We start from the raw sequence: 72,089 nt of genomic DNA on the forward strand, positions 1-72,089 counted from the left end.
CTTCATAGAGAACGAAGACAAAAGATGAAGAAGAGTGCTGAGTAACTCCAAAGTAGAGAATCTAGTTTTTAAACCAATTTCAACAACAATTCAACATGATTTCATTGAATTTTAGGTATTTACATTTGTGCCAAGTTACACAATTTTGCATTTTCTTTGTATTCAAACCCTAGATCACAAAAATGACCTCTAGCTCTAGGAAAACATAGGGGAAAGAGCCATTTTAGGTACAACTAGTATTAAACAAATTAAAACAACCTAATTTTCAGCCAATTCCAGAGGTAGCATATAAAAATGACCCAGCTGGAGCCGTATTCTTCATACCCCATAAGGTAATTATGGTTCAAGATGTTAGATGATGTTACAATTGCAAAATTGGAGCCATAGGTGACATGGAAATGAAGGAAGACTATGAGAGATTGTGTGAAAATGGAGTGTTGAAAGAAGAGTATCAAATTTTTGAGAAAAAGAGTTTGACACATGCCCTAGAATTCCTTACAATTTTTAAGATTAAATGGATCAGGCTAGTGCTTAGCAAAATACATGATGGAAGTTTATGGTTGGAAGATGGTCTAGTGAAAATCACAAAGAGAATTGTATCATAGAGTGATAGGGTACCCAACCCTAGATTGGCCAAAGACCCTTAGGAGTGATGCCAAGGACACAATTGAAAAGAATACTAGTGCCAAGTGGAACAAGAGAGGAATGACAATTGATACTATTCAAGACCCTCTTGTTGACTTTGTGATTTGAGTCATTGCACATAAGTTCTACCAATCCAAAATACTTAATAGTGTGCCTTGCATTGTAGTGGATGTGGTTTAAAAATTGGTGAAAAAGGATGATACTTATGATCTTGTAGAATTGCAGCTGCAACAAATCAATGAGAATTTAGCAGCAATAAGAAGGACAAAGGGAGCACAATGTAAGTTTGGTGCTATTTTGATTTGCATTTTCTTCTATGTACAGAATGAGTTTCCTTCTTTTGGGCAAGTGGTCTAGAAGGAAAATAGGTCTATCATAGCTCAAGTTAATGAATACATTGAACAAATGGGAGCTAATTTTGAGACCTTAATGACTAGCCATTTTGAAGACTTCAAGAAAACCATGAAGCAAAGGCTAAGATTACTAGTTTCCTTAGTAGAAAATGATGTAAATGATGTATGTTTTCTAGTAGATATTGACTACACCTATATACAAGCTACCATACCAAGAGTTAGATGGCTAAGACCTCTTAGCTATGAAATAAATATAAATAAGACATCAACAACTATAACTACACTACTAGCTGAGGAAGTGGACAAAAGTGCACCACATTTTGGAACCTATGATGTGGTCAGGTCAAAGGTGGATATGGAGTTAAAGACTACCTCCACACTGAAGAAGAAAGATAAACTTGTGAAGAAACTTAAAGACAAATTTGGTGAAGGCATGACAGAAGAAGAAGAAGAAGAAGAAGAAGCAAAAGATAATGAAGAGGAACAAGGATAGGAAACACTTGCACTAACCGAAAGCATGGGGTAGGATGTTGAAGAAGAGGAAGGTGTCAAGAAAGAAGCACCAAAGGCTGAACCAAAGAAAAGAAAAGCACAAAAATAACTAGTCGTATAAACAAAGGGAAAGAAGAAAGCAACAAAGTTGAGCCTAGCCAAGCCAACTACAAGGGAAAATACTAGGGCTACAACCCACATGGAAAAAGAATTGGGGAAGAAAAAAGAAATAGAGCAAGGAGGGCCTACAAAGAAAAAGAGGAGAAGAAAATATGTTGCACCCCCAGAATTAGACGAAGAAAAGATAGAGTCTGATAATGATCAATTTAGATTGGTAATGCATTCTACCAAGTCTAAATTGGAAAATGTCTGTAATAACATTAGAGATAATGCAAATCTAACTGGTTTAAAGACCATTGATTTCAATAAGTTGTCAAGAGAACAACAAAACATAGTGGAAGAATCCATCTACACTATGATGGCTAAGTTCAAGACTACCCCACTTGAACTAGACAATTCAATGCCTAAAGAGCTAAGCTTATTAGTTGAAAATAAATGGCATTACTGCCTTAAAATGGAAAAGGAAATAAGGGAGTCTACATTGGCTCATGTAATGCCAGAACTAACTAAAGGTCAAATTAGCAAGGCTAATAAGAAGCATGGGAGAAAATTTGCACCCAAATACAGAGCCTTTAGAATTCTACAAAATCAAATTAAAGATGTTGTGCAAAAGACCACACAAATGTGGAATTTGATTTCTGGATTAACTACTATTAGGGAAGGGCATGAAGATCCTTTTGAGGGAAGGAATGATGAGGAAGAAGAAGAGAATGAAAAGGATGAAGAGGGAGAGAAAGAGAAAGAAGAGGAAATAGTGGAGAAGACACAAGGTGAAGAGGCAACAAATGAAGAGCAACAATAAGAACAGAGTCCAAGACACCCAATTGCCACCACCAAGTCTTCCACATACAGTACCTATAGAAACTGTAACTATAAAGGATGTTCCTAACACCTCATGTCAGAACATCAATCCACTAACTATAGAGGATCTCAGAAAGATCCTTCACCAAACCACATTGCAATCACAACTGTGCACAAATCCTATTTTGGTGAGTGTGGAAGAGTTGCAAAAGACTGTAGTAGAGATCACTAGGGAGAAGGTGAACACACAAGAACCACCTTCACAACCTCTGCAACTACAATAGATCAACCAAAAGATCAAGAAGCATAGGATGCAATTGCTAAGGTTGATCACACAATCATAGCAACATCAACTGCCGAGGAGCCAGTAAAGGAGCAAAAAGGATAAGATGTTTCTATAGCACAAAGTCAAGGTGCACCTCCTCAAATCATTATCATTGATCAAGGAAGTAGAGAAGAAGATAAGGAAGAGGAGAAACCCCCCAAAGAAAAAGAGCAAGAGGCAATACAAACACTAGTGAACTTGCCTACTATGGGGACTCCTACTAAATAGCCGAGCACTGATGTAGTACCACTACAAGTTTCAACACCAAGCTCAAGCTCCACCAAGATAGCAAGGGTACTTTACTATAGAGATCTTGCACTTGATGAGGAATTAGTCATACCCAGTTATGAATCCGAGACCATGAACCTAGCTTAGATAAATGAAGTGTAAGAGGCACTGGAGAGAAGGAAGAAATAAGAGATACTCTAAAATGAGTATAGACAAAAGCATGCATTGGTGGAAATCAAAGACATATTCCTTGATGCATTCAACTTGCCTATACCTAATGAAACACAACCCATCATGGAGCAATTGTCCAACATAATGGACTAGGTACAAAGCAAAGACCTATATACAAATGTCAAATTATTAGAGTGGTCTAAAAAGAAGTTCCAAATGAAAGTTAATGAAAAGATATCTAGTGAGATAGCACTTTCACAAGTAGAATTGGCTAAGAAAGTCAAAAAAGTGAAAAAAAAATACTTGAGAATGTATTCTCATTGTACTCCAAGTTGTGTGATTCATCATATTTCACACAAGAAACTAGCCAAAGGATACTGAGCCTGGAACCTAATCTTAAGATTTCTAGCACATAGCTACCCAGAGATCTAGCTCAAAGTAAGAAGCATTTTGCAAAAATGCTTCACACTTAGAAGGAGTTAGTTGTACTAACGGTAGAAGAGGCCAATATTAAGGCCAAATTAATATAGATTTAATCTTCTATTACTCAACATCTAGAAGTCCTACATAAGGAACATACTTATGCAGAAATTGTTTTGAAGAAAGACCCTAATTTTTCTAACTTAGAAGGCCTAGTACATCTTGTAGCAGAGACAACCATCCAACATAAATCACTGGAAATTACCTTAGACAATTGGGATGCTTCTCTAAAGATGATAATGGAGGTAAATAAATCATTTTTGGCTAAATACTCTATTCATTCTTAGGACCGTTTGACATAAGTGTCAAAATGGGGGAGATATTTATTATTGCATAGAATGAATGGGGGAGATTATAATAAGAATGGGGAGATAATACATTCTTTGATGGAAGTAATAAAGGATATCCAAAGGGGGAGATACTAAACTTTTGAGAAAGCCAAAAAAGGACAATAGAAATTGCAAGAAGATATGAAAGAGGGAGCAAAAAAAAAAGGAGAGTACAACCAGACCAAGAACATGGTACAAAGAAATAGAGGCAAAAAGTATCAGACACATCAGCATGAGACAAATTTAGCACAAGAGTCTTTGGTTGTAGGAATGAAATTTTGGTTACAGAATTGGCACATCAGCTCAGGGGGACTTACAAAACTTTTGAGTTATACAAAATTTTGAACAAATTTTTGAAGTCTTGCACATGTGCTAAATAGAATATGTACTATACTCATAGAGATGAGATCCATAATGTTTAGTTAAGCATTTTTTCCACTCATGTCAAAGGGGGAGATTGTTGGTCTCAGATTGGTTTTGACAATTGAGTGTCAACACACTTAACCAATTCTAAAGTTGATGCTGAGTATAATATGGATGCCAAGCTATAGTGTATGTTGAGCTAGAGATTCAATAGGTGTTGAGTGAACTTCAGGTGCGGAATGAAGTTCAAGTGCCAAGTGATAAGTAATGCTGAGTCACTGTAGGTGCCGAAAAAAGTATAGATGCCAAGTGAACCAGAGTCACTATAGGAGCCAAGTCAAACAAAATTCCTATATGTGCCAAGCATCAGAGAGAAAGTAGTAAGTGTTGAGTAACACAGAATCAACATACGAGTTTATATCTTCACAAACTTAGGTGTAAACTATTTTTGAGCCAACATAGGATGAATCTTGAAGGATCTTGAAGATAAGATCAAATCTTTTGCATTACCTATGCAATCAACATGCAACCAATAAGAAAAATGGAGAAAGGCATGCAACCAATAGGAAAAGTGAATGAATTAAGTGGGAAATGAAGAGTGAATATGGATCGTAGATTCATACCTTACCCTAAGTCTTCAAAGCATTTAAAAGGAGGATGAAACCCCATTGTGTGTGTATGAGTGAGAAGTGTATGGGTGAATTATAGTGAGATTTAGAGGGGTGTTTAAAGACTTAGAAAGAAGAGGAGCATTGCAGCATTCATTTGATCAAAATAGAGTATTAGAATTTTGAGAAGAGATATATCAGATCAAGCAAGGATCAGAGTAGAACAAGGATATGGAATCAGCAATTGAAGATTGCAAGTCATCAAGTCAAGACATTCTACTATACTTTTTAACCATTGTATTGTAAGAATGAAAATCCTATGATGATAGGTTGGCTTAACAACTATATAGGTTTAATAGCCATATTGTAGATCCTTAACAGGATTGTAAATCCTTTAATAGGGTAACATTCCAAGTGAATGTTTTGTAAATCCTTTAACTAGGTCACTTTTAACAAGGTGTAAAGTTTTTAATAGGACATGCCTTTCACAAGGCAGACATTTGTAAGTAGTCAAACTTTGTAACCTTGAATAGTTATATATTGCTACAATGATATTTTGTGGGTGTCATCTCCACCCTAGTTTTACCTTCTCATTTTGGAGGGTTTTTGGGTTACCAAATTCTTGTGTTATCTATTTTCATGCATGTCTTTAATCTCATGTTTATTAGATGGATGTGAATGATTTCAGTTAAAAGGTTTTAAAGAGGTTTAAGTTAGTTACTTTTGATTCACCCTCCCCTCTCAGAAGTATATCTTCCCACTTGTAAATTCCAACAAAACGTGTGTATGTGAAAGTGGCTATGTTTGGATGTTACAAGCAAGAACTAGGAAGAGAAACCAAGAAGTGAAGTACAAAACAAAGTTTATCAGTTTAGAGAGAGGATCAAGAATTGGAAAGAGGAGATCTATAATCAAGCATTAGAGTGCTAATTGATGAATCATGTAATGATACATTCTAGAAAGTGAATTAGGGAAAATCTCTTAATAGAGTGGTCTTAATAGGCATATATAAATCTCTTAACCAAGTGCTTACTTTGTTGTAACTTTAAATACTTTAATCAAAGTAGACTGAATAAGTCTTGTAAACTCTTAGTATGGAAGATCCCTTATTAGGTAGATCAATTGAAGTGATCAAACATGTAGCATTAATAGACACACTTTATTGTTGTAGTAGAGAAGATTTGTGGGTGTCATCCCCACACCAATTTTACCTTCATTTTAGAGGGTTTTTGTGTAACTAAATATTTTGTGTTATGTGTTTATCATTCATTTTTTATGGGGAGTCCCAACTCTCATGATCTCTCTTATTCTTCCTAATACCTATTCTTTGGTATTAATAGGGTATTCCTCACCACTATATTCAAATATCACTTCTATGATCCCTATCTCCTAATAAAACTCACCACCAACTTCAAACACTCAACTATGCTTCAAAGTTGAACTATGCACTCATGGACTCAATTCAACCACTTTTCCTCCCAAACTATTCTTGGGGCTAGGAATAGGTGTCATTACTATTAATTTCTTTCCTTAAACCCATTTTAATTCATTTATATGGACTCTTCTTTGGGTTTTCCATTGAGTGTTGAATTTTTACCATTTTAGGCCTTGTAGCCTTTTTGCCCCAATTAGGCCTCCAAGAATTAGAATTCTTGGACTAACTTTTAATTCCTCCAAATATACCCCTAATATATCTAGGTATTATTACCAAGGTCTTTCTAGGCTTCAAGATTTCTTAGGTTTTAGACCTCCTAGGTGTCCGTACATAAGACTGTCACCAAACCCTATTTTGGAGGATTTCTAGGGCATGTGATAATGTTTGGTTTATTTGATCTTAATATGTACTTTATGGGTCTCATTTACACTCCTCCTTGAATAAAAATGTCTAGGAAATATTCCCCTTCACTTCTTCCACTTTTATTGGCTCACTCCAATCCATTAAGAAAGCCCCCTTTCTAATGTTTTGTCAAGCACCTAGCCAAAATGCCTTTGCACTCGCCTAGGGCCTGATGGAAAATATAGCTCTCCTGCAAAAAATGACTCCATTAACTATATTTAAAATATATAAAAGTTCCCTTACTTTAGTCCAAGAGGCCATGTAATTTCAACCATAGGAAATCAAGTAGGATACATATTTACAAAATTGCCTTTGAACCAAGCAGTGAACTAGTGGAACATAAGAAATTTACAAAATGTTAACCAATCATATTAAAAATGTAAACTAATTCCTCATAGAGTAAAAACACAAAAACAATTGAAGTATTAATGCATTAGTTTGGTCATTTCAATCCATTTAATGACTGGATGGAGGTTCTGTTATGAAAATATGGTCAGTTCTTGTTCTTTCAAACCTTAGTCTGTACAATATTACTCCCAACTATCATATTAGGGTTTTTATGACCTTATATATCCCATTCCCACATGTTTGTACCCTTATTTCAGGCTTGGAACACCATTAACATGATTCCTAATTTTTAAGAAATGCTATCATGACAACTTTGCAAAATTGCAAAGTTGTTACACCTTTTGCTCACTTGACTATTCCCTATCCTAACTTGCATATTTCAATCTAGAATCAAATACTTGGATTCTAAAACACTTAAAAATGTCAAAAATATAACTTCCACTCCACTTTAGAGTCTTGGTCAACCTTTGACTCTTTTTTTGACTTTCTTAGGACTTTGACACTATAGCTAATTGAACACACAAATCACAAGACTCTGAACATCACACACACCAAATCAATCTTGGGACTTTATAGCTAGTACTTATTATCTTGGGGGTTAGCTAGAACCCCCCTATAGCCCAAAATTTAGAAATATCTTTAAAAGACCTTAATGTGCCCCTGCACCATTCTCCTCCTATAACATGGAAGTTAAGGAACTTGTGGAGTTAAGAACTTCTTACTGATACCATACTTTTTTGAAGTCGCTCTTTGCTATCCAAGTATCCTCTGACTTTGGTTGGTGTCTCCATTTCACTAGGTGCTCCATATATGTCTTGTGCTATGTCTTCTTCTTCATCCCAAAATCCATAATCTTATCAACCTATGGTTTGATCTAATTAGATACCTTGAGTTCTTCCACATCCTTACTCACCTCAATATTGTACTGTTCATCACTCATCTTTGGTTCTTTATATTTCACCAAGTCTTTTACATTATAAAGAGGAGAAATGGACATCTCCTTGGGTAGTTCCACCTTGTAGACATTTGGACCATATTTAGCCAATGCTTTTCATGGCTTAATCCTTCTCATCTATAGCTTACTTGGTATTCCCTTCTATAGTCTAGCCTTGTTCAAGAATACCATAACTAAATCCCCTACCTCAAATTGTAGGTCTCTTCTCCCTTCATCTTTGTTAGTTTTCAACTTTTGATTGGTCTCCATTAGTGTCTTCTTTACTTTCTCATGGACTTCTCACATTGATTGGGAAAAATCATTAGTATGGCCACTGATTCCTTCATAACCCTTCAAGTCTCTAAGCTCAAGAACTCATCTTTGATGTAACCCATATTACATCACTTCAAATGGGCTCCTACTAGTAGTCTTATTTGTACTATCATTATAGGAAAGATTGTTCCCATCCTTGTCCATACTCCTTACTCAAAAATCTCAACAAGTTACCAAGCACTCTATTAATTACCTTTTTCTATCCACTAGTTTGGGGATGATAATCAGAGCTATGCGACAAGTTGGTTCCTAGCCTCCTCCAAAGGGTCTTCCAAAAGTGTCCCATGAACTTTAAATATCTGTCTGTCACTATGCTCATTGGCAAGCCATGTATCTTGAATATCTCTAACACTTTCTCCCTTTTTCTAAGCTAGAAACAAGATGATCTGGTAGAGTGTTTCAAATATATAATACCACATGGCAAGGTTGACTATAAAGTTCAATTGACTCAATTACACAACTGACCTGGTGCTGTTGTAAACACTTTAAAAGTGTCCCATTGATGGTAAAAAAGCCCCTCAACCACTTGCAACCATCTTTTGGTGTTCTCAATGCCTAATATATGCAAATTTCATTCTACCACCTCCATGGTTACATCTACTGGTCAAAGTAGTTATGACCATCATTCCTATCTCTTTAGGGCCAAAGTTGCATGAAAAAAAAAAGATTTTTTACATATGGACATTAATCTGATCAAATCTTTCCAGGATTAGTAGTTATTGTTCTCTAGAACTTGAAGATAGTGCTTGAGTTTTAGGGTTTTGGTTGAAGTCTTCTTAATTATGCCTAAGATATAAAGGAAAATTTTGTGAACCTTTCAAGGGTTTCTCTCTCTTTGATTCTATGGCAGTTGTATTGCATACTCTTATACTATAATTTCCTTTTTCTTTGAATGAATATACCTCTCTTTTGTACCCCTTTATTCCATTAATATATTGCACAATAACTTCTTGCCTTTTGTTAATGCATTTCTTCTATTCTTCAACTTGTATGTTGTATCTATCTTGCCTTTGAATGATATAGAGTGAAGCTCCTCCCTTATAACATTCTATTGGTTTATGATCTACATGTGATTGTTGAGTTGAAGTAAAGATTGAATCTATGTACTTTGGGATTATATTGATGAACTATGTAGTTCTAGGCAGAGATAAGATAGAACATACTATTTGGTGTATCACCCCTCTAGATTAGACAAGGTAGTTTGATTTCATGCATCTCCTTCTCCCTTTTCTTCAAAGAAGTAGTTAGGTGCATCTTGATAGTGTGGAAGTTGGCCTTCTCTAGAGACTCGATCTCATTGTTCAAGTCCCACAACTTGGAGATTGTTTCCATGTTTTAGAAGGTTGCCTTTAGGTCAAACTTCAGGCAAGGGTGCAAACTTTTGTGACAATAGATTTGGGCATGCCCAGTGGGACAACATTAAAAGCTTCAAATCAATTTCCAAAACCTCCACCGATCATATCACAATTTTTGGCACACCTAGTGGGACATATACTGAAGCACTTCTAAAGTCTATTGGTTCATTGGTGTCAAGAAAGGAACTTCAAACTTATGCTAAGGAAATAATGCTTCTCTTAGTATTTCAAGCCTTTAAGAGGCTCTCATTGAAAGTGCTTGGCAACTCCATCTCTACATTTTGGTTTCCAGACCAAAATCGTTGTGATTCATGCCCAAGGTTCAAACAAGGGCATCTTCTAGAGTTATTTTTCAATTTCATGAACTTTCATTTTCAAACCCTAGAAGGAAGAAAAATAGACTCTCTCGATCACTAGTTAGGAGTTTAGGAGTAACACATACACCTTCTAGATCTCTTTCTACTCCTTTAGTTGATAGATCACAACCTAGAGTACCATCTTTTCATTTTAATAGATCATTATTCCATATAACCCTCCCTAGGAACCAGGTTTCTTATGCCTTCAATGGAGGGAGTCCTCTCATCTTTTCCCAAAGACATGATATCCCAGTATTTAATCTTAAAAGTCTACCAAATTTTATCGGTGAAACTTCTATTTCCCCTATAGATCATATTCATAAAGTTTCAAACATCTACAATATCCATGGTATTATAGAGGATGATGTTGTTGTTAGAATTTTAGCCTCATCATTAAAGGGAAAATCTTTACAATGGTATAGGGGATTATCACATAATCCTATCCATAATTGGGATGAGTTGGGAGAAGGATTATGCAAATATTTTGAAGATAAAATTGATCACCTATCACTTGTAGAGTAGAGGACTACCATTAAGAGAGAATCCCATGAATATGTGATAGATTATAGTTATAGATTCCAAAAGACATGGGATAGAATACCTACTGTAGTAAAACCTTCCCTTGGTAATGCTTTCTTGTACTACCTAAGAGCTTTCAATAGTGATATTGCTACTACTTTACAAACCATGGGAGGGGATTCCTTACCAGCTGCATATAAAATTGCCATAAGAGTAGAAAATACCTTGATTCAAGGAGGGAAGTTAGCTCCAAAGCTTCCAAAGCCTTTATTTCCTAACTTTCCTACTCATCAACCAACAATAGCCCCTATTCTTACCACATCCACAAGCCAACCTCTTGCCATAACCCCAATAGCCTCTACATCCTCTAATGAGTTGGGAAAGTTGAAGAACATGATGTAGGCCTTGATGCAAAATATAGACAAGAAGTTGCAAGATCAAGGTTCTAATCTAGAAAATAAGCTATAAGATCAAGGTTCCAATCTAGAAAAGAAGCTAGAGGACAACTTCTCATCAGTGCAAAAGATGAGCAACAAGGTGGTGACCTTAGAAAGGCAAAACACTCAAGGTAATAGGCCCTTTCAGCCTCATTATCAAAACCCAACATATAATAGGCTACCAAATTAGGGTCAAGGTTATGTTCCATACAATCAAAGTAGACCTATGGGTAATGCCTTTTTCTAAAAATACAAGCACAAATCCAATAAGGACATAAGTTGCTCAAAAAAAAATTTTGTAAGAGAAAGAAAATTGTCCTTCTTGCAATTATTTATATGAATATTGCCTATGCCATAAGGCATAATCATATCAAACATTAGTCATACAGGATCAAGAAGCAAGACAATAGTATAGTGCTAGTCAATCCACTGATAGTTCTCACCTACAACAACAGTGTGACTGTTCTTTTATGAACCATCAACTAGAGGAACATTGTCATGCTAACTAGGATAACTATGATGCTATAGCTCATAATAGCAGAAGAAAGAGAAGAGCTATTGAGAGTGCTACACCTCCTCCATCAAACTAGGATTTAATCTTAGGTGCCCCTCATACTTTAATTATAAATGCACAATAAAATGTTGCTTCCCAACATAAGAAAAACATAAGCAACAAGAGGTCTACTAAACCTCAAGCTGATCAAATATAGTCATCAGTTCCTATAGTCCCCAAGGCTCCAATCAAATTAGTTGGCATTCCCCTTGACATAATAGATCATATGAAGAGGACAAGTGTTAATATTCCTATGTGGGATGTTCTCACTATGCCACTACAATTGGAGCTACTACAAGAAGAGTTAAAGAGTATAAAGGTGTCAAATTATTCAACCACCTTAGATGGGGAATTTTTTTTTGTGTAACAAAAAAAAGAAGGAGACACAAGTAAGAAAAATAAGCGTCCTCATTTTTACATCTCTTTGATTATGGGGGACATAATAGTTCATAATTGCATGATAGATTCTAGAGATAGTAGTTTTGTGATGCCTAAATGTGTAGCTGAACTCCTTAGTATTAAATATGAACCAATGGTTAGAGATGTACTTCAGTTATATGGTAGCTTTGTTACAATAGTAGGGATCCTAAAAAAATATGGTAATGTCATTGCATGTATGCCTTGGTTGCACTGTCACTCAAGACATATTAGTAGTTGAGCTTCCTCCACATTTTTCCATTTGTCTTTCAAGAGACTTCACTACACAAATAGGTGGTTATATTGCATCAGATTGATCCTATATGTTCTTTAAAACAAGATATCAGACAAAAGCCTCTGTAAGGGTAGAACCTTTATCCCTTAACCACATAGAAACCTACACACCTAGCCCTATAAACAGTACAATCCATGAAGAAGATGAGGAGGGAATGACACATGAACCTACTACTTCTCTAATAAAGGTGCCCTATTATCTTTTAGAGGAATGAACCACTGCTTTTCAATTTGATCCAGCACAAGAAGCTCTATAAATAAGCCTTGGTACATATTACATATTGGAGAATGGTGCTCCTATTCCTAATCTCATGAAAGGAAAAGAGGACATCGATGGATTATGGAGCATTTTCTTTGATGGATCAAGAAACAAGAATGGCTTAGGAGCTAGTATGATGCTTATCTCCCCTAGTTTGGAGAAATTTCATTTCTCTTATGGGCTCCAATTTAGTTGTACTAACAACAAAGCATAATATGAGGCATTGATTCAAGGCCTCCAAATTGTACAAAAGAGGGGGATCAAATCTTTAAAGGTCCTTGGAGATAGTGAGCTGGTTGTTAACCAAGTAAGGAGCCAAAACATCACAAAGAATAATATTCTCAAATCATACAAGCACAGAGTTTCAGATCTTCTTAAGGGATTCCAAGAATTTGACATCTAAAGTGACACTAGAAGAGAGAAAAAACATGTTGATAGACTTGCAGAAATTAGTGCTCACTATGATGTACCAGAGCATGTTGAGGAAAAAGAGAGCAAAACATCAAACCAGTTGTAAGACCTATAGTTCTAGATAATTATACCAATTGGCAGGTGTTTGACTCTAATGAGAAAATTGTCAACTTTCTACAAGGTGAAGCAAAATTTACTAATTGGAATTAGTCCAAGTTACAAAGCCAATATGGAGATCAGATCATGAACCTTAGCTCCAACAAGTTGCCTAAGGGTCTAATCACTTTAGAAGGTGTTTTCAATCCTGATGATCAAGAAAAAAGCAAGGTTCTAAACCTAGCTACAAACAAAGATGATCACATACCAGCTTCCATTACTAATGGAAAGGTTATTAGTTTGGGAAAGGTATGCTCTAAAGATGAACAAGAAAATTTTGTTCATTTATTTCAAGAAATCAATGATGTATTTGCATGGACATATGATGATTTAAAGGGTTTTGACCCAAGTTTGTTTCAACATACCATAGATTTAAATAGTGATGTGAAGCTTATTAGGCAAAAGCAAAGACCAGTCAATCCCAAGATTGAACCTATGATGAACAAGGAGCTATCTAAGTTGATAGAGGCTAATATTATTTTTCCTATTAAGCATTCCTCTCGGGTAGCCAACCTTGTTCTTGTTATAAAGAAGAGTGAAGAAATCAGATTATGTGTAGATTTTAGAGACCTAAATAGGGCCTCTCTCAAAGATCACCATCCTCTCCTTTTCATGGAACAAATATTATCCAAGGTTAGTGGCTCTGAAATATTTTCCTTCCTCAATGGGTTTTCAGGTTATTACCAAGTGTTAGTCCAGAAGTCTAACAGATACAATACATTCTTCACTACTAAGTGGGACACTTATGCCTATAGAAAAATGCTTTTTGGATTAACCAACGTAGGTTATACCTTCCAAAAAGAAATGGAGATGGATTTCAAGAGAATGCTTGAGAATTTTGTGCTGGTCTACCTTGATGACATAATAGTCTACTCAAAGAATGTGGCAAATCACTTTGGTCATTTGAGGCAGGTGTTCATCAAGTGTTGGGAATATGGTGTGTCCTTAAATCCAAGCAAGTATGTGTTTGCCACCAGTCAAGGAAAGTTTCTAGGACATATTGTGTCTAAGGATGGATTAACCATTGATCTAAAAAGAGTAAAAACAATCCTTTCTCTTCCACTTCCTATCCATAAGAAGGGGCTGTAAAGTTTCCTTGGTAGAATAAAATTTGTAAGAAGGTTCATTCCTAACCTTGCTACCATAGTCAAACCACTTACAACAATGCTAAAGAAGAATATGATTTTTTCTTGGACAAAGGAGGGGAGAGCCAACTTTGAAGAAATCAAAGTAGCAATAGCATCAACTCCTACCCTTATCAATGCCAACTTTGATAAAAATTTCATTCTCTATACCCTTGGGGGTGAGTCAAGCATATCCGCAGAATCATGAATATGAAGAGCAACCTATAGCCTTTTTCAATGAAGGGATAAAGAATTATGAGGAAAACTACAATTATGTGAAAAAAAGCTATTCCTATTATAAGAGCTTTAAAGAAATTCAAACATCTATTATCACATAGCAAGGTCTTGCTCCTAGTTCCACATGCAAGTGTGAAGAAGTTCCTCTTTAACAAATATATTAGTGAGAAAAGAGCTAGATGGATCAAGAGGGTCATGGAATATGATGTTGACATCAAAATCACAAAGCTTGTGAAAGGTAAAGGATTGCGTGAGTTGATGATTTCATCCTAGGAAATGAATGAAGAGGTTGCACTAATATTAGAGGATGAAAAACCATCAAAGGATGAAAATTTGAATAGTTGGATACATGATATGACAACCTTCTTATTGGGAAGAGGATATCCACAAGGATTACACAGAGCTAAAAGAAGTTATTTTAGATTGCAGTCTATTCCTTTTTTCCTAGTGGATGAGATTCTCTTTAGGAGAGATCTTAATGGAGTCCTATTAAGATGCATTAACCCTGATCAAATGGATAGAATGATCAAATAGTTTAATGATGGTCTTGATGGTGGCCACTTCTCAACTAGAACAACAACCATAAAGATAATGAGAGCTAGTTATTATTGGCCAAATTTTTTCGATGACTATCATAAAAATGTAAGGAAATGTGAGAAGTATGCCTTCTTTTTAGGTAAAAAAAGGTTAGAAACTCTTCCTCTTTATCCTATTTAGGTTGATTAACTATTTGCCTAGTGGGGGATAGATTTCATTGGTCCAATCAATCCACCTTCCAGCTCTAGCCACAAGTGGATCTCAACTGCAATAGACTACTTTACAAGGTGGATAGAAGTAGCAGCCTTGAAGGATACCACAGAGACTTCAATAGTGGAATTCCTTGATGGAATTGTTACTTGGTTTGGTGTACCTTTAATAATTATATTATATAATGCCAAGTCCTTTGTTGGGACTCAATCTACTCTTGGGAATTTGACCATGGTATCCATTTGAGCACTTCCTCAAATTACTATCCTTAGGGAAATGGCTTGGCTGAGTCCTCCAACAAGAACCTAATTAGGATTATCAAAAGGACAATTGAAGATAATTAGAGGTGTTGGCATTCAAAGTTAAGAACAACTCTTTGGGCTGATAGGATTACACCTGAGAGAAAAATTAGGAACTCACCCTTCATGCTAGTATATGGAAGGGAAGCAACACTTCCTATTTCACTAGAGTTTCCCTCTCTTAAATTAGCTCATCAATTGGAGCTAATTGAAGATAATGCCATAAACGTCAAGATGATAGAATTAATTTAACTAGAAGAAAAAAGACAACAAGCCATGTAGACACTTGAGACACATCAGTAATATGTCAAAAGGAGTTTTGATAGGAAGGCTAAAGATAAGGTTTTCAAGGAGGGAGACCTTGTTCTTAAGTGGGATGTAGACAGAGCTAAACTAGGTAGACACTTGAAGTTTGATGCTATATGGAGTGGCCCATATGTTATCACCAGCTATAAAGAGGCCAATGATGTTCAATTATCCAGGCCTGATGGTGATATTCTACCAATTCTAGTCAATGGAATTTACCTTAAGCCTTTCTTCTAGGGAAGGTTAAGGGTTTCTATACATAATAGAGTAGTTTCTCAATTTTCAATAAGTGCTTGAGAACAAGCTATTTCTCTGTGAAATAGCAAGGTTTTGAGGTTTTTGCAGATGCAGAGGTTACCATTTCTTGTTACAGAATACGGCCCAGTTTTGTAATTTCATGCCTAACAAACTACTAAGGCCATTGGTCCATGCTTAGCAAGCAAGCATCCCCTTTGAGTCATAAAAAATGTTGGTCATTTTAGCCAACCCCTAACTATATTGTCCCAATTTCATTTATGCCCTAGAACCCTAAGATTGGTTGATGTTGTTCACATTTTCAAATATGCATGGGAAGGTTTTTTAAATAAATCCCTAAACTTGTTAAAAAACCTTTTATTATAAAGTTTTGTGCAACTCTTTAAAATATTTTTTAGGAAAGTCTATTTTCCTTATCATCTAACCCATCTCCAACCTAGGTTTTCCTTTGGTTAGCCCACCCTTTGCTTCTTTTTAGTTTCTTAACCTAAGGGAGTTTTTTTTGTGATCATCAAATCTTAGATGATCGATGATTGTCGCTTCCTTGCTTTTGGAAGATGCATAAAAATTAGCTAAAGAAAGGAAGTGATGAGTTGACACCTATCCTGATGGGTACCTCTCCAAGCATTATAAATGATATATTTTCCAAGCTGTTGATCAGATGTAGATCAATGCTTTTCGTATTCTCACTTTTTGAAGTTGCATGAAGGATATCCAAAGAAAGAAAGTGAGTGTTCAATGTGTGAATATAGTGGAACCATACTTAGGTATGGGCTACAAAAGGAAATGTTTCAGAGTGAGTTGACATAGTGACATGTGTTTTGGTTGGTCAGAGGTGTTGACTATGACAAAGGAATTTTAGTTTTATAGTGACCATTAGATCTTGTAAGATTAATGGTTGTCTCTTTCTCACTTTATAGAGATGCACAAAGATTAACTAAAGTGAGAAAGCAATGTAGAAACATGTGGAATGGTGGGGTCAAGTGCATGAACATAAAGAATTTGAGGCACATGGCAATTGAGTCTTTCAAAGATATGACAAACAATGATTGTAAGATCGTAGGAGCAAGCACTGAAGGTTTATGATGCCATGAGATAAACACCAATGTATGATTGGAAGTGAGAGACAATGGGCGAAGGGAAACTTTCAAAGTCACAACAAGGTTAGTTGGCTACGATTGAGGGATCATAAGGAAAGAAAAGGTAAAGCTCGTTACTATGCAAAGTTGTGTCATATGGTCGTAGGGGCTAAGAAACATGTTGGTGATGCTATGAAAAGGTTATAAAATGATAAGCATAAGATCACAATTCCAGCTAACAACCCAATCTTACGATAAGCTATTGCTCATGAGATCATAAAATATTTGAAGGGAAACCTTGGCCATGCGATAAGTAAGTGAGCATAAGATTGTAAAGGCCAAATTCTTTGCCTGAGATGATACAAAGGGTTTAAATTTTAAAGTTGATCATAAGATCATGAGCCCTAAAGTAAGACATGAAAACACTTATTCCCTTTTTTTGAGCTGGAAGTAAGATGATTCGGTGGAACATTTCAAAGATATAAGGCCACATGGTAAGGTTAACTATAGAGTTCAATTGACTCGGTGAAACATCTGACTTGGCACTATTGTAAGCACTTTCAAAGCAACTCATTGATGGTGAAAAAATCCTTCAATTTCCTGCAAACCTCTTTTGGTGTTCTCAACACCGAATAAATGCAAATTTCATTCTACCACCACCATGGTTATCCATCTATCAGTCAGAGCTATTATGGTTGTCATTCTTGTCTCTTTAAGGCTTGAGTTACATGCAAAAAAATTAGATTTTCTGCATATGGAAATGCATCCTATAAAACCTTTCCAAGATTAGTAGTTATTGTTCCCTGCAACTTGAAGACAATTCTTGAGTTTTAGGTATTTAGTTGAAGTCTTCTCATTTATGCCTAATCTATAAAGGAAAATTTTGTGACTCTTTCAAGTGTTGGTCTCTCTCTTATTCTATAGAAATTGTATTACATAGTGTAAAAATATAATTTCCTTTGCCTCTGAATGAATATACGTCCCTGTTGCACCCCTTTCTTCCATTAATATATTGTGCAATACCTTCTTGCCTTTTGTTAATGCATTTCTTCTATTCTTCAACTTGTATGTTGTAGCTATCTTTCCTTTGAATGATATAGAGTGAAGCTCCTTATAAAATTATATTGGTTTTTGATCTAAATGTGATTGTTGAGTTGAGGCAAAGACTGAATATGTGTACTTTGGGATTATATTGATGAAATGGGCAGTTCTAGCATAGATAAGACTGAACATACTATTTGGTGTATCACCCCTCTAGATTAGACTAGGTAGTTTGATTTCATGATCTCCTTCTCCCTTTTCTTTCAAAGAAGTAGTTAGGTACATCTTGACAGTGAGGAAGCCAACCTTCTCCAGAGATCCAATCTCATTGTTCAAGTCCCACAACTTGGAGATTGTTTCCATGTTTCACAAGGTTGTCTTTAGGTCAAACTTTAGGCAAGGGTGCAAAATTTTGTGACAACAAGACCTAAATTTGATGATGTTACTTTTTTTTTTACACACTCCACATTGTTCCACATATTTCCTTACATCTTTTTGCATCTTAGGCCAATAGTATAATCTTTCTACTAAGTCCAGGTTCTTGTTCAACCCAAAGTGCCCACTCACTCCCATTGTATTTCTCTTGGATGAGATTCTCCCTCATGGAACCTCTTCAAACACACAACTATTTGTTCTTAACAATAAACTATTATGTAATGTGTAGTCAACATATTCACTATGAAAATGATTATCAAATTTAGTGTATACCTTGTGAATCTCTAAGAAGTTTGCATCTCCTTTGTAGAGGTCCTTGAATTATATCTCTTGGATAGTGATAAACCCCTACTAAGTCCATCTACAACCTTATTATTGACTCCCTTCTTGTTTTCAATGGTGAAGGTGTAGGACTGTAGCAATTCCATCTATTTGATATGCCTCAAACTTAGCATGTCTTGAGTGTTGATGTAACTCAAGATTTTCATTTAGAGTAGCTTGATGTTAAAACAACCTTCCTTCATGGTGTTTTGGATGAAGAGATATATATGGCTTAGCCACAGGGACTTATGGTAAACGGTAAGGAGAACTTAGTGTGCAGATTGAAGAAAAGTTTATATGGCTTAAAGCAAGCACCTCGGCAATGGTATCTAAAATTTGACAGTTTTATGCATGAGCATAGATATAGTAGATGCCATTCATATCATTTTGTTTATTTTAAGAGGTTGGATGATGATAGCTACATTATTTTATGTTTATATGGTGATGATATGCTTGTAGTTGGGTCTAACATGGATCACATTAAGGGGCTAAAATGCCAGTTAGCACATGCATTTGCTATGAATGATTTGGGGCAACAAAAAAAATCCTTGGTATGAAGATTTTCAGAGAGAGGAAGAACATGGAATTGATGCTATCTTAGGCTAATTATGTTGAGAAGGTGTTGTTACATTTCTCTATGGAGAATGCTAAAGCTGTTAGCACACCTTTACCTAGTCATTTGAAGTTGACTAAGGACATGTGTCCCAAGACACAAGGAGATGAGGATAAGATGTCCAAGGTACCCTATGCTTCAGCTATAGTAAGCTTTATGTATGATATGGTATATACAAGGCCAGATATTGCACATGCAGTGGGATTCGTTAGTAGGTATATGAGTCATCAAGGAATTGAGCATTGGAATGTAGTCAAATGGATTCTTAGCTATTTGAGAGGAACATCTAATAAATGTTTACACTTTGGAGGCTCTACTCCTGATTTATAGGGCTATGTTGACTTAGATTTGGTAGGGGATATTAATACTAGATAGAGTACTACAAGCTATGTATTTATTGTTGGTGGGGCAGCTGTGAACTAGGTTTCTAGGTGATAGAAGGTTATTGTTTTATCCACTAAAGAGGTAGAGTATGTTGCTACTATAGAGGTAGCCAAGGAGATGATATGGCTTCAATTCTTCTTGGAAGAATTGAGACACCCTCAGCGGGATAATTATTTGTTTACAGATAGCCAAAGTGCCATTCATCTTGCAAAGAATTCTACTCTCCATTCAAAGACAAAACACATTCAGTCGTAGTACCATTTCATTCGGTCAATTTTGGATGATGGACAATTAAAGTTGGATAAGATACATAAAGATGAAAATCTAGTAGATATTTTTAAAAAGGTAGTGACAAGGGAGAAGCTAAATTCCTCTTCAGCTTTGGTTGGTCTTCTAGACTGAACATGAATAAAATAATAACACAGTCTAGGGTGGTTTGATCTAGTGGGAGGCCTATATGGTAGTGGTATTGCTATAGGGTCAGTCTCCAAGTGGGAGATTTTTGTCTAGTGTGGAGTCTAATCAATCCCCAAGTGGGAGATTGTTAGTTTGTGGTGACTAATTAGGGAAGTACTGTACACACTTCATAAATTCTTTGGGGATGCCCCGAATTTTTGTTTTGGGCTACTATTTACCAATAGCTAATGTTTGCCAATGTATGGCTGACATGTTGTAACCCTAAACCTTATATTAACCAATGTATGGCCAACATGTCATAACCCTAAAGTGGTAAATAATTGTGCAAAAGGGCTTAGGGTTAGGGATTGTTTCATAAGGTGATGCAAAAATTGGTTCTTGTAGCAATATTGAGCTATAAGGGATTACAGATTGTAATCAGGTTGTAATCACTAGATTGTAATAATATTGGACTTGTTGTTTGGTGTACGTAGCCCAAGGATTGGGTGAACCATGTTAAATCTTGGTGTCTTGTGTTCTTTTCTATGTGATCTATTATTTTCTAATATTGGTTATATTTGTATGTAATTGTTATTTCCATCTGAGGTTTAATCCTAACACTAAGAAATCCATTAAATCTTCTATTCTAGGAATAGGAAACCTATATCTAATAGTTATCCTATTTATTTCCTTAGAATTAATACACATTCTCCACTTACCTCCCTTCTTAGGTGTCAATACCACTAGAATAACACATGGGCTTATACTCTTCTTGATTAGACCTTGATCCAAAAGATCTTGAACTTGCCTTGCTATCTCATTGTTCTATTCTAGTGTCATCTTGTATGCTACCTTATTAGGCAATGATGCCCCTGCAACAAATTCAATATGATGACTAATTTCTCTCTTAGGTGGTAATGTAGCCATTGTACCCTCGCAAATAATGTCCTTGAACTGGTCTAATAGTTGCTTCACTTCTTTCGGTATAGGTGACTCCTCCTCCCTTGGTTTCACCAATATATCATAGCCAACTCCTTCTTTCTTCATATCTTTTAGGAATTCCTTCCCACTCATCAAAAGTATATTGGATTCTTCCTTCTCCACTACATCTTCTTCTATCATAGACTAAATCTTGTAAGTTACTCCATTCTTCCTGAATGAGTACTTTTTCTCTTTGCCATTATGGAGTGCCTAGCTGTCATATTGCTATGGTTAATGTAACCCATACTTTATTATTTACCAATATATTTTGCCCTTTTTTAAACCAAGTGACTTTGTAGGGACACTCATAAGGAATCTTGGTTAACTTCAACTTTTGTACTATGTCCTCTGAGATGACATTATTAGTAGACCCTGAATCAATGATGACCCTACAAAATTTTCCCAATATCTTGCACGTGACCCTAAAAAGAGCTATCCTCTATTTATGCTCATCTTTGGTAGGTTCTTTGATCAATATCCTTCTAACCATCAAATTTTTACCATTCTTTGAATCCAAATTCACCTTTGATTATTTAGAAGAGTCTTCCTCTTGGACATAATAAATCCTTTTTATCACCTGGTGAGGATGTTGGCTTATTAGGACATCTATATGCAGGGTGACCCAATCACCCACAATTATAACATTTCATGGAAGTAAAATGAGAGTTTCTTCCAAATCCACATGATCTTCCTCTTCCACCACTGGGATAACTTCTTCCTCTTCCATAAACACCCCTATTACTAGGTTCACAGGATTGTTCAATAGTCTTGGAGTCCCCTTGGCCTTTATTCACATTGCTTCTACCACTAGATCTGCCTTTATGTCCACCTCTAGAATATTTTCCTCTTCCTCTACTAGTATTTGAGTCTTGTTTCTTTTCAAAATTGTATTCCACTTTAATAGTCATCTGATAACAACTATGGAGGGTAGTAAATGTAAAGAGACTTGGCTCTTCTTGTATATTCCATCTAAGGCCATTTAGATACCTAACAACCTTAATACTTTCACTTTCTTGCACTCTAGACTTAAGGCTTAGTTTTTTAAACTCCTCAGTATAGGAAGCCACTTCTAGATCTCTCTATCTAAAATTTTGTCTCCTCTTGTGTAGTTGGATGTCATAATCCTCTAGGAAATAATTTTCTTTTAATTTATCCACCATAGTCTTCTAATTGAATATTGGCTTCTTGCCTTCCTTCTCTCTTTCTTCCTGTGACAATTTCCACCAAGTTAATGCTTGTCAACATTGATTTGGCTATCTTCCTTTTGGGCCTCTATCATCCCATCACACTCAAAGTTGTTTTCCATACCCTCAATCCATTCCATAACTAATTATGAATCAATCATTCTAGTGAAGATAAGAATTCCTTCTAGTGCCTTACCACTTAATCCCTTCAAAAATTTGATGAAAGCTTCCTCTTCCAATGGAGGGTCTGGTTCTAGTTCTATTTCTTCTTCCACTCAACTCTTTCCTTTGTCTTTATCCACTTCTAACTACTCTTTCATCTTTCCTACAATCTCTACAACCTCTTCTAGTTTTTTCTTTATGTCTTCCACAAATTCCTCAAGAATCCTATTCTTCTCTCATTGTTCTGACAAATCCCTTTTCAATTTTGCATTGGTGACCATGGTGCTTTCTCCAATGGATTCTGTTTCCTCTGACATACACTTTTGCATCTTAAAACATATCACCAACATCCATCTCATAACTTAACATATAAACTAAAATAACTTAACATGCATCACATCCATAACATAAAGTAAATAACACATAATAAAAATAAATATGGTTACCCAAAAACCCTCCAATTAGAAGATAAAAATGGGGTGGGGATGACACCCACAAATCTTCACTACTACAGTTGTAAAGTGTGGCCAATTATGGCTACAATGAGTTTGATCATAATCTATGATCTACACTATGAAAGGTCTACCCTATTAAAGGCTTACAAAGATTTTTAGGTCTCACCTTGTTAGAGGATTTAAATTGATAATAAAGTAAGCACTCGGTTAAGAGATTTACAATAGCCTGTTAGGACTACTTGATTAAGACATTTTCTCTGTATCACCTATTAGAATGATTCAACACTATGATCCTTGTGATTAGCACCTTGCTACTTGATGTCAGATCTACTCCTTACTATTTAAACCTTGATCATCCTGATTTGATATGTCTCCTTTGTCCTTTCACTTCTTTGTCTATTCTTCTCAAATTGATTTTGCAATGTATAACTCCATCATAGCCATCTAAACTACTATGAATTCCCTCTAAACTCTTAGCATTTTTCTCCTCACACATTTTTAACCTTTTAGGGTTTTCCTTTCTTAAATAAACATTAGTGATGATGGAATAAACATTAGTGATGATGGATTAGGTAAGAACCAATGACTGAGGTTGGTCCTTCTTACAACCTAATGCTTCCTTCAATCTGATTGGTTGCATGTATTGCATAAGGATTCATAATATGACTCTATACATATCTCTTATAATTGAAATCATGATTATGTCAGCCAAAAATGATTTACATAGAAGTTTGTGCTCTTAATACTGTAACTCAACTTCTAAATAACTTGACACACTATATTTTCTTGTAACCAAAATCACTCAGTACATACTATTTACTTGGCTCGCTCTGTTGGCTCGGCACTTGAATGACTCCACACACATTGACTTCTTGACACCTGCTAGTGCTCGGTACTAACTGTCATATTACTTAACATGTACTATCTAAAAAATTATGCTCAACATGCACTTTATTTTGCTGAATAATGACTAAGTGTTTTGTCACTACTTTTTAAAAACCAATTTGAGATTAAAAATCTCCCCCTTTGGCATGAGTGGAAAAAACACTTTGTCATGGCATAAAAATTCTTATATAATGCATAAGTCAGATAATGTTTCTTCGTTGCTTGACTTCAATACAAAAATTCAAAATTTGCAATTTTTTTCTATCTTCCATATCTTATTGCTCCCCCTTAATCAATAATTCATTTTTCTTGCTTCATTCATTACTCCTGCTAAGTAGATATGCGGCCTTGATAAATTTCCTTCAAAATTGGAAAAATACTTACCCAAAACTTTATATCCCCCTTTTTTGACACTTGTGTCATTTGGGTTGTACACTTATAGTGTGTTTGTCTAGGAATGGTTTGTGTAACTCAATGATAATCTTTAATGTTGCATCCTAGTTATCACATGCCACATCTAATGAATGAATCTATATTTCAAGATTAGAAGCTAGGTTGACTAAACCTTCATGAGTAGAAATTTGAGAATATTTCTTCATCAAAGTATCTGCAAAGGCTAGTTCCTTGTGTAACACTTCCATGTGAGGTGTTAATATTGATTGGATAATATTCAGAGTAGATATGATATTGGCATCTTTTTCTTGCAACTTGACAAGTATACTTTGAGTTGTTAGTAACCTCTAAAGTGTATCTGACTATTAGTAGGAGATAGTTTGAAAGTACTACCTATGAGTTGTAGATATCCTTACAGTTGATCAATAGCCTATTGATTTTCCTTAGTGAATAGATCAACATTGCGTAGTGTTGTTTAGGGAGTGAAAATGTTCTCTAATACCTTTTTCACACTTTCCATTTTGGTTGCAAGATCAACCTGTCTTAGTGCAATAGCACTAGATATCTTTTCTAAAACCTTTGTATGAAATTTTCTTTCTAACCATTCTAATAATTTAACATTAGAATCTAGGTCTTCATCCTTTATCTTGTCCATAATAGTGATAATTTGCTCTATAATGGGCTTACCTTCATTCATTCTAGGAGACTAAAAGAATCAAAAAATATGTCTTTGATTTCATACACTTTATTTTTCTTATGCTCCCTCCTTAAGATTTCTTACCTCTTCTTCCTTTATAGAGCATCTCGAAGAATGCTCATTTCTTCAATTGTGATTGTGTTCAAATCAAACTTTGGTAGCTCAATCACTTCATCTAAACTTACATCCTCAAATGATGTAACTTCAACACTCTTGGGTGTGTTGGAACTTGACCTTGATATCTATAATGGTGTGGCATGTGTACTCAACCTCTAAAGAGTGTGATGATTGAGAGGAGATGTAGAAATTGGCAATGTAACTAGAGTCTATATATCTATTTGATCCTCAAGCTTAGTAGTCAACTTCAACTCTTTAGCCTTTTTTACTTCCTTATGGACTTCACATTGTGATGGTGGAATAGGTACAGGACTTGGTTCTTGACCCTTATGCACTTTTTTTCCATCCTTCTCAATACTCACTACAATTGATAAACCTAAACTATTTAGGCTTGGCACTAATGCATATGTAGGTCATGTTTCTACCTCTTTCTTCTGAATGACAATTGTTGGCATTATAGATGGTGTCTCAATTGTAGCATCCTTTTTTTCCAAGTTTATCCTTTGATCTCTTTGAAGATCATGTGATTCCTTATCCTTTATCTCTGTAGTTGGTGGGGGCACATTTGTTGTAACTTGTTGTTTCTCCTCTATAGATACAACTTCTACCTTTTCAATTTCATGCACTCTCATCAATATTGAATTACTACATAAAAGTGTTGCATTGGTAGAGTTTTGCAAAATTTTCTTCAAATCATCTTTAGTCAAAGGATTGAAATTCTATGATATTTTATCAAGAACATCCTTAATGCTCACTGAGTCCCATTGACTCTCTTGGCCATCATGTGGGGGACTAGCACTCGACATTTGTGTATCCTATACATCTTTCTTCTCTTCTTCATTTTTTGCCTCTTTTTTTGTTCCTTCAGTACCCTCCACATTACCTTCCTTGACTGGGTTCGCCTCTTTATCTTTCTCTTCCTCATTATTATCAGGTTCTTGCTCTTCTTGTTCACATTTCTTAGTTATTGCTACAATGGATAACTCATAAATAGATTTCCAAATTGATGTACTTTTGGTTACCACATCTTCTATGTTCTTCTTCAGAATATGGGATGCTCTATATTTGGGAGAAAATTTCCATTTATGCTTCTCCATTACTTTGGCAATCATCCTTTTATCCAATTTAGGCATAACTTGGGCTAGTGTAGTTTCTCTTATTTGTCTCCAAGTGGTCAAACTAAATTGCCATTTTTTCTCAACTCTATCATAAAGAATTTTAGGCAAAGAGTTGGCATTCTCTAGTAGAGTAGTTTTGAAAGTAGCCAACATATCATATATGGCCTCTTCAACCTTATTTTTATCAACACTCCCTAGATATCAAAATCAACATGTGTAAAACTTGACAAATCTATATTGTTTTTAATGTTTTCACACAAGTTATCAATGTCAAAAGAGGGATTGTGGCTTATCACTTCAAATTGACTCAAGTCATCAAACTTTTTTTCCTCCTCATCTCAATTCTCTTGTGGCTTTTACTTCTTCCTTATTCTCTTGAAGGTCTTTTGAGTAGGCTGGCTTAGGTTTACTGTGTCACTTGCTCTTTTTCCTTTAGGCTTTGCAATTTCTTTGGCCTATGCAAGGGCTACCCTAGTGCTTGACCTTCTTAAAGGTACATAAGGCTTTTTATGTGACTACTTCACATTCTTCTTGAGTTTCTCTTTCTCCATTGCCTATTCCTTTGCCTTCCTCTTTTTCTTAGCAACCTTAGGTGCTTCCTTGACTTCTTCTCCCTTGACCCTTCTGCATTAAAATCTTCATCTTCTCCTAGGCCTTGTGTAAGTTCTAGTGGTGCTTGGAATTTTTCTTCTTCTTCTTCTTCTTCTTCATCATCATCATCTTCTTTTTTTACTACTACTGCTTCCTCGTCACCTTCACTAAACTTCTCTTTTAGTTTCTTAACTATTTTGTTATTCTTTCTTATAATAGAGGCAATCTATAAATTAATTGTTATCCTAGATTTTGCCTCATCATAATTTCCAAAGGATGTTGCATCCTTGTCAATTTCCTTTACTACTAAGGCTATGATGCTTCATCCACATTGATTTCATATGGCAAGGGTTTTAACCATTTGACCTTGGTTATTGTTGCTTGCAAATATGTATAATATGCATCACCTAGGAAACACACATAATTGTAATGTTTTTCCACTAATGATATAGGAATCCTAAATCTTTGTTTCATAGTTTTCTTAAAATCCTCAAAATAACTAGTCATGACTAACTCAAAATTGTCTCAAATTTGCTCAATGAATTCTAAAAGTATTGTATAACTAACATATTGGTCTTCCAATACAATTTACCAAAGGTGGGGAATATGTTTTGCACATATAAAAATATGCAAACAATCAAAGAACCAAACTTGCAAGTTCCACTTTTGGTCTTCCTAATGGCTTTGAAGTTTTCTAATAACTGTTGTAGTTGTAACTCAGCAAGGTCATAGGAATTATCTCTCTTTATAATTTTGTAACCTAAGTCCACTGCCATACAGGAAACATTGTTTAGTCAGCTTGACTGAAAGAACTTATGGGCAATGACTTTAACTACAAAGGCAACAATGGGATCTGAAATAGTGTCAATTGACATCCCTCTCTTGTTCTACATGGCACATGTATTATTCTCAAAAACCTCCTTTGCATCACTCTACATTCTCTTCAATCAGTCAAGGGTAGGATACCCTGTTACTATATGCACAACCCTCTTAGAAATCTTGATTGGTCCACCCTCGATCCAAATCTAGTTGTCATGTATACAACTTTGAACAATACGAATCCATTTTGTTTTAAACATTTAAGGAAAGTCTAGGTTACGCATTAACCCTTTTCTCTTAACAATCTTATTCTCTTCCCTCAAAACATCATTGTCACATAGATTCTGGTAGGTTTCCCTAATCTACATGTCTCCCACCTCTCCAATCTTTCTAGTATAGCAACATCTCACATCCTATATCATGAGAACCTTTGGTGGTATCATAGATAACACACCAAATGGATCTCCCTTGTATGCAATGTCAGGAGTTGCTTAGAAAGGGGACTGACTAACATCATTTCTAATCAACTGAACATTGAAAAATTATTTCCCCTCTTTCCTAATAGTAGACAAAGAACTAGCTGCCAATTTAATTTCCTAGGGTTTGTGATAAATAAAATAATGTAACTTAACTCAAGATGAATACCTCTTGAATTCTTAGAATGGTGTCGAATAATAGTTAGATCTAGTTTGCAAACACTAGAATCTCCTTTTGTAATTTGCCTTCGTGCTCTTCATTCTCTTAAAACTTTGGTAAGTGCAAATGATTAAAAAATCAACTATATAACCCTTCAAATTTGGCATTAATTTCTCAGTGCTTACATAGTTGTAAGCTTGTCTATCATAGGATTTTCAACATGCTTGGCTAACATAGTGAGCTCAACTCATACTAGCCTTGTGTCCATCGCTTGGAAACAACATAGAAAATAATATACCTATAGAATAACTCTTACTCTTAACTTCTTCATTGCAATCGATTCATGCATATTTACTCTTTTTAGATCTTAAACATTTGGAACTGATGCAAATATAACTTTTCAAATGTCAGTTCCACACATACCTTTTATTTCTTAGTTTGGGGTGATGTGATCACCTGATCCATTGGATGAAGTGACCTCATCTAGACTTTATGTACTACACTCTTCCTTCTTTCTCCATGTCTTGTTCATCTACACCTTCACTTTCTCAACATTTACCTTTTTTTTAGCTTTACTAGATTCATTGTTTGATGCTAGTGACCTAGTTGGATAGTTTTTGATAACGTGACTAGTTGTGAGATAACTAAAGCATGTAATCTCACTCAACCATCTATTGTAGTTGCCTCTAAAATGTGTCCTTATGCAATTTTTAGGAACATGTCCATATTCTTGACAATAGTGACAACTATATCTTGTGTTGTAGTCCCAATCATAGGAGTTTCCATTTTGGTGTACCTTTGTTTGTTTGTTTGATGTCCACTTGGTCTTTGATCTACATTCACATGTTTGTGTCCATAATTTTGACAATGTAGCAACATCCTTCAAATCTCTGATTGCTCATGGTCTTGGTTTTACATTTATTTTCTAGATGTCCTTGTTTGTTGTAGTTGTATTAGTATCCTCTGTATTTTTGCTTGGAGTTTTGATTGACAGTTTTTCTTCTGCAAACATTTATTGTATGACCCAATCTTCCACAATTATGACAAGTGGGTTTGTAGTTCTTACCTTTTTTATTCCTTTCCTAACCACTTTTAGATTATTCTCCTTCTTCATTATTAGTGTATCCCAATCTAGTAGTATCATTATTGGGTCATGGTGATTCCATCTCTTTCTCAAAGTATTTTATGGCTTCACTTGGTTTCTTGAATCTTTCAATGAATTACTTTTTCGCTCTTAGTTCATTTTGTAGTAGATCATTCTATGACTTTAGGGTTGAGATCAATGTACTTTCCATTCAATTCATGATTTTCAAGCATCAATCGATGCATTTTATCCAATTGAATGTTAGCAAGCTTTTGCACATCTGATGTCTTCTCTTCAAGTCTATTATTTAGTATTCTTTTGTCTTCTTCAATTATGACTTTTTCTTCCTCAACTTTCTTTTTATTTTTAGTTATCTCACATAGAAATACTGATTGTACTTCTTGTTCTCTTTTGAGATTTCTAACTTCTTTAGTTTGGGTTCCATTCTTTGCCATTAAATTTGTAATAGCTACATTAAATTCATTTGAGTTTCTATCCTTAAATAATCTAGTAGTGTCTTATTCTTGGTATTGAGTGTCATTTTTTTGAATAGCCAATTCCTTTCTTCTCTTCAATGAATTCTACAATTCATCTCTTGCCTCCTTGAGTTGATGTAGGGAAATCTATATTTCAATCTTCTGGTTCTTAATAGTCTTTTCCAACTTGTAGACTTCCATCTTTAAGATCTTACCTCCAAAGCTGTAAAACTTTCCTTTCTAGAGAACAAAGCTCTAATACTAGTTGTTGGAAATAACAATGGGAAAGTATGTTTTGAGAGGGGGAGGGGGTTGAATCAACACTTAAAAACTTTTGCCTCTTAAAACATATCACCGACATCCATCTCATAACTTAACATATAAATTGAAATAACTTAGCATGCATCACATCCATAGCATAAGGTAAATAATGCATAACACAATAAATTTGTTTACCCAAAAATACTCCAATGAGAAGGTAAAACTAGAGTGGCGATGGAACCCAAAAATCTTCATTACTATAGTTGTAAAGTGTGGCCAATTATGGCTACAATATATTTTATCATAATCTATGATCTACCTTGTTAAAGGCTTACAAAGACTATTAGGTCTCATCTTGTTAGAGGATTTAAACTTACAATAAAGTAAGCACTCAGTTAAGATATTTACAATAGCCTGTTAGGACTACTCAGTTTAGAGATTTTCTCTATATCACCTATTAGAATGATTCAACACTATGATCCTTAAATTAGCACCTTGTTGCTCCTTACTATCTAAACCTTGATCCTCCCTTTCAGATATGTCTCCTTTGTCCTTTCACTTCTTTACTCCATTGTTCTCAAACTAATTATGCAATGTATAACTCTATCATAGCCATCTAAACCACCATGAATACCCTCTAAACTCTTAGCATTCATCTCCTCGCACATTTTTAACCTTTTAGGGTTTTCCTTTCTTAAATAAACATTGGTGGTGATTGATTAGGTAAGGATCAATGATTGAGGTTGATCCTTAATGCCGCCTAATGCTTTCCTCAATCTAATTGGTTTCATGTATTGCATAGAGATTTGTTAAATGACTCCATATTTATCTCTTATAATAAAAAATATGATTATGTGAGCCCAAAAAATGATTTACATAAAGTTTATGCCATTACAAACATCTATGTCATAAACTATTCACTTGGCATCCAAAGGCTTTGATGCTCAACCTTCATTATGCTTTGAATACTTTAACTCAACTTCTAAATAGCTTAGCACACTCTATTTTCTCGTCACCATAATCACTCGATACATACTATTTACTTGGCTCCCTCTATTGGCTTGACACCTAAATGAATCAACACATATTGACTGCTCGACACCTACTAGTGCTCGGTACTAACTGTCATATTACTTGACATGTAGTATCTGAACAATTATGCTTGACATGCACTTTACTTTTTTCAATAATGACTAAGTGTTTTTTCACTACTTCATCAAAACCAATATGATATTAACAACTCTCTTACTAAAAAATAGTTAGTTCTTGTTCTTCCAAACCTTAGTTCATACAATGCTACTCCCAACTATTAGATTAGGGTTTGTCTAACATTATACATCATATTCCCACATGTTTGGACCCTTAGGCTAGGATTAGTACACCATTACGGTGATTTCCTAATTTTTAGGAAATGTTGTCATGACAACTTTGCAAAATTGCAAAGTTATCATGAGAAAATTTTACAACTTTTGCTCACTTGACAATTCCCTATCCTAACTTGCATATTTTGATCCAGAATCAACTCCTTAGAGTCTTGGTCAACCTTTGACTCTTTTTTTGACTTTCCTAAGACTTTGATACTAGATCCTAATTGAACATACAAATCACAAGAATCTAAACACCACACACACCAAATCAACCTTGGGACTTTATAGCTAATCCTTGTTATCCTTGGGGTTAGCTAGAACCCCTCTACAAGAAAAAAATTGGAAAGATATTCAAAAATTTAAAGCTTATCATTGTGATTGGGAGTGTAGATCAAAGATATCATTGTAGTACTTATTTATGTGATTTTTGATGTTGTTGAGTAAAGGGCTTATGGTGATAGTTTGAGATTTGTTTCAAAGGACAAAAGTTTTATAGATCTTCATCCACCCCCTCTTAGTATCTTACTTTACCAATAGACTTCCAATAATTGGTATTAGAGAAAAGTTCTCTTAGAAGAAGTCTAACCACTCGAGATTTAAGATCTTGGAGATGGAGGCCTACAAGTTGGGAAAGATAATTGGAAATCAGAAGCTTGACAGGCAAATTATACTACAACAACTTGAAAAAACAAGAGAGAAATTGAAGAAATCCTTAAAGAGAAGGAAAGAGTTGGCTATTTAGAAAAATGACACTCAATATCAAGAAGAAGACACTGAAGGACTACTTTTCGATAGAAATTCTAATGAAAGTGATCTAGCAATTTTAGACCTATTGGAGAGGAATAACATTTGGCATAAAAAAATTTAGGACTAAAAAGAGAGCATGAAATCATATTAGTAAGACTACATGAAGTGACTAAACTTGAAAGGAAAGCTAAGGAAGATGAGATAATGACAGAAGAAGACAAGACAAAAATTACCACTAGACTTGATGAAAGGACATCTGATGTACATAAGCTCACAAGAAATTAGTTGGATAGGGTAAATCAATTGTTACTTGAAAATCAAGGTTTGAATAAGAAAGACATGGAAATTGTAAATATGAGATCAAAAAATGATCAACTAAGGAGTGTGTTAAGATCTAAGAAGGAACTTATTAAGAGGATGAAAAAACCTAATGGAGTTGTGAGATTCTTTGAGGAATTTATGAGAACACCAAGAAGATCCAGTGACACCTCTGAACTAGGCTATATCGAGCACCTATCATCTACTGAAGAAGTAGAATCATAAAAGAGTGGAGAATAGATGACATATTGCCAAAAATTGTACTGGGACACATTTTAGAGGAAAATCCTAGAGTTGGATGAATATAAGTTTGGTTTTCTATAGTTGTCATAAGATTGGTCACTTGAGAAGAAATTGTGAAACTAAGTCGCTAGCACCTAGAAATGAACAAATAAAAGGTAAAAATACTGTTGAGATGACAAGGAACTAGATGAACCAAACCTAGAAAAAGAAGGAAGAAGAAAGCAATAGTGGAACTAGTGAAGTTAAGATCACCCAATCCAATGGATTAGGTGGTTGCACTACTTTTAACTAAGAAAATAAAGTATGTAAGGAACTATGCATTTGAATATTATATTATACACCAATTCCTAACATGAGATGTTCTAAAGTCTATATCTACATAATATAAGATGCATTAGGATAGATTAGAGGCAAGATCCAAGAAAATAGTCCATATACACAATTGGTGTGAGATACTAGAGTTTATGCCTGTAATGATCGAGTTCTACAACATAGACCAAGCTCTTATATTGAATGAGTTAAGTAAGGAAGTGTCAATGGTGACTCAGTTATGGTTTTGACTAAGTGATGGAAGGAAGGAATTGTGTTAATTGAGTTCTCATGTGAAGACTAAGATAGATATATTACACCCACCAGAGTATAGAACATTTATTGAAGACCCAATTCAACTATTTGAACTTATATAGTGAATATTATAGTTCATTTCCACTCACAAAGTGATCAAAGAAATAGTAGAGTCACTTAAAGTGATTGGACGAGTAGTTTGTGCAAAATTTGTGAAGATTCAGTAGCATGTCGTCGACAAGTATAGTGAAGTGTTGAAAAGGTTGTTGTTACTGAGTTACTTAGAACTTGTATTTTTGAACTCTAACCTAAAGAAATGGTGATGAACTCAACTATTGAAATGAAGAAGCAAGATAAGGAGGTAAGGAATGTCCAATTGGTAATAAATGGTGCTTGTCCACCTCTCAATTTTTGAGGTGTACCAGAGATTACAATGAAGGGAGATCCCTTGAGTTCCCTACCATTGATCCCACCCAAGGTCATAATGATTCATGATGTAAATCCATATTAGTGAGATTGGAGACTATGAGCTGATGGAGGAATATAAAAAGTTGTGCAAAAATGGAGCATTGAAAGATGAGCACAAGCATGTTGCTGACAAAGGGTTAGTCTGTGCCTTAGAATTCCCTCATGATTTCAAAATTAAATGGATCAAGATAGTTTTAAGTTGAGTTCATGAAATGAAAGTATGGTCAGACAATGGGCTAGTAAAATTTACCAAAGAGATCATCCACTGAGTTACAGGATACCCTACTCTTGAAGGGAAAAGAACTATATGATGCTAGAGTAAGGAGGTAATTGAGGAAAACACAATGTCCATGTGGAGCAAATGTGGAATGACTATTTCTACCATCATTGATCCAAAAATTTAATTTTTGGTAAGGGTAATTGCACACAAATTCAACCAAGTAGGTTACATAGTGTACCTTATATTGTAGCTAACTAGGCATGGAAGATAGTAAAGAAGGATCATACAGATTATTTGGCCAAATTACAATTGACTCAATTGGAATAAAACTTATCATCAATTAGGAAGGCAAAAAACAAAATGTGTAAGTTTAGTTCCTTGATTGTTCACATATTCTTCTATGTTTAAAATACTTTGCCTAGTTTTGGAAATGTTGTCTGGAGTCAATACCAACCAGTGACACTATAGATAAGTGATTTTATTCTACAACTTGGAGCAAATTTTGATAATGTTATGGATAATTATTTTGATGAATTCAAGAAAAAGATGAGAAAGAGGAGTAGAATTCATGTATCCCTAGTTGAACAATATTATAATGATGTTTTTTTAAAATTGTGGATATTGATTATACTTATTTGCAAGATGTTATGCCACGGGTAGAGGCCATTTCTCTATGAAGTAAATATTGATGAAATATCTATAGCTATAAGACCATTACTAGTAGAGAAGGTTGACAATAATGCTCAAATATTTGGGACGTATGAGGAAGCTAGAAAAAGATAACTATTGGCTTGAAAATTGCAACCTTGGAAAGAAAGAGAACGAAAATGGTAAAAAATCTTGAGAAGACATTGGGCCAAGGTGGAGAGTAGAATGCACCACTATAGATCACACAAGGTTGGGGGGTGGGGGGCGAGGGGGGGAATCTGGTGATGAGGGAGAAAGTGAAGAGGAAGTATAACATGCATAAAAGAAAGGTAAAGAAATAGTGGTAGTCAGGAAAGAAGCCAAGAAAGGAAAGCAAGTCATCATTGTTGACCCTCTAAAAAGAAGATTTTGAAGAAGCCTACACCTCCTAGTACAAAAAAACCAAGAAAAAAGGATACTACCTCAACAACATTGGCTAGGTCTCAAAACAAGACCCTGGAGAAGAATTTTGAACAAGGAAAATGGGTGAGCTCTAGTAAGAGAAAGAAAATGCCACCCAAGACATAACAAAGCCATACAAGTAAGAAGCTAAGAAGGAGATTAGTTTTGAAAAAAGAAGATGTAGAAGATGAGGAGAAAATTGACTCAGATGATGTTAGTCATTTTAAGGTAGCTTTGCATAAGCATCTAACCAATATAGATGAAATATTCCAAAACATCAAAAGTTGTACAGGTTTATCAGGTTGTAAGTTCATTAAATTTGAAAGAATGAGTAAAAATGATAAGACAAAGATAGAGGACACCATAATAGAAATGACAAGAACCTTTAAGATGACACTATTAGAGACTGGAAATATCATACCTAAAGAATTGTAGAGAAAAATTGACAAGAGATGGAAATTTTGTATAATGACCAAGAGGAAAATAAGAGAGGCTACATTGGCACAAATAATGCTTGATTTGGATAAGAAATAGATTGCCAAATTAATGGAGAAATATAGAAACATATTTGTTCCCAAAAAAAAAGCATTTTTTGAATTAAATAATAAAATTGAAGTTGTAGTTCAAAAAAGCAAATTGATTTGGAAAATTATTTTTGGCATGATCTCTGATAAAGAGTAGAAGGATGAAGGGACATCAAGTCAAGTTGAACTTGATAATAAAGAAGATCTTGATGAGCCTAATTACTTGGAAGAGGAAATAAGGAAGAAGGTAGAGGAAAGTGAGCATCAAGATGATGTTACTATTGAGGATGCAACTGAGGATACATAGTTAGATGTCAATGCCTTGACCAAGGAAGAACTCAAAAGTGAAGCAATTATAAGGCAACCTCAGACACACCTCTACCATGCATAAGTCCAAATTTGATGCAAGTTAATGATTATCCAAGGATAGAGACCACAAAAACTATAGATTCTATACCTGATAGTTCAATAATAACTATAATCATAGTTGAAGATAAAAGCATACAAGGTGAGAATACTGAAGGATATGGAAATACATTAATCACACTTTTGCATCCACCTCCTAAGGCCAATCTTGTAATTGATAAAGAAAAAGGAGATGAGGGTATCCAATCTCAAGGAAATCAGTTTGTAGCTAATTCCTTAGGACCTCATGTTGAGGTGAAAAATGGGGTTGTACCACTAAGGACCATGGAGAAATAAGAGCCAAAAGAGAAAGAGGTTGGTCAAGCATCGGTTCAGATGCCTAGTGTAGAACCTTCCTCAATGACTAAAATAAAGACAACTTCTACACTTGATCAATAGGTGGTATCTATTTAGTAGGAGATAATTGTAATTAGTATTGACACTAAAATTTAAGAGATGTCAAAGCTATGTGATAAAGTATCATCATTATAGATAACCTGTCGAGTACCAATAAACCCAAGGTGAACAAGATGAAGAAGATGATCAAGTCACCTGGGAAGCTAGTGAAACTTGATGAGGTCATAGTGATTCCAAAGTTTTATCTTGACAATATGATCCTTGATCAGATGCAAATTTTGTGAGATGTGTTGTCAAGGAAGACAAAACAAGAAGAAATGAAAAGAGAACATCAACATAGACAAGTACTACATGAGATCAAAGATATTTTTGTTGATGTATTTGATATTCAAAGTATTAATGAGAAGACACCTCTAATAGATTAGTTAGTTCACATTGTTGAAAAGGTAAAAAATGATGATATAAAGGCTAATGAGAAACTAATGAGGTGGTCTAAAAAGAAGTTTGAGATCAAAGTGGTGGAGAAAGTTTCAACAAGATTGTAATAAAATCGTTTAAACTCTCTAGCATTGCAAATAACTTAGAGGTAGCTATAAAAAATGTCCATTCTTTGTATTAAAAGATTTGTGATATAGAATTATTTACAAAGGAAAACCAACATCTTATTGAGAAGTTTTAGTTAGTTTTAAAGTTAATGAGACATTCTTTGCGCATGGACGCAAGATCAAGCTCCATTCATTTTAACAATTTGTCTTTTTCTCAAGGGAGAGTAGCTAAATTGATGGCTAAGGATGGTGAAATAAGGGCTAAATTGATCTCCATCTAGACAATGTTAATACCTCATTTGGAGGTCCTTCAAAGGAAATGAACATCTATAAAGGCTTTAGTACAAAGAGATCCTCATCTCTCTATTGTGACCAGTTTGGTTGATCTAATTGCTTAACTAGAAATCAAAATTCAAGTTTTGGAATGTATGAGATCTAGTTGGGATAATGCATTATCCATAATTCTACATATTCAAAAACCCTTTTTGGAGAAATACAGTTTGACTCCTATAGCCCAGCAACCATGAGTGACAAAAACAAGGGGGAGTAGATGATTTTCACAAGGGGGAATAAGAGTCACAAGATGAAAATAATTAGGAAGGTACGACATCATGTTTGGCTAGTTTTTAATGTACACTTTTGAATGTAATTAATACTCATTTTGAACTAAGAGTATGTTAGAACTCATGTATATGAAGATTGAGTCACAGTCTAAGGGGAGTACTTTTTTTTTGTAATTTTGGATGGAATGTTAAATCATGAGAAAGTGTTTTTGCTACTAATGTCAAAGGTGGAGATTGTTGATCTCCAAGTCATGTTGGCAATTAGTGTCAAACACTTAGTCATTTTTAAGGTCAAGTTAGTTGCCCATTATTGCGACCAAGCGAATCTACTAACACTAGTAAAATTTTGGCAAATAAATGATCACATGACTAAAATGTTTAGTCACAAGACTAAAATTTATAGTCATGTGAATAAAAGTGATCAAATTCTAGTAACATTTTTCAATTTGTGAGAATATGTGACTAAATAAATGACTAATTTGATCATCAAGTAAAATCACAAGATTAGACAAAGATAAGTGACTAAATTAATGATTAAATAAATGACTAAATAATAGGTCACTAATAATTAATCATCAAAATAAGGGTGAGTGTGTACCTAGTCGATGTGAAGGCAAGTCATGAAGTGTAGTTATTGTTCAACTAATGATAATTTCATGGCTTTGTTTTAAAAATAGATCTTAAATGTCTCCCTATCACATGTTATAATAATTCCATGTGCCTGTTTATCTACCAACACTAGATAGAGAGGAAACAAATGACTTAAATTTTCTTATGTTTTTTCTACGTCTAACTCCTATAGGTTATGGTTATCAATAAGGGTCACACATGTAGAAATTGACTTCTTACAGAATGATCCCCTTTTATTTTTTTAATAAAAAAATATACAATCCACTTTTAATATAGACATTAGACATGTAATTATATGACAAAGTTTATTATCTTTATTTAAATACATTATTTTAAAGACAAGGTTTGCATAAGAATTAAATTTACTAACATAAAAGTTATTATTAATTATTAATTTTTCATTTATTTTACGAGTTCATTTATTTTAATAGTTAAATCTAATATCTATAAAAAATCCAGTTGTATATGCTTCTAATAGTCATAGTTAAAAATTAAACACGATTCAAATTATTATTAAAAATATCAATAATTTATTAACATAATGTGTAATAAAAGTTAAAGAATGTAATTGCTATTGTTTTTGAATAATAACTATGTAAATGATTGCAATAGTTAAAAACTCAAAAATGTAATAAGAAAAACTTGCAAATCTAGCCATACTTTGTTCAATTATTTTGGAGTAACATTTGTTATGAATCATGTTCTTACAACAAGTTGAATTTATGATATATATATATAATAGATTAAACTTATGAAATTTGAGTATAATAAGTATAATTTAATTTATTAAAAATTAACATTTAATATAATTTATGTACGTATATTTTTTAAATAATAAAGTATTCATGTTTAATAATTATGACTATTATGATATTTATTTTTTAGATCTTTCATTCAATTTGGAAATCATGAAAAAAGCTAGAGTGTCGATGAGCATTTTGTCTCAATAACCTAGTGTTTCCCCCACCCAACATGAAACATGAAAAAATTGACAATCAAATCTTAACCATTCTTGATGAGAAGAAAGAGATAATGAGAAAATAAGTGACCTCACTAGCATACTACATGGTACAAAAACTAGAGAATGAGTAGTCTTATCGAATCTACAGTTTTGCTATTATTGATGACTCTATTGTTCGGATAAGTGATCAAATCACAATAATGTACTAATCATTTTGGACATTGATTTATAGAGTTTTAATAATGTGAAAATTTTAATTGAATCCTCTCCCCATTTCACTTCATAATAAAGAAACATAAGACAAAAAGATGTTAAGGTGTGAAACTCTAATTTTATTTCATTTTTTCCATTTTAATTTTTCACTTCCTTCTAATTTGTGGATACCCATGGCTAGAAAGGGTTTCAATTACCATGAAGTAATTCACAAATGGTCATTGGTGTATCTTCTTTGTGAGTGGAAGAAGCGATAACACATAATGAACCAATGGAAGGTTTTTAGAAGTCCACACTAATAATTTATTGGCATGCATTCTACAATCCTTTGCCACTAAAAAAGTATAATAAGAATAGACTAAAGATTTCATTTCCCTATCTCCATTTTCTCTATCACACATTCATAGAGATTAATTTTTCCTCCTTCCTCACTTTAGTTTTCTTCTCTAATGGCCATGATAGGTTAATTAATATACTTTTTTGGCTAATTTTTCTCTTAGAATGTTATGTTTATGAGTTTTATGAATGGGGGTTATTGGTGAAGGGAACCTAATTCTTTTGACATGCCACAATTGAGGTAAGGAAAGTTCATGAGACCTCGTAGCCTTGCCAATTATACAAAATCCATTCGAAAGGCAATTGGGCTTCATCTGTCAACTAAAAATATTTGCAAGTTCATATAGGAATCACAACCTCAAAAAATCTTTTCTATGACACCCACAAAGTTCTAATCCAAAAATGTGTAGATCTCAATGGTGTGGCATTAGAGAAGTTTGTAAGAAAAAGCTAGCGGGTGAGAAATGTGCACATAGTTAATCAGATCTTAATTTGGGCTCTACAAAATAGAAAGATGTTAGATCTCAAAGGAATTTTCCCTCAAATAACAGACAATGAGAATGTTTTAAACATCACATATTTTTAATATTTTCCATGTCAATAATAGCCATAATGGAAATTTATGCTTGCTAGGGTTTATCTTATTTTTTGACAAATTTGATGTGTTTTCCTCTTGTTAGAAGAAAATTCTCGAAGGTTTTCCTTGGATTAAACTTCTATTGTGTATTTTAAGGCTTGCAGATTTATATTATTGAGACTTCATAAAATTCCTAGCTACCATTATCAAGAATTGATGCATTCTTCCAACCTGTGCCACAATATTATTTTTGGAATAGGTTTTGGATATTAATCAAATGAAAAATACTAGATACATTTCATCAGATTTAGTTACAATTGTTCTAATTGTCGTGCATTAAAAGTGTGGATGAATGGATAATCACTACAACTAGTTTGACAAAATGCCTCATAGATATTTGGTTTCAAGGAATTTTGTGCTTGAATGATATGTAAAAAATTGGAAATTATCTTATCAATATGTATGTAAAGTGTCAAAGCATGCATAAGCTAGATTGAGTTTTTGACATAATACCACATAGAGACTTCATCTCAAGGACAACAACAATAGTAGTATATGCAAAGTGTAGAAGCACGCAAATAGTTGGGTGAATTATTTGACAAAAAAAATCAAAGAGACTTATGTCATGGACTACAATAATTTTATATATATAAAATGGATGTGCAAAAATCATATGGATAGTAAATTCATGATTAAGGAGTCAAGCTTACATTGAATGCTAAATCACTTAAATTTTTCCATGCCTATATTTATCAATATATGAGACTTTTAGAAATATTGGCATGTATGCATTACACATGGTGCATTATTTTCATTTGGTTGGATTTCACAAGGGTCTCACTAGTTGTGTTATAGGGAAATGATCTAAAATTGGGGACTTCCTTACTATTTACCTTGGTGTAAATTGCATCAGGTATATTGGTAACAACCAATATGTATAATTATCATCTTGCTAAATCTATTGGCATTCTATTTAATCACTCATTCCATTTTGTCTCTGGACCCTATTGCAAATTGCATATGTACACTGATAATAATTTGATAACTTATATATTATTCAATCACTAATTCCTTTCTCTTTACATTTTTTAGTTTTACAGGAGGAGGCATTGGTAATGAATCTCAAAAAATTCAAGCATGGTTCCCCTTTAGATGGAACTTGGTTGAAATATGCTTGTACTAAACTATAGGATACATATATTGACCTAGCAAAAACCAATGTTGTGAAAGGGGGCTTTTCATATAGGTATCATCTTTACTGATCTACATAATAATTATGTATCTCATCTTTCTTATTAGAATGACATTGTATCTTGTTTTCTTATTGACTAGAGGTGTCCTTTAGTAAAGGTAGATCTTGTAATAGAATTTTTGTCAGGTGCACTTATATAGAAGGTGAAAGCCAAAGTTGCCAAGATGGTGGTTGGCCCATTGGAAGAAAACTTTGATATCACCCCTATCGTCACATAATCCTCTACTAATTATATTGAATGTTTGGTTATGGATGCTAAACAAAATGGAGCTATATTTTTTTTAGGTGTGAGCTTCTCTATTTACTAATAAATCTATGATAGTAAAATAATTTGATGAATCTAACTTTTATAATATTTCCTAGTACTTTTTGTACTTTCATATTCTACATCTTGGTACTCAATATAACATAATTTGTAGAAAGCTAATATTTAGGTATTTTATAAGCAGCCTTTAATGCATTGTACTTGTTTAAATGTAGACATATTTCTCAAGATTAGAATATAAAAATTAGTGGTGAGATAGTTGAGAAGAAGCCTATAGAAAATTCAAAAATAAATATGTGTTTTAGTAGTGTCCTTAAAGAGGAATTAGAAATGTGGTCCATCTATTAAGAAACCACAACATAAGAATGTAGTTTTGGCATAAAACTTACTCAAACTTGCTTAATTCCCATGGCAATTTTGGTGTTCCAATTAAAAATATTGACATTAAAGTTTTTGGACCATAGATATGCTCCTTGTAGAAAAAGTCCTCTCCATTATGTGTCTTTGTTCAATTTTTTGTCAATGTATTATATATCCTCACAATAAGCTTGATAGATACAAGACCTAGAATAAGAAACTAAAGAAAACCTAGAAAGACAACTAAAGTAATGTGTGGATTCCTCTAAAACTAAGGTGTCTATATTTCCACACAAATGTTCTAAAAAGCATATTAATTTTTATGAAAATTGGAATCCAATTGTTACTGTGTTACTATGTAAAGTGGTTTCTTTCATATTTTATCATGTTACAAAGGTATGAGTTTCTTACAGGCTATTAAGTCAAATCTTACTCATTTGAATTTTCTAATGTGTTTTTATGATATTACTCACAATATTAATAAGTGCCTAGAATGTTCAAGGAACGCTTCCCCCAGATGGTTATCTTTGGGATAACATGCAAGTAAAAGCAGTTCTTTGCTAGTTAGCCAAGCTTGTTCAATTTTTTAGGTTGGAGTCAATTTTGTAGTCTAAATTATAAAATTCATAGATACAAGAGATTTATATTTATAATATTAATTTTTTAATAGAGACAAATTATTTTTAGAATTATTTATATTTGGTTGCATATTTCTTCATATAGTTGAGTTAACCATCAAAATATTCATTGTTTGCATATGCTAATACCATTGCATTCTAGGAGCAACTCATTTTGCAATAAATTCCATCTTGGCATATAATGTAGAATGATTGAAAGCAATGGGACATAATATAATTTGTGCCTTAAGACTAATAGATTTTATGGCATTGCGTCAAGTGTAATGTCCCTATTTTTTTGAGGAGTTAATTATAAAGTTATCAATTAAAAAATATATATATTACAAGGTAACTTTATATATTAAATTTAAAAAATCTTCTAGAGGTTGCTGGAAGAAGCAAAGAAAAAATTAAAAAGGAGGCCGACCTATTGAGGAAAAAAAGAATAAATAGGCATTGAGGGCTCATTTCCTATCATCGAGATTTATATTGATATTTACTGATGTGCATTGTGGAGCCTAGGGTTTCTGCAAGTAGTCACAATTAGCCATTGAGAATGAAAAATCTCAATTGGTGCGCAATTTTGAGGGTGTGAAAGATCACCTAAATTATTGCAGTGGTGGGAAGGATATTTCAGTCCTTTCACTTGTGCTTAATTGCTGGTTTGGAGTTTCAGTTGGAGTTGCACTTTCATCATATCATCTTCAGCATTTAATCTCCACCATTTAATCAATCCAGGTTCTTCATTTCAATCTGTAGTTGCAACAAGTTCTCAATTGTATACAACCAGTTAGGGTTTCTCTGTAATGTGCCATGTTATAATATTTTGGTCCTAAAAATTTCCATATCATTTGTAAAAACATTTAGTTTTCATTGAATGAATACATTGGCACTATTATTTCTTTAATTCAACAATATACTTTTAGTAGTGTATTAAATTTAGGGGTTTTTTTTTAGTGGCCTATTGGAAAGGGTCATTACAGTGGTATCAGAGTAGTTTCCTGCTAGCTTAATAGGGTTACCCAGCCACCATTTAATGTAGTTTACAAAAGAACCAACATAATTAAGAATATGGCTAAGAGAAATTCTCAAAGCCCATCCAAAAGTGTGCAAGATGATGAGACTTTATAGCAATAGGAGAGGCTGCTACAGTCAATAGAGGCAAGTACACAAGCAATGATGGTTATGATGCAACATTTGATTGGGGAAAATAGGAGGAATAATCATAATAATGACTAGGATGATAGGAGCATAGTAGGATCACAACGTAGGACACAGTCTGGAATAGCTGATAGACCCACACATCCTACATTCAGAGAAGAAACTCCAGCACACACACCTAATGCTATGGTAATAGATATTGTAGATGAACTTTGACAAGCAAGGAATGAGTGAGATTTATTACCATAATATGTATAGGATGGATGGACATTTGACAGGTACCTGAACTATAGATCTACTAGGAAGAAGCAAGTAGATAAACACAGTGATTTGCAACATGTCACCAACAAGTTGGTATTACCCACATTTGATGGTAGTGGAAAAATGACTGCTCGTGCTTGGATTCATAAGGTGGATACTTTCTTATCTCTGAATACTATAACAAAATTTGAAGCACTCAAGTATGCCACTTTACACTTAGATGGGGCAACATATGATTGGTGGAAACATGGCATGATCACATTGCAACACAATCAAGTAACCACTTATCAGGAGTTTGTGGATAGATTGATAGAAAGGTTTGATAAAAAAAATCCTAAAGTTTATTTTTGGGAGTTAGCCCAGTTTAGACAGTCAGGAGACTTAGAACAATTTATCAACAACTTCTAGAAGCTTGCAGTGATGGTGCTTGACATTTCAGAAAGGAGGCTAGTTATTTTATTCATAGAGGGATTAATTGAACCACTCAAGGGGTGGGTAAAGGCCTTTGATCCTCCTACATTACAGGAAGCCATGAAGAAAGCTTCTAGTATGGAACTTGCAGCTCCAACAAACCAGTTTAGTTCAAAGGGTTCTTCATCATTTAGAGATAACAAAGGGGAATTCAACAAGGGTAAAGAGAAGGTTAGTGACTCAAAAGGCAAGCCAGCTACACCTTGGGATAAGGAAATGCTTAATGAGCTACGTAGGAAGTAGCTATGCTTTTTTTGCAAAGGTCCCTATGAGTTTGGTCATGATTGTCCTATGAGGCCTCATGGGAAGGCTAATTGGGTGATGTGGGCTTATTACGAAGGTTCAAATTTGGACAGCTCAGAGAACCATGATGAGGATCTTGATGAGGTAGAGGGTGAGTAAGAGGTAGATAGTGTTGAGAAAAAAGAGGCTCCAGAGATACATTTATAGGAGGCACGTCTGTCTAGTATTCAAAGAGAGGGATCTTTCAGATTTTGAGGAGTTTGAGGGACTAAGAGTCAAGGTAGCTGATGGATAGACTCTTCGTTGTCATAGGAGGGTACAAGATCTACCTTTGCACCTAAACAATTATGAGTTTAAGGTAGACTATCATGTGGTCAACATGGGTGACATGGACATAGTACTTGGGATGCAGTGGCTACATTCTTTGAAGGAGGTTACCTTAAGATTGGAGGATATGGAGATACGATTCGTGGTGGATGGCAGGACTCATGTGCTAAAGGCTATCCGTAATGGTGATGTCAGGACTATCTCATTTAGGTAGTTGGAGAGATTAGCCAAGCATAATAATATAGAGTGGGAAGAAATGTGTGCCTTGATGCCTACCCAGGAGGAGCAACATAAGACTAAATATCATCCAAATATTCAAAAATTGAGAATAGAGTATGGGAAGGTATTCAGTGAGATTCCACCAGGCAGGCCACGAGACAAAGGTATAGAGCACATTATCGAGTTGGAGGAAGGTGCTAAGCCTGTCATGATTACACCATACCAGCACCCAAAAAGACTCAAAGATGAGATTGAGAGGACCATCAAGGAGTTGCTAGCAATGGGACACATCAAACCAATTAAGTCATCTTTTGCATCTTTTGTTGTTTTGGTAAAAAAGAAGGATGGAACTCTATGAATGTGTATTGATTATAGGGTGTTGAATAAGAGAACTATAAAGAAAAAGTATCCCATCTCACACATCGATGAGCTGATAGATGAATTGCATGGAGCTTGTTATTTCACAAAAATTGATTTGAGATCAAGCTATCACCAGATCAGAGTACGAGAGCAGGATATTGAAAAAATTGCTTTCAAATGTCATTACAGGAATTTTGATTTTGTAGTCATGCCTTTTGGTTTGACTAATGCACCTGCCACTTTTTAGTCCACTATGAACAAGGTCTTCCACCATTAGTTGAGGAAATTTGTGTTGGTATTCTTCGATGATATTTTGATCTATAGCAGGACATGGCAGGAACATTTAGAGCACTTAGAGATAGTATTGAGCATTTTATAGAGGGAGTCCTTATATGCCAAGGAGTCCAAATGTAATTTGGGGATGACAGAACTATTGTATCTTGGACACATCATTAGTGCAGAAGGAGTGCAAATGGATCCTGAAAAGATTCATGCTATTGTTGATTGGCCACCACTAGAGACCCTTACATAGTTAAGGGGGTTCCTTGGTCTATGTGGATTCTATCACAGGTTTGTCAATGGCTACTCATGACATTCAACACCCATGACAGATTTGTTGAAGAAAGGAGGATTTTTGTGGACTCAGGAGGCACAAGACTATTTTATGCGGTTCAAGAAAATAATGACTACATGCCCAGTATTAGCATTGGCTAATTTCACAAATTCATTTGAGCTTCAATGCGATGCTTCTGGAGAGGGAGTTGGTGCTGTACTCATGAAGGAAAAGCATCCTATAGCTTATGAGAGAAGGAAACTCAGAGGACCTGAGAGATCATTCAACATATATAATAAGGAGATGTTGGCCATCATGCATGCCTTGGCCAAATTCAGACAGTATCTTGTGGGCAACAAATTTTGTATTAAAACTGATTATAATAGTTTGAGGCACTTTTTGGGATAGTGGGACCTGAATGATCGTCAGTAGAAGTGGGTGAATAAGTTATAGGCATATGATTTTGATATCACATATGTTAAGGGGACACAAAATATTGTTGCAAATGCTTTATCCCGTAGGCCACACCTCACTTCTATGATTCATATATCAGAGGATTGGCGACACTTGATTGTAACAGAATATGCCAAAGACACGTGGGCCTCTGCTATAGTGGAGGGAACAACAATCAACACTAGATACACTCTCATAGATAATTTGATCATTTATAAGAATAGGATTTACTTAGTCCCAGGATCAAAAGTGAAACAATTGATTTTGAGAGAATTCCATAATTCACCTACAACAGGCCATCCTAGGTATTTGAAGACTTACAGGTTAGTACGGGAACAATTCACTTGGAAGGGACTTAAGGCTGATGCTTTGCAGTATGTGCATGAGTGTCATGTTTTCCAATAGAATAAACAAGAGCAGACTTATCCAGCAGGGCTCCTACAGCCACTTCCTATTCCTGATAGGAAGTGGGAGTGCATCTCTATGGATTTTATCACGGGCTTGCCCAGGGCCTAGGGGCATAATTGTATTTATGTGGTGGTGGATAGGCTAACAAAATATGCTCACTTCTTCCCTGTTTCTACTAGATACTCAGCAACTCAGGTGGCAGAGGTCTTCTTCAGGGAGATTTTTAGATTACATGGTTTGCCTTGGAGCATTGTGAGTGACAGGGAAAACCGCTTCATGAGTCACTTTTAGCAGGAGATATTTTGATTGTGTGGCACTAAGATTACACCTAGTACCAGTTATCACCCACAGACTGATGGTCAAACAGAGATTGTAAACAAATGGGTGGAAGGGTATTTGAGGAATTATATGGCAGATCAACAACGAGCTTCAGATGGATATATCTCTGTGAGTATTGTTACAATACTACATATCATATGGCTATACAAATGACACCCTTCATGGCACTTTATGGTTATGAGGCACCTAGTTTCTTAGATTTTTTGTTGGGAGACAGTTGAGTACCCTGTGTAGGTGAACTATTACAAGAAAGTAAGGATATAGTTGCTACTCTCAGAGAAAACATTCCTAGAGCTCAGAACTAGCAAAAGTAGTATGCAGACAAGAAGAGGATTGAGTGTAGTTTTGAGGTAAATGATATGGTTTGCCTCATGTTGCAGCCATATAAGTAGTCCACTCTCAAGAAGAGTGGTGCAGAGAAACTCAAGCCACGCTATTATGGACCATTCAGGATCATTAGGCAAGTGGGTGAGGTGGTTTATGAGTTGGAGCTTCCCACAGATAGTAGAGAGCACAATGTGTTTCATGTATCATGCCTCAAAAAGGCATTGGGTTAGAATGTGATGCCTTCTATAGTATTACCTCCCTTGGATGATGAGGGGAAATTGATCTTAGTGCCAGAATCCATTCTGGATAGTACAGAGAAGCAACTTCATAGGAGAGTAATCAGAGAGTATCTGGTTAAGTGGAAAAATTTACCTGTTGAAGATGCTACTTGGGAGGGAGAAGTGATTTTGTAGCATCCATGTCCCTTTTTTTGGAGGAGTTAATTATAAAGTTATCAATTTAAAAAAAAAATATTACAAGGTAACTTTATATATTAAATTAAAAAAATCTTCTAGAGGTTGTTGGAAGAAGCAGAGAAAAAATTAAAAAGGAGGTCGACCTATCAAGGCAAAAGAAGAATAAATAGGCATTGAGGGCTCATTTCCTATCATCGAGATTTATATTGATATTTTTTGATGTGTGTTGTGGAGCCTAGGGTTTTTGCAAGTAGTCACAATTGGCCATTGAGAATGAAAACTCTCAATTGGTGCGCAATTTTGAGGGTGTGAAAGATCACCTAAATTATTGTAGTAGTGGAAAGGATATTTTAGTCCTTTCACTTGTGCTCAATTGCTAGTTTGGAGTTTCAGTTGGAGTTGTACTTTCATCATATCATCTTTAGCATTCAGTCTCCACTATTTGATCAATCCAAGTTCTTGATTTCAATCTGTAGTTGCAACAAGTTCTCAATTGCATATAGCCAGTTAGGGTTTCTCTATAATGTGCCATGTCATAATTTTTTGGTGCTGAAAATTGCCATATCATTTGTAAAAACATTTGGTTTTCATTGAATGAATACATTGGCACTATTATTTCTTTAATTCAACAATATACTTTTAGCAGTGTATTAAATTTAGGGTTTTTTTTTTTAGTGGCCTATTGGAAAGGGTCATTACATCAAGCATATCTCTAACCCCAATTTTGATAAGAAGGGCACCATGAATGGGTTGAGCAAGAATCCACTCACTTTATGAGCTATTTTTATATTTGTTGTTATTATCATACTGTCGCAACACAAGGATTTGTTGTTGTTATCAATCCTTATCTTTTAAGACTTTTAGAAAGAATCATAAATGGTCAGTATTTTGTTTGGTTCTAGGTTTTCTTAGTTTTAACAATAACAATAGTTCTTGTTTACGATATAAGTTTAGTCTTTCTATCCAAAAGATCAATGTTCTGAAGAACTTTTAAAGTTAGCATATGATAGTAGGAGTATGCTATGAAATATATGATATGAAATTTTTTAATTTTATTTTTGGCATAGTTCTTAATTTTCAAAAAAATGTGGTATGAAATCAATTATTTAATTTTTTTCTTCATAGTGATTGTTTAGAAGAGCTTAAGCAATGACATATGGGCATAGGAGTGTGTTTTTAGATTTGTAAGTTTTAATAATAACACTAGTTCTTATTTAGAATTTTTCTATTAAGGAGCTCAATATTTGGAGAACTAAATCAATATGAGTCTTTCTGTTGAAACTTCTTTCAAATTATAAAGATACATATGATATGAGATCAATCATTGTCTTCCATTGGTTTTTAGGAAGAGCTTAAATAGTTGGCATTTTGAATATCACTTTAACACTAGTTGATCTATATATCTGAAAGTTCATTACTCTTTAAAATTATTTAAAAATATTAATTATAAGAATTGGCATATGAGAGTATAAGTCTCGAACTAGAACTTCTTTGATGCTATGTTTTTTTCCTCAATGTTACATTAGTCTTATCTTGTATTCTTGACTATTAGGAAAAAAATTAATGCCTTGATGTTTTATTTGTTTTTGAGTTTTGTTAATTTTAGTAAACCAATAGTTCTTGTTTGGAATGTAACATCAATCTATTTTTCCAAAAGTTTAATTTTTTGAAGAATTTAAGCTACTATTATATGAGATTATGAGTGTCAAAATTAAAAAATTTTGATAGAAAAAAATATGAATTAAATCCCTTTAAAGGTGAAAAGAATTTGATGACATGTCAATTTTTATTTTCTTGCATAGAAGAACTAAAACAATCTTTTTATCTATTGACTTCAATGCTCCAAGAAGAAAACATGAGCAATTTTGGCAATAGGAGTAGCCATATTAGATGTAATTTTTTTTCTGTCAATCCATTTTCAATTATGAATGTTAGCTTTCTCCTAAATAATATTTTTCTACTACTCATTTGTATAGTTTTACCAATAACTACTCAAATAGACCTTAACAATAACATCACTCATGTTTTGGTTGCAGTGGTCTAGTTGTTTATCTCTCTTTATTAGTTTGACTAACTATTTTTTATGTGTTCAAGTTTAATGTTAAGGACCATTTGGGCTGGTATATTTATTATTATATGAAACCTACATATGTTGGTTGACTTGCTATCCTAGTTCAAAGTTGTAGCCTCCTGCTTATGTTGTCTGACAACCAAGATTAATTATATATAAATGCCATATTATTTAAGCACTTAAAACATAATCTTCTAATCTTAATAAAGACCCAATGAATTCATGATAAATAATATGTTAACTTTTGAAATTAGGTCTTAGTTCTAGAATTTAATGTTATGTGTGGAGTTATAGCTCAGTAAGATCTTATGGATATTGGTTGATCTGATGTGAATTATCAACTTGTGATAGTGTGTATTCTTCTTCTTCTTTTGGAAAGACTGCTCACATCTTTTGATAGTAACAACTCGACTTGGAGTTTTGGTGTAGAATAGAAGATGCTTAATTTCTTTGGGTAATATTTCTATCAATTGGAAGCTGTCACTATTTCACAGATAGGGTAGCTTTGGAAAGGCACAATGACTATCTACATAATGTTTGTAAGTATCTAGAACCCTTTTGTTAAATCTATTTTTCTTTGCAAATCTTGATTCTAGCATTTGGAGAAAAAAAATTATTTTAAAGAAATTTGAAATCAACAAATGAGGTATGTTTTATATCAATCTAAATTTTCTATTGGTTTTGCATTTAAACTATATCTTTCTAAGATATTGTGTAAAAAAATACAAAAAGGAGTGTAGTGCATTGGTTTTGCATGCATTACTAACACAATATTTTAGAACTTAACTATCAAAAAAATGTTGCTGATCATACATAAAAACTTGACCAAGATTTAGCATTCTTAATGCAAAAAAAATAATGTACTTGTTCTTAGGATTCTAGAGGTCATGTATATAGATATTTGTTAATATTAAATTCTCAAAAGTTAGTAAGATTGAGAAATAAAAGTTATGTAACAAAAGAATAAATTGTTGAAAATAGAGATGGAGTAACTGAGAGGGGAGGGGTGAATCAGTTACCACAAAAATAAATTCATAGATCCTTGGATGTCTTAAAATAAAATTGCTACTGACACTCGGTAACCATACAAATAATGTTGAAACTAGATAGATGTTCTGTTAACTTAGTTAAGCATTTAAAGTGGTTAACATGCATGCATAAAGAAATAATCATGAACATAAGAGACACCAGATTTAACGTGGAAACCCAATTTGGGAAAAACCACTAAGTAACTAGTTACCAATTTTCACTCTTCTGAAGTGAGCCCTGTTAGGAGCCAACCCTGTTAAAGGTTACAAAACACACTATTAGGTGTGACCCTATTAGAGGATTTAATCACCCTATTAGAAGTGGCCTTGTCATAGGTCTTTAAAACAATTCAACTGAATTGTCACCTTGTTAGAGGATTTACAAAATGGCTGTCAAACCAACTCTGTTAAGAGGTTTTGAATCATTGTTACAATGATTAGAAAGAAACAATGAAGTGATCAGAAATATATGCAACTTATCTTTGTTGAATACATATCTCTGTTCTGCTTCACTAGATCCTTATTGATCGAACACAATTTTGTAGCTTCATAAGGACACCTAATCCTTCCTCAACATTCGCTCATATATCCTCTTATTCATACATTCACACTCTTATGCATCCACACACTTTCATCTAATGAATTCACAACTTGACCTTTCATATGTACCTTTTAGATTGTCAATTTAGCTCAATTACAAGTTACAACAACTTAAAAACATTAAATCAGTCAGCTTCACAAGACAATTAAACTTAATTCTTTAGAACAATAAAATTCTTTGCTACTTGAGCCAGCTCGGTGACCATTGCTCCAGACTGGTATTCCCAGTGTTAACCAAGTGAAGCTTGATAAACATTGCAAACCTTGCAACTTTCTTCAGAGATCGAGTTAACTTGGTAAACACTGACCTTCCTTCATTTACCGAGTGAGCTCGGTAAAAGCTAACTTTCCTTCGCTTATCGAGTGAGCTCGGTACACATTGAACTTTCCCTTTGTTAACTTTGGGAGCTCGGTTAACATTAACTTTCTGCACAGGATCCTTTGATGCCTGAGTGAGCTTGGTAAGAGCTAACTTTACTGTGTAATGTACAGGAACATTTGGCAGACACTATAAATTGCTTTGCCGACTATCTAAGCTCGGTAGACTTTGTCTGATGGCTGATATGACATTTGTGTAACATTAAAGACAATACACAATTAACAATTGTATCCAACAATCTCCCTCTTTGGCATTGATGGCAACACAACATGTCATAGAAAAAATAAAATTTGAAGACAATTCTTTCTCTTATATGGCAACACAACATGTCAACAATTCTCCCTCTAAGATAGAAGACTCTCCTTCTTACAGCAATCTCCCTCTGTGAAGGAATTACATAACAAATTCTTTATATTTTGAACAAATTTCAGAGAGATATGATAGTAAAACTCTCCCTCTTTGACAACACATGCTAAAGATAACTCAATTCAAATGAATTTTAGTGTACCTTTAGTATTGATTCATATGCAGTATTTTTTAGTTGCGATGCATCAACTGATAGATCTTCAATTTGGTATGATTTGATGAATCACTAAAACTTTGTTTTATTGAACTTCAAATAGGGGAGTGACCCCTAACTTACCTCTTAGATACATGAATGCATCCTTAGGTAATGGTTTAGTGAATATGTCAGCAATTTGTTCCTTTGTATGAACATATTCCAATCTGATTTCCTTATCTTGCACCAATTCTCTGACAAAATGATATTTTATTACAATGTGCTTGGTTTTGGAATGCATCACTAGATTCTTAGATATGTTGATTGCACTTGTATTATCATAGAGCATAACAACTGGTTCTTTGATTTCTATCTTCATGCCTTCCAACAATTGTTTAAACCAAACAATATTAGAATAGTTTACTAGCTGTAGCAACATACTCTGCCTCTACTGTAGATTGAGATGTACAATTCTGCTTTTTTCTTGTCCAAGAAACCAACCTCTTTCCAAGAAAGAATGCACCTCCACTTGTACTTTTTTTGTCATCAAGGTTTCCTGCCCAATCAGCATCAGTAAATACTTTCAAATCCAAATTTCCTCCAAACTTATACCATAAACCATACTCTTCAGTTCCTTTCAAATATCTCATTATTCTTTTGATTGCCATCATGTGATTTTCTCTTGGTTTTGCTAAGAATCTTGCTACAATACCAACTGCAAGGGCAATATCTAGCCTAGTATGAACTACATACTGCAGCTTTCCAATCATAGATCTATACACTGTTTGATCTACTTCTTTTGATTCATCTTCCTTGGTAAGTTTTAATCCAGTACACATAGGAGTCTCAACTGGTTTACAATCTTCCATTCCAAAAAAATTCAATATCCCTTTGATGTATTTTGATTGAGTAATGTAGATACCATTTATATTTTTTTGAATTTGAAGACCAACAAAAAATTTGATCTCACCAAACATAGACATTTCAAATTCCTTGTTCATTTGTTCTGAAAATTCTTTGCACAAATCATCATTCCCTATGAAAACAATATCATCTACAAATATTTCTGTCAAGACAATCTTATTATTTGGTCCTTCCTTAATATACAAGCTACTATTATCATTAGTTCTTTGAAAACCAATCTGAATAAGATAGTTATGCAATCTTTCATACCATGCTCTAGGGGCTTGTTTCAGACCGTATAATGCCTTGTGTAATTTGCAAACTATTTTCTTCTTATCTGGATCAACAAAACCTTCAAGTTGTTCAATGTAAACCTCTTCATCTAGTATACCATTGAGGAATGCTGACTTGGCATCCATCTGATAAACTTTGAATCTTTTGTGAGCAGCATATGCTAGTAAGGTTCTAACTCCTTCTAGTCTTGCAACAGGAGCAAAAGTTTCTCCATAGTCTATTCCTTCTTCTTGAGCATATCTTTTGCATACTAGTCTAGCTTTTTTTCTTGATACCTTACCATCTTCATCTAACTTGTTTCTGAATACCCACTTAGTTCCAATCACATTTTTGTCTTTAGGTCTAGGTACAAGAGTCCATGTCTTGTTTTTCTCTATCTACACTATCTCTTCATTCATAGCCTCAATCCAACTATCATTTTTCAATGCATCTTTGACATTTCTAGGTTCAAAGTCAGCAAGTAAACAAGTACCTTTCAACTTATTTCTTGTCATGGTTCCTTCAGATTTATCTCCAATGATCTAATCTGCTGAATGATGTCTCCTGACATACTTAGCTAATACAGGTTCCTTGCCTTTTGAATGGATTTCATTATTATCTTCTTGCATTTCAACTTCAGGTTCTATCTGCTCAGTAGATATTTGCTCGAGTTTTTCAAACTTGGTAGACACTTTCTCTATAAGTTGTGGCTTGGTTTGAACTTTCTGGAACTTGGTTACAGATGACTCAAGAGTAGAAGATTCCTGATTCTTTGATGTAACTGGTTCTAAATCAGGTTCACTGAAGACAAACTTTTTATAATCTTATGGTTCCCTTTTGCTTTCTTCTTCAATCCTTTCTGCAAACTCATCAACTTTCACATGTGCACTTTCTATGACTTTGTGAGTAGATAAGTTCAAACACCTATATGCCTTACTTTTACATGAGTATCCAAAGAATATACCTTCATCACCTTTCACATCAAATTTTCCTTTTCTATATTCTTTCAAAATGTAACATTTACTTCCAAATACTTTAAGGTAACTTACATTAGGTTTATAGCCATACCATAATTCATAGGGGGTTTTGAATGAGTATTTCTTCAGTTGTACTTGGTTCAAGGTATAGACTGTAGTGCTGATAGCTTCCTTCCAGTATTTGATAGCCATGTTCTTTTTAGTCATTAAAGTTCTTGCACAATCCATGATGGATCTATTTCTTCTTTCAACTATTCCATTTTGTTGGGGTGTTCTAGGGGCTAATACCTATCTTTTGATTCCTCTTTCAATGCAAAAGTTATTAAACTCATGTGAAGTGAATTCTCCACCTCTGTCTGACTTTAAGCATTTTAATCTTTTCTCTGTTTCTTTTTCTACTCTAGCCAGATACCATTTGAACTTTTCAAATGCTTCTGATTTGTTTCTTAGATACATGACTGTCATCATTCTTGAGTAATCATCAACAAAAAGAATGAAAAACTTTTTTCCAGTATAGCTTTCAATTCCAATGGGTCCACATAGATCAGTATGAACAATTTCTAATATATCTTCAGACTGATAGTTTTTGCTTTTAAAACTAGTCTTTTCCATCTTTCCAATCTAACAATTTTTGCATAGACCGACATCAAGTTTTTTTATGTTAGGAATGCCTCTAACTTTCTTGAATTTTCTTATCTTTACCAGATTATCAAAGTTTACATGACACAACCTTTTATGCCATAACCAACTTTCTTTGACTTGAGCAATGAGACATGAATATTCACCTAGTTCAAGATAGAACAAGTTACCTTTAGTTTGAGTACGTGATCCAATCAGCTTTCCTTTTCCATCCAGCAGTCTTGCTTTACCATGCATGAATTCTACTTTGAATCCATTATTGAGTAGCTATGCCACACTTAACAAATTATGCTTTAGTCCTTTTACCCAATAGGCATTATCACATATAAGTTCCTTGGTTAGAGAGATTCTTCCTCTTCCTTTTATACAACAAGGTTCATTGTTACCAAATCTTACACTGCCACCATCGTAGTCTTCAAAGTATTCAAACTTAGTTTTGTCACCAGTCATGTGATGAGAACAACCACTATCTATGATCCATGTATTATTTTTTCTTATATGAGAAATGAGTACCATTTCCTCATCATTATCAGATTCATCTTTTATAGCAATGTAGACAATTTCATCTTCTTCTTCATCATTAGAATCATTAGAATCTTTAGCCATAAAACATGTTTTCTTACCTTTATCCTTGAATGATTTGAAATCTTTCTTGCCATTCCATTTGTGATCTTTTTCTTCATCTTTATTCTACTTTTTTGGACACCTGGTAGCAATATGACCAACTTCTTCACATGAAAAATAGATTAGAGGTACTTTACCTTTATATTTTCCTCTACCTCTAGAATATTTCCTTGCTAGAAGGGCTTCAATAACTTCAAGATCACTGTCTGAACTTTGGTTTGATTCATCTTCACTTTCTGACTGAGATTTTTTTTTTCCTTTCTCCTTGAGTGAAAGTTTAGCTTCAAATGCTGATTTAATGTTCTTGGAAGCTGGAACATAGTTATCAAAGTTGTCCAGTTCAAATGCAATCAATTTGCCAACTATAGCCTCTAGATTTATCTTGTGATTTTCTTTGCATCTTCTTTCTTGAATTCTAGAAACTTTGATTGCATAAATGGGAAGTAGAGTTCTGAGAACTTTACTTATAACTGTCTCTTCACTGATATCTCCTCCAGAAGCTTTGATTCCACTGACACATGCTTTAACTCTTTCAACATATTTTGCAATGTTTTCATCCTCTCTCATCCTCATTTGATCAAATTGTCCTCTCAGACTTTTTTCTTTGGCTCTTCTAACATTATCATCTCCTCCATAGATCTCTTTCAATTTTTTCCACATTTCAAAGGTAGATTTGTAGTCCTTGATATCATCAAATTCTTCATAACTCAGAGCAGATGCTATATCTATCATCATAATGTTGTGAGTCTTCTTTTCAGCAATATCATTGACAGATAGTGTACCAGCTGGTTCTGCATATTTTTCATCAAGGTATTTTAGTCCTGTATCTCCAATAGAAGCTAGATGAAGTCTCATCAACCCTTGCCATGCTGAGAAATTATTTCTGTTAATCCTTGGAATTTCCCTCTTATAAGACATCCTAATCTTTGGCTTAGATCCTTGGATGTCTTAAAATAAAATTGTTGCTGACACTCGGTAACCATACAAATAAATGTTGAAACTAGATAGATATTTTGTTAACTTAGTTAAGCATTTAAAGTGGTTAAAAAGCATGCATAAAGAAATGATAATGAACACAAGTGACACCAGATTTAATATGGAAACCCAATTTGGGAAAAACCACCAAGTAACTAGTTACCAATTTTCACTCTTCTGAAGTGAGCCCTGTTAGGAGCCAATCCTGTTAAAGGTTACAAAATGCATTGTTAGGTGTGACCCTGTTAGAAGTGGCCTTGTCAAAAGTCTTTAAAACAATTCAACTAAATTGTCACCTTGTTAGAGGATTTACAAAATGGTTGTCAAACCAACTCTGTTAAGAGGTTTTAAATCATTGTTACAATGATTAGAAAGCAACAATGAAGTGATCAGAAATATATGCAACTTATCTTTGTTGAATACAGATCTCTGTTCTGCTTCACTAGATCCTTACTAATCGAAAAAAAATTTGTAGCTTCATAAAGACATCTAATCCTTCCTCAACATTCACTCATATATCCTCTTATTCATTTATTCGCACTCGTATGCATCCACACACTTGCATCTAATGAATTCACAACTTGACCTTTCATATATACCTTTCAGATTGTCAAGTTGGCTGAATTACAAGTTACAACAACTGAAAAACATTAAATCAATCAGCTTCACAAGACAATTAAACTTAATTCTTTAGAACAATAAAATTCTTTGCTGCCCGACCCAGCTCGGTGACCATTGCTCTAGAATAGTATTCCCAGTGTTAACCAAGTGAAGCTCGATAAACGTTGCAAACCTTGCAACTTTCTTTGGAGATCGAGTTAACTTGGTAAACACTGACCTTCCTTCATTTATCGAGTGATCTCGATAAAAGCTAACTTTCCTTCACTTACAGAGTGAGCTCGGTAGACATTGAACTTTCCCTTTGTTAACCTTGGGAGCTCGGTTATCATTAACTTTCTGCTACAAGATCTTTTGATGCCCGAGTAAGCTCAGTAAGAGCTAACTTTACTGTGTAATATACAAGAACATTCGGTAGACACTGTAAATTGCTTTGTCGACCGTCTGAGCTCGGTAGACTTTGTCTGATGGCTGATATGACATTTGTGTAACATCAAAGATAATACACAATTAAAAATTGTATCCAACATAAATAAATCTAAATAAGTTCTTATATATGAGATAAATATTGGAAGTGCTTAGTCTCTTATAAGTGACTATATAGTTTTTTGCTATTTTATTATTCTTTTGTTTGTGCAAAGTTACAGAAAAATCTGCTCACATCTATGAAAAAATTATTTAAATTTTTTTTGGGTTTTTAAAACATTTTGTCTATTCTCTTTCTAAAACATATTGAAGTTTTAAATTTGGCATTGAAATCTAAAAGTTATGGCATTTTTTGTTCTATTGTATACACTTGAATTAGAAAAGAAAATCAATAATTTAAACATTAACTTAGCTCTTTGAACATTTGATTTTTAATAAATTAGGAGGTTTACAAATGAAGTGATTGATATTTATGATTATGATTATCTGTGTACAAGTTGGGAGAACATCATTTCATAAAATTATGTATACATTATGAACAATGGTTAGTAAAATTTATCACTTCCTTTTTTATAAAGTTCTCCTTGATTTCCCCAACTTGGTTAAGATTGTGACAAAAGAATATGTTTAGAATAATGTTGAGTCCTTCTCATGTATTATTTGATAGTAAATCACAACTTCTCTGTGATTTCACATTTTTTTTATTTTTATGGATCTCATTTGTTCTTTTGAGATATTATATGCAGTTCAGGGTCTTGGATTGCACTTGCATCGGGTGGCTTTCTAATATCATGGTCTCAATTGGATTTTTGGATAAAAGTCAATGATGGAAACTTTTATGACATTTTTTGGCTTGGCTCTTGGTTTTGTCTCTGACACTAAATAATGAATTGTATTCATATGAGTTTTGGGCTCTTTGTAATCACAATATTCTCAATTTGGGAATCTCGAGGACATGATTCATTAGTGTTGATATATGCTCTCTCTTGATGCAGTATTTCTTCTTTTGCATCCTTTTTCTATCAAGCGATGATAAAATTTTTTCTTTTCTTGTTCTTTTCTCTAGGAGCTATTTTGAACTAGTTATTATTAATATAAATATAATGTTTCACCAAAAAAATATAGATATTTATGTATGCTAAAAAAGAGAGTTATACACTCAAAATATGATTTTATACATTTAAATATACTATACAGAAATAAATTCATCTCCTTGTATTTTTACTTGCTCATGTGACCTTATAATGATGTGTAATATTTAATGAATCTTAGAAACATTCATTCTTTGTCACTAACTAAAATGATATCTAAATATGTTGTTAGATTGATAATAACATCTATGATTACTTATTAAAATATACAATTTGATAACTTTAAACTTCAATACCAACATAAAGAGTTTTTTAATAGTTAGTTTTTAAGTTGTATTCATTAATTCAATAAAATATTCACTTTAGAATGGCAATAGGTCATTCCTCCATGATTAATAAATGTATTCATCTTTGCTTTAATTTTAATACTTCTCAATCATTTGTTAAATTATTAAGGAGAAAACATTATTTATCATACATGAGCTTAAATTGTTAGATACTTATCATTTTTTAGATTAGAACATTGGCCTAGTAACAACTCATTTAATGATATTATAGAAGAGTTCATTATATTATAGTGGCAAGAGAATAATGATTTTATATCTTGCATAGAAATTTCTACCATTTATCGTTATGATGTTCATAGTCTTCTCACTCGGGGGTATGGCTAGAGTCTACAAGTCTATGAGTCGGGTGTTTATCATCACAAATTTTCTCTATAAACTAGATAATCTACCTAAGTACCACATTCCTTTCTCATAAAATACAATCACAAGAAGACATACATCCCTGTGAGGATATATTGTTACTTACATAGCATCAAGAGAAGTTTTTATTTTCTTAAACATGGATTGATTTATTAGCTATTCCCTTATCACCTATTTAAATAATCTAGTTTTCAATTTCTATTAATTGTAGGGGTAATTTTAATGAAGTCATTTGTTTTAATTTAAGAAATTGTTGAAGATTTTATAATTAAGAATTCTTAAATTAGCTTATTTTCAATCACATCTCATCCTATAGTTTCCATTGTAGAGAATTATGGGACATATTTTCTCTTTTCTGAAAAAGTTTGTTACAAAGATAAGTGCATAGCTATTTGATTTTGATTTACAAAGAATAGTGTTGTTTGTGGAAAATAAGTTTTTGGTCAATATTTGTAGTAGCTGGTAAAGAATATTTTTGGTGATATTTACTATATTATTGCTTGTAATAAAGGTAATTCATCAAGAATAAGTGGTAGTAGTAGAATAATGAATGGCCACATTCAAGCCATGTTTTCTTTGAGAAAATGTTAGTTCAGAGGAAGTGGCTACCATAGAACTAGTTGCAAATATGCCACATAATGTTGTAATTTTATTAGACAAGCCACATAGTAAATTTGTTATAGTAATGGGAACAAGCCACATGCAATGAATTTGACAATGAAAATATTCTCTTGATCTTTATATGATGCAACTAAAAACATTAATATTCTTTAAAGGGTACTAGCTCAATGGAAGAGCACTTGCTTTACAAGTGGGAGGATGGTGGTTTGATTCCATCATGTCCTAATATGATTAAATAAATTACCAAATAGAATACCGGATATACTACCAAATAAACTAGCTAGTCAACTACCAAATATACTATCAAATTAACTACTAAATCAACTACCAAATACACTATCAAATTAACTACCAAATCAAGTACCAAATATACTATCAAATAAATTACTAGATCAACTACCAAATATACTATCAAATATACTACCAAATTAACTACTATTTATTAACAATCAATAACCAAATGAATGATCAAATCAAAGACCAAATTAATGATTAAAATGGTTTAGTCATAAATTTGGTTGCTAGATTAATGACTGACAATAAACTATCAATAATCACATGATCAAATTTGGTCATATATCTACAAATTTAAATAGTTTATTTAGTCATATATTGTTGTTTTTGTACTAGTGCAAGGCTCAACAATGTATTTGATTTGTGTAAATATCATGTATGGACCAAGCAATAGTTACTGTTGAGAGAGACAATTAGTGGTTGTTGAGTACCAGTATGTGCCAAGCTAATCAAGTACACTGAGTGACATTTTATACATAGTAATGTGAATGCTGAGTGACATCATATGGATAACAGTTATGGCCAAGCACTAGGAATGTTTATGCCAAGTAAGCCAGTTTTGGTATATGTGTTTGGAATGGAACAAAGACTTATGTAAACCATTTTGGCTGACTTCTATGCATATTTTAAGGATCAAGGAGTAATTCAAGGAGATGTAAGACATGCAACCAATCAGAAAAAGAGAATGCATAAATGATGAAAGTGTTGAATACAAATCATTGATCTTGATCTAGAATCTTCATCAATTGCATATTTAAGGAGGATCCAATCCCTAAATTATTGAGTGAGTGAAGGAGAGAAGTGTGTATGTGAAAGAGGTTATGTTTGGATGTTAGAAGAAAGTACCAAACATATAAACCAAGCAGTGAAGTACATAACTAAGTTTATCAAATCAAAGAGAGGATTAGGAAATGGAAAGATGAGATCCATAATAAAGCATCAAAGTGTTAACCAAAGGATCAGGTACTGATACATTCTAGTAAGTAAATTGGGTTAAATATCTTAACATAATGGTCTTAACAGGCCAATGTAAATATCTTAATTGAGTGCTTACTTTTTTGTAAGTTTAAATTCTTTAATCAAGGTAGACTGAATAAGTCTTGTAATCTCTAAGTAGGGAAAACCCCTCATAGGGTAGATCACCTGAAGTGATCAGACATTATAGCCTTAACATGCACACTTTATTGTTGTGGTAGTGAAGATTTGTGCATGTCATCCCCACCCCTATTTTACCTTGACCTTGAAGGGTTTCTAGGTAGCCAAATCTTTTGTGTTATGTGTTTGTCATGTATTTTCAAGCTTATCATTGTGATCAATAATTTAGATCAATATCATTGTAGTACTTGTTTATGTGATTTGTGATATTATTGAGTAAAGGGTTAATGGTGATAGTTTGATATTTATTTCAAAGGAAATTTTTTTTTATAGATCTTGATTCACACTCCCCATCTCAGTATTTTATTTTACCAATAGAATTCCAATAGTTCCATTCATCCTTTATGTGTCTTAGTTAGAAGTAGAGGTTTCACCTAATCCATTGGATGAGGTGCCACCATCAATTACATTTGATGTTGCATTATCTTATGTTTTCCTTATCCACTTCTTGTTCATTTTTTCACAAACTTCATCCACATTAAATTTTCATTTTCCTTTCAGATTTTCCTCTTTAGGTGTCGATACTTGATACCTATAGTTCTTTCTTAAGTGTCTGACCTTGCGACAATGATAATATGTCATTCCAAGATTTCTCCAATTTCTAGATCTTCCTCAAAAGTGTAACCTCATGAAATTACTAGAAATGTTACCATATTTTCCATATTCAATACAAATATACCATGTATTATAGTCCCAATGAATTGTATTACCTTTCTTTCTTGATGTCTAGTTGGACTTCTTATGTGATTTTTAGTTTTCTAACTTGTTTCCAAACTTAGTACAAGTATAAAAATATTCATTGAATGCATAATTCTTATGAGATTGACTAAAATTGGATCTACATTCATATATTTTGTGACCATACTTATTATAATTGTAATAATAAACATCAATTTTAGGAGTAACATTGGAGTTACCAGTTTTTCTCCTGCAAACATTTGCTGCATGTTTAGATTTTCCATAGTGATAAAATATAGGCTTCTTTAGTATGGGATTTGTATATATATTCCTTTGTTTAGCTTTCTTGGATGAATCTCCTTGTTTAGTAGTGGAATTCTCAATTTAACCTAGTCTAGATGTGTCTCTCTATCGCCCCTATCCTCTTAGCTATTTATCTAGTATTTTTATTCTTTCTTCTAATCTCATCAACCTTTCATTGGTTTCTTTCTTTGATGTTAGTTCATTCTTTATATTTTCATTCTCAAATATTATTTCAATAGTTTCATTCATCTTTCTATCAATTTCATTATTTTCACTAATTACTTGGTTTACTATATCATAATGGTTCTAAGTCAACCTCATGATTTCTTCATCCCTAGTATCTAGTCTTGCAATGATCTGTCTCTTATCTTCTCCAATCATTCATTTCTCATCCTCAACTTGTCTCTTTTATTCTAGAACTTCAACCATCCTATTATATTTTACTTCTTTCTCTCTTTTCAATAATTTCATCTTCTTGCTAAGGTTGTAATTTTACTCCATCAGATCTGTTATGGTCACATCAGATTCATTGGACATCTTTTCATTAGATATCTCCTCAATCACTTCCTCCTGATAGGTTTTATCATTTATTTGTTGGTAAATTTCCTTCTTTTTATTCAATGATTACATATTTTCTTTCCTGTGGCCATCCTTACTTCCATTTTCTAATTCTCAATGGTTTTGTCAAGTCTATACATTTCCATGTCTCAGATCTTTTCTCCGAGGTGATAAAACCCCTTTACAAGAGAACTAGCTCCAATACAAATTGTTGGATTATGATGGAAAGGTAGGATGTTGAGAGGAGGAGGGAGGGGGGGGGGGGGGGGGGTTGCTGAATCAATGTCCTCTAAAACTTTAACTCATTAACTACATCTACAATGCTCCTATCCCTTTTTGTAACTCGGTAAACATATAAAAGTAATCTCAATACTTGTAAATGAAATTAACTTTGTCTAATCTCATTTTTAATGAAATCATAAATATATACCATAAGATATCATGTATAACACAACTATTTCATCACACAAAAACTATTGGTAAGAGGGAAAACTATGGTGGGTATGGTATCCACAAATCCATCACTATTGCAGTAAGAGGATGCCTTGTTAGGGCTACAATGTGGTGTCACTTCTAGTGACTTACTTTGTTAAGAGTATATGATTAGATCTGTTAGCATCTACCTTGTTCAAAGATTTTACAACACTATACTAGTGTGTACCCAGTAAAGAGATTTTACAAAAGACTTTTACGTCCTTGTGAAAGGATTTAATCTAATACAATGATTAGAGAATAGGAGTAAATTAATCTATATAATGTAACTTACTTTTCTAGTGTAGATCCCTCTTCTTCTCACTAATATACGATCACTTGTGATTGATAAATCAAATCCATCCTTATTCTTCTTGAATATCTTCATTTCCTTTTGTATTTAAACCTTTCTCATCATAAGTTAGCTACCACAACAAATCTCATCTAAACAACAACTAAAAATGATTCCTTATAGGTCGTTAAATAGTTTTCTTTTGCCTCTCCAATCTCTGACCAAATTCGGGTTTTGGAATCCTCTAGAATGTATCATAGATCAAAATCAATGATCTAGAATATTCCTTATTCCATACTTTTCTTATCTATATTATCATTGGCCTTCTCTATGTTGTAATCATGCATAGTTAATTCACACTTACCAATAAAGATTTTTAAATATTTGCCATGATTTGTGTAAACCATGTTTCCTACTTGGTATGGCCAATTTACATTGAATTATGTTCCAATTCAAACTTGTATGTGCCCTTTGTACAACTCAGTGTACACTATGTCTCTACTAGGTAGATATGTTGTTGCTTGGTATTCTCTAAACTTAGTTATGCTTCCAAATGATTAATGACTCTAGTGCTTGGTCAATATAGAATTACTTGGTATAAATTGAATCTTGGTAATATTTGACCAACTCATACTTATTTTCCTTATTTTCTTGAGCAATATAGTGATTTGGTGATAGTGTTCATTCACTAACACATTCACTATCTTTTTGACACTAATTGGCAGCATGAATGTTTTATAGGAGTAACATTATCATTCATATTCTTGATGATTTTGCAAGGGCCAATCACTTTGTTCCTCAACTTATGATATGTTCCAGTAAGAAATATCTCACATCACAAGTAAACCATCACCAAGTCACCTTCAGTAAATATATGTTGTCTTCTACTGGCATCCACAACAATCTTGTAGCTCTCATTGCTATCTTGTAACTTCTATCTTACATCTTATTGGAGTTGGTGAAGTTGTTTAGCAAAAGATTCCCTATCATACTAATTTTTTCTTCCAATAGTAGTGGCATGAGATCTAATACACCTTGAGGATTCTTACAATAGATATCTAAAAAGATATTTTCCTATTAATCTATTAACATAACCATTATAATAAAAGAAATCTTGGGGTAGTGCCAAGTCCCGCCACTTGGGCTTCTCACCAATAATGCATTGTAATAATTTTACCTGATTTGATTGACTAGCTCTCTATTTTCTCATCAGTTTGAGGATGATGGGAACTGATAAACAGTAACTTAATCCCCATTTTGTTCCATAAAGTCCTCCAAAAATCACTCAAGAATTGAGTATTTGTATCATATGTAATAGTATTTGGAAGACTATATAAACGAACAAATTCTAAGAAGAATAGTTCTATTATCCTAGTTGTATCACTAGTTTTTTATAGGAAAAAAAATTAATGATCTTTGAAAAGTTATCAACAACTAAAAAAATAGAATCATTATCTCGATGAATGTGTGGAAGCTCGAACAAAAAATCCATACTAAAATTTATGGCTCTTCCTATACTTTTGACTACTAGTGCATAACAACACTAATCACCTTCATTTCTTTGACAAATTATTTTGTAAACAACGTGGTCTCACTCTTCCCTTCATCCTTAAGAGGAAAAATAATAACCTTAGATCCATTCTTCCAAAATGTGTATGTACTTTTCTCTCCACCATGCATTTCCTTTCTATCATATTTCCATGGCCTACCTAACAATATATGATAGGCATCTATTGGAATTACATCACACCATATCTCATCCTTATAGAACTTCCCTATGCTAAACTTAAATAAGCATATTTTGTCAAAAAGGATTTCAATTCCTTTTTAAAACCATGAAATGCTATAAGGATGGGGATATTTATCACAATACAAATTCAACTATTCTCAAAGGAAGAATCTTGATGCAAGAAGGGAATGATAGATCTTGAACAATGCTTAATGTAGATGCTTGAAAATTCTTTCTTGATTTCTCATGTATGCATATATGATTTCTCTTGATTTATAGTATGTGGAAGGATATCTTGATGGATGAAAATGAAATTCCAAGCCTCCTTATATTCTATTTTTTGGGATTAAAAATAAAGAAAATTGACTAGGAAACAAAAATTAAACAATTTAAAACTTGAGACACTTTGGGCCATAGGACCTAAATCCCTCTAGGTATAGTTTGATTGACTTGGTCAAACTATACTAGTATAGGTTAACTAATTTGACCTATACCCGAGGGTATTCCCAAGAAGGGGGGTCATGTGGTCTAGGGGAAATTGTAGAAAGATTTATAAAATATTAAAGCTACTAGATATATGACCAAAAAGGTGATAAAATATCACCTAAAGGGCTATGCATAGAAATGAGAGATGATCTAGAAATTTGGGAAATATTGGAAAAAGAGAAAGGGACCAAAATCACATGAAGGATGGCTAAAAAGTTTCAAAATTAAGTGCTTCCAATTTAAGATGGTATATCTACCAATTATAATTTATGCACATTAAAATTAGTTAAATCAAAGGGAAATGATTATTTCCATGTACTCCAATTATTTAACACTCATTTATATTAATATAAATTTCCTTTAAAGACATCTATAAGTATAAGTAGGAAGATTTTATTTTTTGTTATAGTAAAAGAAAGTTTTGAGGGAACTTGAAACCCCATACAAAAATAGATCAGAGTAATATCATCAAAAAGTAAGTCCCACCAAGTTTTACAAGGACCTGAATTCTAAGAATATTGCAAAGTCCAATAGAACTAGAATTTAAAAGGAACTAAAACCTACAAATACAAAAAATTTTGAAAAAAGTCAGGTAAAAAATAACTTGGAAAAAAAAATTGAGAACTAAATAAAACTTTAACAATAGAAAATTGAAAGCTACTAGCATGGAAAGCCAAGATCAAAAACTACGACTAGTACCAACAAAGAACAAAGACTCCTTACACCAACTCCTTTGTAGCCTTAGAAATATCTTTACCAATATTGGCCACATCTTGAAGAATGTCAACCATAGTCAACCCAAGAGTAGATTCAATGAACCTCTTCGTGCTCTACCTCATATGCTCACTAGGGCCACCAATTAGATGGGTAGCATTCAAAGAGATAATTTCATCATTAATCCTCCTACCAATGCTCATCATTATAGCACAAAGGCTTGAAGTAACAATGTCCATTTGTTGACAACTTATGTTAACTAGATGCCATAATTTAGGTTCATAGGCCATAAGTTTACCTGGGATGTTCCCAAATTTTCTATCCTAATCCAATCTTTTAGTTTTTTCTTTTTCTAAGTTGTCATGTAATTCTCTAACACTCTTGTTCAGGTAAATGACCTCATTATAGAGCCAATAGTCTACCTAAAGAGAGGCATCCACTTTCAATTTTTCTTTATAGAGGAACATCACTGTCCCATTAGTTTTCACATTCTTATCATCCTTATCAACATTATTGACCTTAGGAGCATCATTATCATTTTGAAAATGTTCATGCATTGTATCCCCTTCACCACTAGGAACCCCTTTAACAATATCCATCTTTTGATTTAGAGCCTCAATATTGGGTTCTATAATCTAGGAGAGATGTCAAGCTTATTATTATTTTTAATATCCATGGGATGCACAATATCCTTTCTAACTTCAGAGGTAGACAAATTTTCCACAGTTGGAGTGTCTAACTTCTTAGAAGGGTTTCTGGATTCAACATGTATCTTCAAGACCTGATGTGGGGTACCCACATTACTCTTGATACCACCCAATTTCATAGTAGAATCACCCTAACAACCCAAATACCCTTCATTATTTGAACTAAAATTCTCACTTTCCATTTCCTTCTCCTCTTCCTCCCCATTCACTATCTCAGTGTTCTCCTTATCATCTTCAGAAACTTCTTTAGGTCAAAAATCCTTCTTGACACTTATAGGTTTACTAGGCTCCCTACTCTTCTTATTTTTCTTTTCTTAGTACATTTCTCTTCTCCCTTTGAAGCACTATTCAACTCTACCTTTGTACCTTCCTCATTTAGCTTCTTAATATTAACATAGTGAAACTTTAATTTCCTCCCATTGGACTCAACTAGATCCTCCTTTCCAGTAATACACTTCCTTTTTCCAGAAGAAAGAGAGGGCTTAACATATTTATCTTTGCAATATTCTTCAATAAGAAAAATGAGCCCTTCATGAAGAAACAACCTATTCCCCTTTTTCCTATGAGAGTTAAGACCATTTAAGTGGGAAAATTTCATATAGAAGGGAAAGGAAACCATGTCCTTATGTCTAAAATGATTCAAGAATATTATTGAATAACTTTGGTTTTTATTTGTTTCATCTTGATTAAAAAGTAATTTTATTTTTAATGCTAATAGAGACTTATTCCATATCTTTTATGTCAATTTATAATTTATATTTTAGTATAGGTCCAAAAATATATTGTATTTTGCAACATGATTTTATTTTATCTTACTTTATAAAGTTAGATTATTCACAATGATAGCATAGACTTACTCCATGTATTCTATGTCGAGTTAAAATATCTTTAATATCTTGACTTAAAATGTAATTTAGAGAATATTCAAGGAATGGATATGTGAGAGAGAGAGTTATTGGGGTGAGGGGAGTGGGGACAAAATGGGGAAAGAGAAAGAAAGGAGGGATAAGAGGAAAGAGGAAAAGGGAGGAAAGAGGGGCAAAGAGAGAAGGATAAAGGACATAGGATTGAGTGGTGGAAAACTAGCCAACAATTATTTTAGACTTTGTAGGAGGTTTTGTATTCCAATGTATTATAGACTTTGGGAAGTAATATTCCTCTAATATTTCATCCCATTTTGTGAGATGAAATTATTAATTCAAATACATAGCAACTATTGGAATTGGTAATTATACTATTGGTATTAGTTCCAATTTGATGGAAGAAGTGATGAAAACTAGTCCTTGTCAAAAGTTGGATGAGTTTCCCTCAATTTTGGATTCTCAAATTTGGCAGTCTAAGGCTATGATGGTGGAGGAGGGGTGGACACCTATTACCAGGAAATAATCTAAAAAGGACCTTCCACAATTTGATATGAATTTATGTTCCCACAAAAAGGGAGTGAAATAGAATTCTTAGTCCCCTTGCTGGTTGGCCGATTAAGAGTTCCTATTGGTTTCTTTTTTGGATTTTTTTTTTGGTGCTGCTAGGCGTATAATATTTTTCTACTACAGCATGCTTTTGGTTTTTAGAACTTACTTGGGTTATCTAGTCCTTGTATAACCTTTTTTTGGATCCCTTTGGGATGTTTGGGCTTTCTTTGAATATCTTTTGGGTCTATGATGTAAAGGAGTTTCAGGTCCCCTCAAAACCTATTTTTACCTTAATCTAAAACTATTGGTTATTTTATCCCCAATTCAACTTGTCATAAATAGGTCATTGGAGATATTTTTAATGGGATAAAATTGATCAGAGTGTGTTAACATGTCATGTTTTTTTGCGCTTAACCTTCATGTTATCCCCATTTCATTATTTCATAGGGTTCCTTTTTCCTATTTGCAAAATGGTGACACTTTCACTATTTCACTTAATTCCCTTTTTTCCATGTGATTTTCATCCATTTGACTAACAAGTATTGTGGGTTAGTTCTAGTGCTACATCTTATCTAGTTTCATTTCATGCATCTTTCCAATGATTAATGGTATATGTTTCTTTCACATAGTTTTAACATCTTTCCTGAGCTCTTTGTAAAATGGTGATGATCAATGAGAAAATGCCACATGGTAGGGGGTCATCCTTCATGTTATCCTATTTTCATATTTATGGGTAATTGTACACTAATATTGCAGAGTTCATAAAGGAACTCAAACTTCATTTTTGTAAATTTGTTGGAGAAGAGTAAAAATAAAATATTTCTTAAGGATTAAGAGAGAAGAGTTGTTGTTCAAAGTGAAAACAAGCTAAGAATATAGTTGCAAAAGGAAGTTGGTTAAAGTGTTTGTATTGATTCACCCTAGCACCGAGAAGCTTGATAGCTTGAGAGTAGATTTGATGGAAGCTTACAAATTACAAAAGAATCTCAATGAAGAACTTGACACCATCAAAGACTTGAAGGAAAAACTAAGGAAGTCTCTGACCAAAAGGAAGAAGTTGATGAAAAAGATAAGTGAGAGTCAAGAGGTTATGGAAAAATTGGAGGATCATAACAGTTTTCAAGAGCTAGAAGAAGCCACATATGACCTAATGGATGAGAATTATAAGTTAAAATAAACTATTAGTGAGATGAGAGGAGAGAAAGAGGAGCTGACAAGAGAGGTGAGAAAAGCTCAATATGGATAAGATGGTGCCATCTTTACAAGATATGAATCTAAAACAATGGCCAGGAGAAAGGAGGCACATAAGAAAGAGGGGAGAAATCATCCTCACAAAGAATATTTCAAATAGTTAACTAAGTAAGTACTCAAGTTAACTAAATAGTTGATGAGTAAAAATGAAAGAAATGAGAAGTTGAGAAATTTCAATGAGATCTTGGAGATAATAGATAAATAATTGAGATCTCAAAGAATAAAAAAGAGTATAATTAGTCTTGGTTATGTAGGTGACAACAAGAATAAAGGTGAAACCTCAAGAGAAAAGAACTTGAATGACAGAAGTTAAGGAAGAACATCTCAAAAAGGTAAGAAAACTGCTAAACCCACATTTTATTACTGTGTTTAGAAAGGACATATAATCTAGCATGTGTTGGTTTAAGAAGATAACACTTCTCAAGTAGTGTAGGTTTGATGGGTACTACAATAATTTCCATATCTATGTCTACACAACAAAATAGTGCATATATCATTTTAATGAGAAGATAATAGATGGGCATTTCTACTATTGCAAAAAGTATGGGCATAAAGTGGAGGACTGTAGAGAGAGAAAGATCTAACCAATCATCTCCTAAGGCAATGAGTTCCATTGGAGGGACATGTTTCCTATATTTTTTTGGATGACCTAAGGGAATGATGATCATCCAACAATAAACTACAAGCTAAGGATGAATCAAAGGAAGAAAACCAGACCGTGGAAAGGTACCAAAGTGACATGTTTTAAGTTCCACAAGATTGGTCATCTTGCAAGAGATTGTAGAAGAAGTAGAAGACCAAACAACAAGTCTCCTATTGGAAAAGAAAAGAGAAAAATTATAGAGAAACATGAGAAAGACTTCCCCAAAATGAGGATGAAGAAGAGTGAAGTGGAAGAGGCAATCAAGTCTAATGAGGTTCTAACTTTGCTAATCATTGGTGAGATCTCATGGAAAAATTAAGCTCACCAAGGCTTAAATGGGTTCAAAAATAAAAGAAAAAACTTTAAACCAGTCCCCTAATCTAAACTGGTAAGTCACATAGTGGAGAATGGTTATGCTAAAGTGATCATTCCACTAGTAGGTAAGGACTTGACCTATTAATCATAGAACAAAGGATGAAAAGTGACTATTTCAAGGTGAATTAAAATTATTTATGGTCTATTTCTAGTGGTAGGTAAAGTTTTTGCTAACCATTATAACCCTAACATTATAATTCCTTGACATAAATAG

The 72,089-nt window shown here is 33.7% G+C and overlaps 1 pseudogene; it reads left to right on the plus strand.

Annotated features, from left to right (window-relative positions):
• Positions 1-41,141: 41,141 nt before the first annotated feature.
• LOC149547828 (NADP-dependent glyceraldehyde-3-phosphate dehydrogenase-like) lies at positions 41,142-41,907 on the plus strand (annotated as a pseudogene).
• Positions 41,908-72,089: the final 30,182 nt, after the last annotated feature.

Source organism: Cupressus sempervirens, chromosome 7, assembly GCF_028749045.1.
Source record: "Cupressus sempervirens isolate cs-2001-9-10 chromosome 7, ASM2874904v1, whole genome shotgun sequence".
Classification (NCBI taxonomy): Eukaryota; Viridiplantae; Streptophyta; class Pinopsida; order Cupressales; family Cupressaceae; genus Cupressus; species Cupressus sempervirens.